The 70,244-nt window shown below is 33.1% G+C and overlaps 10 protein-coding genes, 1 long non-coding RNA gene and 1 pseudogene across 17 annotated transcripts in view; 9 read left to right on the top strand and 3 right to left on the bottom strand.

Annotated features, from left to right (window-relative positions):
* The first annotated feature begins 451 nt into the window (after positions 1-451).
* LOC106445554 lies at positions 452-2,276 on the top strand. Its single transcript, XM_013887132.3, has 2 exons — positions 452-1,144; positions 2,030-2,276. Exons 1-2 carry the CDS (start codon positions 570-572, stop codon positions 2,034-2,036), a joined length of 582 nt encoding a protein of 193 aa, XP_013742586.2. The 5' UTR covers positions 452-569; the 3' UTR covers positions 2,037-2,276.
* Positions 2,277-2,654: 378 nt separating this feature from the next.
* LOC106445555 (histone H2B.8-like) lies at positions 2,655-3,261 on the top strand. Its single transcript, XM_013887133.3, has one exon. It carries the CDS (start codon positions 2,732-2,734, stop codon positions 3,146-3,148), a length of 417 nt encoding a protein of 138 aa, XP_013742587.1. The 5' UTR covers positions 2,655-2,731; the 3' UTR covers positions 3,149-3,261.
* An 8,195-nt stretch (positions 3,262-11,456) lies between these two features.
* On the top strand, positions 11,457-14,158 carry LOC111213305. Its single transcript, XM_022715030.2, has 5 exons — positions 11,457-12,641; positions 12,886-12,945; positions 13,058-13,130; positions 13,301-13,456; positions 13,622-14,158. The coding sequence occupies exons 1-5, from the start codon at positions 12,524-12,526 to the stop codon at positions 13,635-13,637; spliced, it is 423 nt and encodes a 140-aa protein (XP_022570751.2). The 5' UTR covers positions 11,457-12,523; the 3' UTR covers positions 13,638-14,158.
* Positions 14,159-16,591: 2,433 nt separating this feature from the next.
* On the top strand, positions 16,592-19,109 carry LOC106445775 (pentatricopeptide repeat-containing protein At3g53700, chloroplastic). Its single transcript, XM_013887406.3, has one exon. The coding sequence runs from the start codon at positions 16,675-16,677 to the stop codon at positions 18,940-18,942; it is 2,268 nt and encodes a 755-aa protein (XP_013742860.2). The 5' UTR covers positions 16,592-16,674; the 3' UTR covers positions 18,943-19,109.
* LOC106445776 (probable ADP-ribosylation factor GTPase-activating protein AGD6) lies at positions 19,010-21,489 on the bottom strand. The gene is made up of 3 exons (XM_013887407.3): positions 20,628-21,489; positions 20,454-20,543; positions 19,010-19,694 (listed from the first exon to the last, which is right to left on the bottom strand). Exons 1-3 carry the CDS (start codon positions 21,387-21,389, stop codon positions 19,191-19,193), a joined length of 1,356 nt encoding a protein of 451 aa, XP_013742861.2. The 5' UTR covers positions 21,390-21,489; the 3' UTR covers positions 19,010-19,190.
* A 16,083-nt stretch (positions 21,490-37,572) lies between these two features.
* LOC106445774 (cation/H(+) antiporter 20) lies at positions 37,573-41,470 on the bottom strand. Its single transcript, XM_013887405.3, has 5 exons — positions 41,203-41,470; positions 40,069-41,100; positions 39,152-39,388; positions 38,253-38,969; positions 37,573-38,163 (listed from the first exon to the last, which is right to left on the bottom strand). Exons 1-5 carry the CDS (start codon positions 41,380-41,382, stop codon positions 37,801-37,803), a joined length of 2,529 nt encoding a protein of 842 aa, XP_013742859.2. The 5' UTR covers positions 41,383-41,470; the 3' UTR covers positions 37,573-37,800.
* Positions 41,471-46,647: 5,177 nt separating this feature from the next.
* On the top strand, positions 46,648-48,847 carry LOC106445773 (actin-1). 3 transcript variants are annotated; one of them, XM_013887403.3, is made up of 4 exons: positions 46,648-46,795; positions 47,230-47,299; positions 47,463-48,470; positions 48,556-48,847. In XM_013887403.3, the coding sequence occupies exons 2-4, from the start codon at positions 47,240-47,242 to the stop codon at positions 48,619-48,621; spliced, it is 1,134 nt and encodes a 377-aa protein (XP_013742857.1). In that variant the 5' UTR covers positions 46,648-46,795; positions 47,230-47,239; the 3' UTR covers positions 48,622-48,847. The 3 variants fall into 3 exon arrangements, with proteins under 3 accessions (XP_013742857.1, XP_013742858.1, XP_048633950.1); XM_013887404.3 differs by having other exon boundaries at positions 46,689-46,827; XM_048777993.1 differs by lacking the exon at positions 46,648-46,795 and adding an exon at positions 46,869-46,970.
* A 319-nt stretch (positions 48,848-49,166) lies between these two features.
* Positions 49,167-51,489, top strand: LOC106448140 (late embryogenesis abundant protein 37). Its single transcript, XM_013890063.3, has 2 exons — positions 49,167-51,082; positions 51,195-51,489. The coding sequence occupies exons 1-2, from the start codon at positions 50,946-50,948 to the stop codon at positions 51,487-51,489; spliced, it is 432 nt and encodes a 143-aa protein (XP_013745517.2). The 5' UTR covers positions 49,167-50,945.
* A 1,009-nt stretch (positions 51,490-52,498) lies between these two features.
* Positions 52,499-54,009, top strand: LOC125608102 (annotated as a pseudogene).
* Positions 54,010-55,627: 1,618 nt separating this feature from the next.
* LOC106445772 (RHOMBOID-like protein 4) lies at positions 55,628-57,726 on the bottom strand. The gene is made up of 6 exons (XM_013887402.3): positions 57,199-57,726; positions 56,914-57,077; positions 56,646-56,809; positions 56,194-56,438; positions 55,964-56,090; positions 55,628-55,866 (listed from the first exon to the last, which is right to left on the bottom strand). Exons 1-6 carry the CDS (start codon positions 57,549-57,551, stop codon positions 55,744-55,746), a joined length of 1,176 nt encoding a protein of 391 aa, XP_013742856.2. The 5' UTR covers positions 57,552-57,726; the 3' UTR covers positions 55,628-55,743.
* On the top strand, positions 57,724-60,343 carry LOC125608101. Of its 2 annotated transcripts, XR_007339178.1 has the most exons (3): positions 58,544-58,919; positions 59,032-59,270; positions 59,374-60,343. It is a non-coding gene; the product is annotated as an uncharacterized LOC125608101 (long non-coding RNA). The 2 variants fall into 2 exon arrangements; XR_007339177.1 differs by having other exon boundaries at positions 57,724-58,919; positions 59,032-60,343.
* Positions 60,344-70,022: 9,679 nt separating this feature from the next.
* LOC106432626 overlaps positions 70,023-70,244 on the top strand; it is a 2,162-nt gene continuing 1,940 nt past the window's right edge. For 2 of the 4 annotated variants that reach the window (XR_007339175.1, XR_007339174.1), the window contains exon 1: positions 70,029-70,244. This exon is cut by the window's right edge and continues 530 nt beyond it. The gene's annotated coding sequence lies outside the window, so the exon portion shown is untranslated. The other 2 variants (XM_048777992.1, XR_007339176.1) reach the window with 2 other exon arrangements.

Here is a 70,244-nt window from a genome sequence, read left to right as displayed (position 1 = left end):
TTCCTTATTTTTGAATCGATTTTACTTAAGTTTTGGTTACAAAATAGGTACAAATCAGGTATTTTAAAACTGAAGAACCGATTTTACTCATGTTTTGGTTATAAAATAGGTAAAAATCAGGTACTTTTAAACCGAAAAACCGATTGGGACCCGAACCCGAAAGTATATTGGGTTGTACCGGTTCTTTGAAGATTCACTAACCCCGACCCGAACCCGATAGAACCCGAACCGGTCCCGAACCGAACTTTCATATAATCCGAATGGGACTGATTTTGATGAACCCGAAAAACCGAAACCCGATTGGATAAAACCGAAACCCGATTGGGACCCCGAATGCCCAGGCCTAAGGCTATTTAAGCTTATGAAAAATTTAAAATTTGAAATTTTGGCCTACAAGTCAACAACATTTATCATTTTAGCCCACTTACTGTCGTAATTACAGTCTTGGTTGAACAAAAACCCTTCCCTATCTCTAAAACCCGAGTTGGCCTTTCCCTACGATACCGACGACCAAAAAGTAGTCCAAGAAGAAGAAGAAGAAGATCGATTCGCCACCACACGCACCAACCATGAGCTCGTTCAACGGAAACATGGACAACCTCCTACTCCAAACCCTACTCGGCCGCCTCCAAATCCGCCCCCCAAACTCCCCTTTCCTCTCTCAATCCCTAGACGACCTCCTCTTCAAATCCGACGACACCGACAACGACGACGACGACGAAGACCTCGATCCCCACAACAATCTCGAACGAGAAGAAGCCAAGCTTGAAAAAGAGCTGATCCGCGTCATCGTCTCGGGTCGAATCGACTCTCTCAAGCCCAATTCGGGTCAAGCCGTGACGGTCAACGAGCACCACATCTGCGTTGGGTTTCACGAGGACGAGGAGTCGGATTATCGTGTGTGGGAGTGGCATGGGCATATCATGCTTTTCGATGAGGAGAACGGGTACACTCCTGAGTATATCTACGGGAATTACTTCGAGAGGTTGCCTGTGAAGTTGCTGCCGAGTCGCGGTGTGTGGAAGGAGGTGAAAGAGGAGGTGGAGGAGGTGGAGAGTTTGGGTGGTTTGAGAGAGTTGATTGATGGTGGAGATGGTGATCGTGGTAGGGTTCTTCACAGGAACGTCAACATCGGTTCCTCAAGGTTTGTGATTAAAGTTTTGGGTCATGTATAGAGGATGAGTTTAGTCAGAGATAGAACAAGGCTCATATGTTTGGGATGATTGTTTGTTATTAGTTTAGTCATAAAACGGATACATGCTTGGTTAGCTACCTCAAATTTACCCTCAAGGTCAAAGCCTGTAGCTTTCTGAGTGTTTGATCATTTCCTGCAGTGCACATGCTGTTTCTTGAATGTAGTTGTAGGGTAGTCAAGTGTTTTGGTTATGGTTGTTGCCTATGTGACTCGAATATGGTCATGGTCAGGACACACCGGTGTTATATATGATCAATTAATTATTTTCAGATAATGTTAGAATCTTTGCAAGTTTTCTTGACATTGTATGCCTGCCATGTATGATCAAAATCCATGTTATACACTCATTCATAGTTTCGTTTATTGCAATCTGGTTATGTTCTTTCAAAGGCTGCGTTTATTACTTCGCTTGGCTTTACTGCTGCTTACGCAAATTAGTTCACAATGTGAATAATGACACTTGGTCAATTGCTTTCTTACACAGTTCGCTACAGTTCTCTGGTGGTATTATCTTGCCAAGAAAACAATATTTGATGATCTATAATTTCTCTAGTACTATGTCCAAGAACCTTAGATGTCAATGTTTTATAAATCTTCATATGATGGCCATAGATGTCCAGGTATATTACATTCCTTAATGGAAGTTCTAAGAAAGTAACCCATTAGAGTTGCTGTGTGATAATCTAGTCTACAGTGCAGTTCATCACCATTTTTTCAAAGTATCTGTTAATTTATAACTTTGTTTCACTTTAGATTTTTACTGCACCTTTATTGTTTGTGTTTAGATATCGCAAAAGATTGAATCCATTTACATGGTTCTTGTTGAATTGGCAGGGCCTAATTCCTAGGAGCGGTTTGGCAGGGAGAGGTCACATTGCTCGGGAAGATTTCAGTCAGATATGTGTGGACAGACAACTCAGGACAAAAAAAAGAATAACGCGTTGGTGAAGTCACGGATTCTGTTCCGTTCTATTTAAACCAGTAAACCCATGGGTGAAAATCACCTGAAGTTGTTTCTTCTCCAAATTTACAATACATGTTGGTGAACAGAGCAAAGATTAATTACACATGATTATGGTCATTGAACTTTCCCCTTGTTTGGTTTTGTATGCTCTTTGTCTTGATGAATCGCTCATTTTTCAATACTGCTGCAGCTGAACTGTAATTTCGGTTTCCTCTACAAGGGTGATATATGAGAAGATGGTAAGACACTAAAAAAAAATGTAATTAGTGCAAAACGAAGATGTTACCACATTAATAATGGCCCGGCAGTTCGTGGATCGTCATAAAACAGAAGCCCATCAAGATGTTAGAGCCCATGAGCTTGACCAAAAAAAAAAGCTATGAGAGATCTTGTCCGTTCATTCAAAGTCTTCAGATCTAGGCCACGTCACCAATCCGCGTGCCGCACAGATAACCAATAAGAGCGAGCAGAAGCTTATATATAAGAAAATCTGTTCCTCAACTAATTTCAATCACAGACGCATCTTTCCATTAAACAATTCACCCTCTCTTCACCAAACTCATCGATCGATAATGGCACCCAAGGCGGCAGAGAAGAAACCGGCGGAGAAGAAGCCAGCTGAGAAATCCCCGGCCGAGAAGCGTCCAAAGGCGGAGAAGAAGATCTCAAAAGAAGGAGGAAGCGACAAGAAGAAGAAGAAGGTGAAGAAGAGCGTTGAGACGTACAAGATCTACATCTTCAAGGTCCTCAAGCAGGTTCACCCCGACATCGGAATCTCGGGTAAAGCGATGGGGATCATGAACAGTTTCATCAACGACATATTCGAGAAACTGGCGCAGGAATCATCGAAGCTCGCTAGGTACAACAAGAAGCCGACCATTACATCGAGGGAGATCCAGACGGCGGTTAGGCTTGTATTGCCCGGAGAACTCGCGAAACACGCCGTCTCTGAGGGGACCAAGGCGGTTACGAAATTCACAAGCACTTAGGGATTTAAATGTTTAGGTTTAATTGTTGTTTGGTTGATGAATCGATTGTATTCGGTTAGTGAGATCATTTGAATGAACAGGTTTCTTTTTAATGAATAACGATTCTCTATCAATATGATTCACATTTAATTCTACAGTTACGTGATTAATATCCCAAGAAAAAATCTTGTGCTGTTCTTGGGGTTGTTTCATGATCCTCGGTAATTGTTTGAACAGACCACATAATATTTTGGGATATTTTGTTGACCAGTCTTTTCGTCGTTAGATCCATCTTCTAAAATAAGTTTTGTTTGTTCCTGGGTTTTGGCCTTTTTGGATATGGTGAATTTGATTCCTAGTTTTGATTAAAGGACTTAAAGTGTTTCTCTGCCTGTGATTGATTGTCCTTGTGATTCACAAATATCTCCTTCGTTGAATTTTTATCTGCCTGGTTTATGTCTGAATCGGTATTCTTAGTTGGAGCTCCCTGCCTTAGCTAATCGAAGAAGAAGCTCATAATCTCTCTTTGTCCGGACACTTGGCCAGTGATCGGTCTTTTCTTGTTTTTGATGTTTCGGGTGCTTGTTCTGCGAAGTAAAAGGTATTTATAAGAATGCGTGTTGGCAATAGTGTGACTTATTGTTTCTGGTGTATCATTGTGTTTATGTTTGTTTCATCTCGAGCCTCACCTTTGCTTTCGTTTGGTGGTTCTTCTTGCTTCAAGCTTGTTATTTTGGAATGAGGGTTAAGCAAGAGAGTCATATTTTCTCCATACAGTTTGTGCTAGCCCGGAAATCATCTCTCAACTTTATAAAATATTCTAAACGGAAGAATTGAGTGGAGACCATTGGAATTGTCTCAGCGTACTTGTATGGAGATCGCAAGTAGTGCCTCTTTTGGTTACAAACTTTGCTAACTGAGGAAGTTGGAGTTTGAAAAAGAGATGCCATGGAACTGGTCCACAAAAACCAGTATGTTGGTTGGACCTTTTCTTAATATTGATTGTTGTTTGTTTTTTTTGCTCGTTTGAAGTTATTTATATCCCTTTGAGTAATTGCTAATATTCTTTTGAGTTTGTACTTTCAGAACTTTAAAGATTGAATTAAACAGTGTTTAAAAAGGTTAAAGTTCCTAACAAGAGACTGGTTCCTGGTCCAATCTCACTATTTTATCAACTCCAGTCTCTAGCATGTGTGTTCATACCGCCATGAAGTTCCTTTTCTTAAACTCCAGCATGTGTGTTTGAAAGTTATTTTTGTTCTTAGAGCATCTTAAAAAAGGAACTTTGTTTTGAAGTTTCCAAAACTCTCCAAAATCAAAACTTCAAACTCAACTTCAAAACTATTTATATTTTAATCCTTATACTTATCATAACTAATTTGAATTCATAAAACTTTTGTAAATAACTAACACATATTGACTAATATTAAACTTCAAAGTTAATACCATATTATTTCATAAAATGATTTTTGTAATGCATATATGATCTATTAGTGCATTTCGAAGTAAAAATGACTCTTCTTATTTTTACTTTTTAGATTACGAGCTAAAAGTTGTTGAGATTGGATAATATTGATACTTGTAAATACATTAGATCGAAACAAAAAAAAGTAAAATAGAAACATAAAATATTGCTAAAAGACTAATTTTTTTTCGAGATATTAATACTCGTGAATATATTCGATATGAACAAGAAAGAATTGTACGAAAAAGACATCAAAAACAATAACAACAACAACAACCATCTTCAGTTACACAAAAAAATTTGGACAATATTTAAAAATTTGAAGGTTACGGATCAAACTTACCTAACTATTAGTGTTGTTGTAATATTTAAATCTGTGTAATAGTTATGTTTTCATGTAATTTTTAAAAATCTTTTTGTTAATTTTTTTTGTATATTATTTTTTTCTAAATCTAGCTTAAAATATTTTAAATCTTATTTTAAAGTATTGTTTAGTTTTATGTTTAAAATTTAAAATCTGTAAACAAAATTTAAATATTTATGAGATATATTTTTTTAAAAATTAAAATAATAAACGAGAAAATATTTATGAATCATAAAAGTGATGTGTGATTGTAGGGACCAAAATGTAAATAAAAATATGAAACTTCAAATTTAAAGTTTTTAGTAGTGAAACTTGAAATATAAAGTTTCACTTCTCAAAACTTCAAATTTGAAGTTATAGAGTGTCTTTTGGAGATACTCTTACTCAAATTCTTTTGGTGTACAAACACCTCATTGACAATACTTTTTTTATCCATAGAAAAAATTACCAGAAAACTCTTTGAACTCGTTCTTGGATGGTTGTCGGATGATAAGTTAATAACTAAGCTCTAACAAATTATTCTTTTGTTCGATTGAAAAAGAGTTAAATTTCTTAAATAGAGAAAAGAGAGAAATGTGACGTTTAGAGATTACCTAATTAGAATTTTGGTAAAAGAAAGTTTTTAAAATTTTCACTTTTTAAGTTTGAATAAATAATAAAAAATGGACTCATTTATTGTGTTATGGATGTTAAAAAGGTGATAAAAATGATAATTTTAGCACCGGCTTAAACCATTGCTACTCCTCTTCCTAAAGGTTTTTGGCTCTTATTTTAATTGCATTTTAAATTTCAATGGGACCAATCCCATCGATACAAATAAGCCATGTACGTATTTTGTAATGTTCTTAAAAGAAGTAGCTCTTTATTTCGTAAACAATCTTCGTAGGAATCAACAAGAAGCTGCCAAGAACAATACCACACTATCTGATTCTAATGCATTTACCTTTTTCATTCCACAAAACACCCGAAGAGAAAAAAGAAAGATAATGGACATTCATGCTTTCAAGAACACATACTACGACCAGTCAGTCGGAAACAGCTAAACAATGCAGGAACACATACTGTCTCTTAATGTTTATACATAAAGGCGTAAACCCTAGTCAGATGTTTTGTGGTGGCGATTGATCCAGCTTTTTTCTTTTTCGTACCAGTTTCTTCTGCAGCTTTTATTACTTCTTCTGCTTTTGACTTCTTGTTTAAGTTACCGTTGCTGTGGATATGTTGCAGCAGGCTTTTCTTCATCGATGGGCTCCAACTTAGACTTGGGCCTCCATACCAGCTGATCCATCATTCATCTCACTTTGTCTTGTTTGTCACTTTGCCCTCCTCCTCTGTTCAACACAAACACTTTTACAACGTATGGGTTTTGCTTCCTCACAAATGAAACTCCTGACCAAACTTTGACAACTCTGTTTGCAACGAATTTTACCATGATTTTTATCCTAACTTTTATCTGCGAAGGTGGGGTCTGTTTTCTCTTTTATTAAGTCCAAGTTCATAACAAGAGACTGTGGTTCTTGGTCCAAGTTCACAACTTTATCAACTCTAGCATGTGTGTTCAGTCATGCTCGAAATTACGCTAGGCATAACGAGCCAAGCGCATAATCAATTAATAGAGGATTTAGCAAGGATTAATTGAGGAGTTGTTTTTAAGGTTTTAATATATATTTAGGGGATGTTTATTTTATATGTTTTAGCAAGGATTAATTGTGTATGTTGTAATGCATAATATTTTGATTTTGTTCTTCCTAGTTCCACCATATGAGCTCTTAGTGTGGTAGGTTGGATTACAAAGATGTCGAGTCCCATCTTACGAGGCCCAGTAAATGCTCTAGTGGCTCGAGTCATATCTCTTGTATTGGATCTGAAGATGCTCAAGAGTCTGATGGTCACTCTTCACACCAAAATTGTAACTGAAGTATCCAAAGACATCCGCACTCACATCCCAAAGCCTTTTTCCTCTCAAGCCTTTGGATGATGAAAAAGACAAAAACCTTGCCACCGCATAGCAGGACATGTTCTCTGAGAAGTTACTTATGCTACTATCGACACTGGTCACTGTTTAACAGTTCATTGTTCTGTTCTATCGCCGTTATTTTTACCCCGTTTTTCAGACATTGTAACATCATATCCTTGAAAGTTCAAATGTAACCCTATGATTAACTAATCTAAACATAAAGTTTAGAGTTGAAGAGTTGAGTAAAGTTTTTGGAATGTAAAATTTATGATTATAATAAATATATAAATAAATACTTTAAAAATATAAAAAATAGTGTCAAAAATAATTTTCGATTTTCAAAAAGAAATTTTGAAAAATAACAAAATTCAGAATTTTTTTATAAAAAGTTCAAATTTGAAAAAGTATAATTCAAAAACATAAAAAAAAACTTATTTTTTAATTTTATTTTTATTTTTAAAATATTATTTATTACATATATAAAGAACAAAGGTATACGATTCTTTTGCCACTTAATGAAAAAAGTTCTTTTGAAAATGTCTCTTTAGTAGTGGTAAACATGAATAATGATATCATAAAAATGGTAAACATGAAAATTTTCTAAAAACAAATCCTTAGACTAAAGACAACTTTTTAAAACTCTATTGTGTTTTTATGATGAAATGATATATCATTAGGAAAAGATGCATTTTGGATATTTTTCTTTTAAAACTAATAAAATTTCCATATGAAAGACACATCATTTAACATTTATTTAAAAAACACATCAATTAATCTGATAATGAAAAGACACGTCAATTTGAAAACACATCATTTAAGAGGAAAACTTGTGTTTTTTTTTTCATTTTTACTTTGTTCATATCTATTTATTAATACGTCACATAATTATTTACAATTGTCTTATACCAAAGGTCATTTTATTAATATGATAATTTGAATCTCTTAAGTTTTTTACATGAAAAGTTGCACCTCTTAAGTTTTTTTACATAAAAGTTGCATTTATTAGTTTTGGAAATGAAAAATTGTGTCTTTTCGTTTTTATTTTTCTCACATCTATTTATTAATACTTTACATAAATATTTGCAATTGGTTATATATAAAAATAAGTGTATTAATATGAAAAATTTAAACCTCTTAAGTTTTTACATGAAAAGTTGCATTTCTTAAGTTTTATTTTTACATGAAAAATTATATTTATTAGTTTCTGAGATGAAAATTTGTGTGTTTTTGTTTTTATTTTGCTTAAAATCATTTATTAATACTTCAAAAACATTTCCAATTGTTTTATATTTGAAAGTCAGTATATTAATATGACAATTTGAATCTCTTAAGTTTTCGACAAGAAAAGCTGCATCTCTTAAGTTTTTTTTACATGAAAAATTGCATTTATTAATTTTTGAGATGAAAATTTGTGTTTTTTTATGTTTACTTTGTTCCAGTCTATTTATTAATATTTCACAAAAATATTTACAATTTGTTTTTATCCAAAAATCAGTGTATTTTTTTTTTTTTGACAGCAAAAAGATTACAGACTCATATAGACCCTGTCCAAAAAATCAGTGTATTAATATGAAAAATTGAATCTTGTAAGCTTTTTACATGAAAAATTGCATCACTTAAGTTCTTTTACATGAAAAATTGCATTTATTAGTTTAGATGAAAAATTTATTTTTTTCACTTTTAATTTGCACATATCTATTTATTAATATTTCACATAAATATTTAATTATTTTTATATCTAAAATTCAAAGTATTAATGTGTAAAGTTAAATATCTTAAGTTTTTTACATGAAAAGTTGCATTTTTTTAATTCTGAAATGAAACTCTTAATCTAAATAAATTAATCTGGTTTCAAAATAAATATTTAAAAAGTAATTAAAAAGACACAACCCTTAAAATAAATACATTTTAGAGATAATTTTAAAAATACACATATATTATATAATTTGATAATTATTTTCAATTAATGTAATTTGTTTACAACAATAGCTAAAAAATAAAAGAGAATCAATGTAATTTTTAGGATGAAATAACACCACCTTTGTCATTAATTGGGATTACTATTATTATTGATACTAATACATTATAAATACTAATACTCCAAAAAAAATATTTGCAAGTGTTTTGTATCTAAAAGTCAGTGTATTGATATGAAAATTTGAATCTCTTAAGTTTTTTTACATGAAAAATTACATTTATTAGTTTCATATGAAAATTTTGTATTTTCACTTTTGTTTGCACATATATATATTTATTAATATTTCACATAAATATTTACAATTTTTTATATCTAAAAGTCAGAGTATTAATATGAAAAATTGCATTTATTAGTTTTGAGATTAAAACATGTGTTTTTTAATTTTTACTTTTGCTCATATCTATTTCTTTATATTTCAAAAATATTTGCAACTGTTTTATATCTAAAAACCAGTGTATTAGTATGAAAATGAATCTCTTAATTTTTATACATGAAAAGTTGCATCGGTTAATTTTCTTACATGAAAAATTTCATTTATTAACTTTTGAGATGAAAACTTGTGTCTTTTCACCTTTACTTTTCTCGTATCTATTTATTAATATTTTACATAAATATTTACAACTGTTTTATATCTAAAATTCAGTGTATTAATATGAAAAGATTTAATCTCTTAAGCTTTTAACATTTTTTTTACATGATAAGTTGTATTTATTAGTTTTTAGATGAAAAATTGCATCTATTACTTACGAAAAGGTAAAACTCTTAAAACTAATATATTTTAAAAAATGAAAAATATGAAAAAACACAACCTTGAAATTATAATGAAAAGATACAAAATTATAGATACACACATTATTTCATAATTTGACAACCTTTTAACATTAATATCAGTTTTAATGAAAATACACAACAATTCAACATTAAATGAGATTCTTATTATTAATTAAAAAGACACAACTATTAAAATAAATACATTTTAGAGATAATTTTTAAAAGACACATATATAATTTGACAATTGTTTTCAATTAATGTAATTTTGAGGATTAAAAAACACAGTCTTTGTCATTAATTGGGGTTACTATTATTAATAGTTACTAATACATCCTTATATATACTAATACTCCAAAAATATATGCAAGTGTTTTATATCTAAAAGTCAGTGTGTTGATATGAAAATTTGAATCTCTTAATTTTTTTACATGAAAAATTGCATTTATTAGTTTTTGAGATAAAAGGTTTTGTCTTTTCACTTTTACCTTGATCATATATATTTATTAATATTTTACATAAATATTATAGTTGTTTTACATGTAAAATTTTGTGTATTAATATGAAAAAATGAATCTATTAAGATTTTTACATGAAAAGTTGCATTTATTAGTTTTTGAAATGAAAAGTTTCATTTATTGCTTATGAAAAACATATCTACACATTATAACTGGTTAGGATGTTGAGACGAAAATATTTGTTAAAAACTAAACAAAATATAAGCAAAAACAAAGGAAAATTATAAAATATAACATATAGAGCACACATTAAGTATATGCTTTATCAGTTTTGGTTTTATATATCTTATATAATATTATCAAAACATAAGTTCTGAGAGGATATAACGTGTCTTCATTTTTTTTTAAACATGTCCTTATTTTCTGTGGACTAGAAGTAACGACGGGACTAAGGACACACAACCCAAACCGGCTCAAGGACAAGAGAGTCTAGTCAACTGGTTAAAACCATAATTCTTAAGAAGATATAGCGTGAAAACACAGAATGGACGAAGTAGTCAAAGTTCAATACTCATCCAAACTCGCAGCAGAAATGGGTTGCATTACACCCTCTTGCACTGATCCAAACCCAAAAATCAACCGGATATGAAGAAAGTAGCCGACATACTCGAACACATCCAACGCATGAACATTATTCCAGACCAGTCTTCCACTAATTCAGCTATTGCTAACTCCACTAATTCATTTTCTTGGCTCTTTAACTAATACCGTTTGAAGTTTGTGTTTGCTTAATTATAATAGGAATTCCAACAAAAATGAACAAATGTGTTTTTTTTTGTATTTACTTTGCTCATATCCATTTATTAATACTTGACATAAATATTTACAATTGTTTAGTCAGTGTTAATATGAAAAGTTGCATCTTTTAAGTTATTTACATTAAGAGTTGAATTTATTGGTTTTTGAAATGAAGACTTGTGTTTTTTTTTTGTTTTTACTTATCTCATATCTATTTATCAACACTTCACAAATATTTTCAAATGTTTTATATCTAAAAATCAGTGTATTAGTATGAAAATGAATCTCTTAAATTTTTTACATGAAAAGTTTTATCTGTTAAGTTTTTTTACATGAAAAATTGCATTTATTAACTTTTGAGATGAAAAGTTGTGTCTTTTCACCTTTACTTTTCTCATTCTGTTTATTAATATTTTACATATATATTTACAATGTTTTATATCTAAAATTCAGTGTATTAATATGAAAAGATTGAATCTTTTAAGTTTTTTACATGTTTTTTACATGAAAAGTTGTATTTATTAGTTTTTTAGATGAAAAGTTGCATCTATTACTTATGAATAGATACAACTCTTAAAACTAATACATACATTTAAAAAATGAAAAGTATGAAAACACACAACTTTTGACATTATAATAAAAAGACACAAAATTATGGATACACACATTGTTTCATAATTTGACAACCTTTTTACACTAATATCAGTTTTTTTTTCTAATGAAAATACACAACCATTCAACGTTGGGATTCTTATTATTAATAGATCAGCACTAGTTTTGTGAACCTTTCCTCCAAAATATTACTTGTTTTGATTTTGTATATTATTTACAAACACTTTGTTTATATGATATGATGAGTTATTTGAACTAGATGTCTAATTTAATGTAATGCTTTGAACTAGCCATGCAGGTTTTTCTGGTTCATCATAAATTTTACTGAATTAACAAAAAATAAAGTCCGGTTCGGTTAGTTTAGTTAGCTCAGTTAATTCATTTCTAGTTTTTAGTATGGATTGGTTGTAAATATTTTTTTGAGAAAAAAATTGAAAAACTGATTTGCCGAACTGAAAACCAATCTATACAATACTAAAAGGGCTTAACCCTCAACCCTCAAGCCTCCACGTATGACTAAAAAATCAACAAATAACAAATGATTATTCGGCCACGTCAGCTTTAGAAGAGATAAACGATATTGGGTCTATTCATTTGGACTTCAATAATCTTAAGTGGCCATTTAATACATTGGGCCCATCTCTCCTCTAAAAAAAATTGCTCGACGCAAAGCAATGGTTTCCAACTTTTCCACTTCTCCATCACTGTTCCAAATCTCTGCAACTTAGGCCGTTTCTGTGTAATAATCACCATCCACTCTCACTAATTCAATTCTATAAAGATGTTATCTTTCCACCTCCCTTTGTTTACTCTTATATAAACTCTTTCATAGAAGCTTATATCGAACCATAATCTTCATCCTCCATTCGACAACATCAATCGGTGGCCCTAAAATCTGTACAAAATTCCGGCAAGTCTCAAGTTGCCCTATATTTTCAATGACATCTCAGCAGATCCATCAGAGTCGGTATTACGATTCCGTTTGATTCACTTCTATGCACGGTCCTTCTTACCTACGAACAGCAGGCCCGTTAGAGTCTGAATTACAACTTCTACCAAACTTCTCTTCAGCTCAGCAAGTCTCCACCTCACATTCTTTTATGTTTATTGCAGGTTGTTATTACCTATATGTTTTTCTCTTTTTTTTTTTTGTTCTTACCACATTCTTTACTTTTCCTTACGAGAGCAGTTTATGGAGATATTGGATTTTATGATAGGAACGCCTCAGATCATTCTGAATTATGCTTTCCTTCTTGGGGAAAATAAGATGCTTTCAATATGTATTAAAGATGTGTCAAGATATTCAAGTATCCTCATGTTAAAGACATATGGTAACTTATCTTACAAAGTTTGTCAGGAGATATGGGAAGACAAAGCTGGAGCAGGCGAGAGAGTTGTTTGAACATGCTGTTTCCATGTTAATCTTCTAATCTTATCTTTCATACACATTTTTTTTGGTTTAAAGGTTGTTTTTTTTTTGTCTATCGATGTGTGCTTGATCTAACTTCTCATATCTTTCTTTTAGTCAGATGCTGTATGTCAGGACCTTATACCTTCAGTATGTCTCTCAATATGCTCATCCAAGGTCTGTCCCAGAATTCAGTAAGTGATGAATTTTGGGATTTGACAGATTCATAATTTAATTTGAAGAATATAGCATGTTTGTTATTTGTATATCGGAGTCTAGATGAGCATTTAGTTATGCGAAACTGTGAATATTTGACTCTGATTTAATTGAATGTGCCTTCTTTAAAATTTATTATAAAACTTAGATTGGCATATATATGTTCGGGGTTGGTTAATATTATGAGAGGGAGAAGTTTCTGTTACACCAAGTGGCACGAGTCTCAGGTGCAATGTGGGAAGGAAGACACATATAGAGAGAAATGCTTCGAATCAAGAGAAGCGTCTCCGCATGTTACACTCAGGTTTGCTCTCTAATCTCTTACAACAGGTGTTTTTGCGATGGTTTCCATTGTTTTCAGCTCACAAGCAACTAGAAACTTTTCTTTTTGTCAATTCTGAGAATCCATTTGTTTACTTTTGATAGTTGGAAGCCGACTGATGTGACCGTATTTGATATTTTGTTTCAGACTCATTTCATTCTGATAGAGAACACGATGCAAAAAGACGAGATGGTAGATGTGGAGGAGGCAAAAACTAGCTGAATAAAGCAGGTTTGCCAGAAGATGAAATGGCAGCTCATGTCCCAATGTCTACCACAGTTACATCAAAAGATGGTGCAAGAAAACTAAGTCTTGTGAGCCGGTGACAGGGAATGTGGAAGGTACTGAGCTTCCTGAAGAGTGTGATGTTGAGTCTGTTGGAGAACAAAGTAGAGATCTTTTGGCAAAAAAAAAAAGGGTAGAGATCGCTCATAAAGAAATCCATGATGCTGTGTTTGGAGGACCTGCCAGAAAGAGAGGAAGACGGTAAAGAAGCTAAAGAAGGCGTTGAAAATGGTAGCCAAGGCTTTGGGATTGTAATATGCAAAACATGATCTTATTATTATCGTGAGAATCTATGTACTTCTGTTTTTGTCTCAATTCCACCATGTTAGTTTATTACCGAGTTCTTTGTACTCTTTCCATTACTTGGCCTTTCACGGGAGTTACATCTTTTGATCTAAATGTGCACTCTTTGTTTAGGTATTTAAACAATCGCAAAGAAACTAATAAAAGAAAGACTTAAACACTAACAAAGAGAAGTAGAATGAAAGAACCACACAAGATAAAAAAAAAAAAAGAGAAGTACAAGGATTGGTCATTGTTATTTATCCAAATTATATTATTATAAACTTACTTAAAACAAAAAAAGTATTATTTAATGAAATTTAATGTGATTGTTCTATTTTGATTATCTAAATAGTTCTAAAAATCTTTTAGAGTGAGGACTACATAATTTATACGCAATAAAATTGTCAGAAAAAAAGCTATCGATGTACCTAAAGTCTTAAACCAATCCAATCTTTTTCTTCTTTTTAACACAAAATCTTCAGGTGCATATATTATGGGTTCTTTAGTTTAGACTTATGAAAGTATACATACTGTCACGGGCTGGGCCGTCACAATAAGCTGTCATATATGCAAGGACTCTCACTTTTCAACTACAATTATTGTATAATATATTTGTAAATTCTGAATAGCAACAGCAAATATATTCGCCTTTTTCCATGAACCAGAAAAGAACAATGAGATGACCATCAGCTTCTTTTAGTTAAAAACACATAACACCAATGTTAAAAATCCTAAACATACAATTCAATCATCATTAAACACACATCAAATCAACAATAAATCCATCAGTTATAAAATATTTCTACTGTAAATAGTTTTGAAGTGTTGCATCCATTGTCATCACATCTGTAGTGAAGTGTTAAACTTATGGTTTAGGGTTTAAAATCTATTGTTTAAATAGAAAATAAAATATGGCCTCTCCGAAGCGACAAAAGAAAAGAGAAAATAATTTACCACCACTCAATCTTTAAAAATGGATGTTGACAAAAGAAAATAGAAAATAATGTTTCATCCAAACTTCCCGCATAAGTGATAGTAACTATTAAGCAATTTTTCAGTGTTGCACCAACGAACTAATAACTAAAATTTAAAATTTGTAACCATTACATTGTAGATTACAGAATTTCTAAGGTTGACAACACAGTTTGCTTCCAAAAAGTTTTATGATAAACTGATAACATCCACAATAATTTTTTTCTTCTACTAAATCTAACATTCTACATCTTTTGGTCTCTTGACTATACAAGTTTTGTTGGACAATTAAAATACACATTAATAAAATGATTGTGATTTTTTTTTTATAAAAAACAATCCACGCATAGTGAATCAGTCTAAGTATATAATATATATTTATATTCAAATACAAATTATAAAGTAATCTAAATTTTAATTAAAGTATATGGAAAACATCCCGGGCGTAGCCCGGGAATAGCTCTAGTTTTTTTAATAAAAAATTATCGAATCGAATCGAACTTGGAACCAAAAATTTGTTTCTGTTAGGCTGGTTCGGTTCAGACAACTATCCCAACCCTATTTAAAAAAAATGAACGGTTAGATTTCTTTAGGCTTTTGTATGTCGCTATTTTTGTTGCTATTTCAGATTTCAAAATTAAAATATCTTAAGCAAAAACAAAAGGATATTTCATGCTTTATCTTTATTTAATTGAGATCGATTATTATGCTTGATTATGACCTTTCTCATCTTGTTTTATGTTTTAACCTTCGTTATTTATCAAAAACCCTTATACATTTGTCACTTCTTCCAAACACCAAAATCTGGTGCGTTCAATAAAATAGCATATTCAAACTGAATTAAAGAGGCATATAGAACTTTTGAATGTCTGAATGATAAGGAATATTCATGTATATCACTGGGATATGAAATATTATTAGCATCGACTATCTAGATCCAGTGATGGCGAAGAGTTTTAGGGACCTAAGGCAAATTTTAAAAATAAACTTATTTACAACTATAATGAAAATAATTTTACAATATGATATATCGCTTTCACCAAATACACAAATTTAACATTGTAAAAGAATAAGTTTGTGCTATATTAGTCTACTATGTGGAAAGAGTTTTTAGAAAATAAGTCTAAACGATTATATTATAAATTTATTTTAATTTCTTGGACCCTAAAAAATTTATATTAATCGGGGACCTAAAATGAATGTCTTTTCAATATACTGCAAGTATGCTTCTGTCTAAATCGAGGTTGTGAAACACCTAAACATAAGTTTTTTTTTCTTTTAATGAACGTTCAAAATAGTATTTCATTTTCTTGGACAAACACATGAATCCTCACATCATGTACACATTTTGGTATCCAAACAACACAAATATTATAATCAAGTTATTTGCAACAACATCAACACTGGTTTGCATGTGATGTGAGTTTTGACTTCTTTCTAACTTACAAGAGTAAAATGGTAGCATAGGCCCGCTAGCAGATACCTTGGCCCAACTATTATAGATTTAATCAGAATCTATCTGGTTTGTCAAAACTTAGTTCGATAACCGGATTGGTCGGATTTCTAGATTGTTAAGACAAAACATCTTACCCAAATCCTTAAACCTCTTCATCTTCATCTCAGAAGCTCACAATCCATCTCTTTACTTCAAACAAACAATGGCTTTCTCCTCCTGTCTCAAACTCTATCCCTTCTCCATCTCCCACTCCCTAACTCTAACCCACCAACCCTTCTCTCTCAAACTCACTCCTCCTCCTTCCTCCACCGTCTCCTTCGCTTCCCCTCACTCCGCCGCTCTCTCCTCTCCCGCCACCAACCTCCTCGACTCCCTCCGTAGCCAGCCCGACGACTCCTCCGCCCTCCGCCTCTTCTACACCGCCTCCAAGCAACCCAACTTCTCCCCCGACCCTGCTCTCTACGACGAGATCCTACTCCGGCTAGGCCGCTCCGGCTCCTTCGATTCAATCAAGAAGATACTCTCCGACATGAAGACCTCCTCCTGCGAAATGGGTACTTCTCAATTCTTGATTTTGTTAGAGAGCTACGCTCAATTCGACTCGCACGACGAGATTCTTCCCACTGTTCATTGGATGATCAATGAGTTCGGGTTGAAACCCGACACCCATTTCTACAACCGGATCTTGAACCTTCTAGTTGACAGCAACAATCTGAGACTCGTTGAGTCTGCTCATGACCAGATGAGTGTCTGGGGGATTAAACCAGATGTCTCCACGTTTAACATTCTCATCAAAGCCTTGTGTAAAGCTCATCAGCTTAGACCAGCTGTCTTGATGATGGAGGATATGCATAGTTACGGTCTTGTCCCTGATGAGAAGACTTTCACAACGATTATGCAAGGATACATCGAAGAAGGAGACTTAGATGGTGCGTTGAGAATAAGGGAGCAGATGGTTGAGTTTGGGTGTTCTTGGTCTAACGTCAGTGTTAATGTGATTGTTCATGGGTTCTGTAAGGAAGGGAGAGTTGAGGAGGCTCTCAATTTCATTCAGGAGATGTCGAATGAAGGCGGGTTTTTCCCTGATCAGTACACGTTTAATACGTTGGTTAATGGGTTGTGTAAAGCAGGGCATGTGAAGCATGCTATTGAGATTATGGATGTGATGCTTCAAGAAGGGTATGATCCAGATGTGTATACTTACAACTCCGTGATCTCGGGGTTGTGTAAACTGGGAGAGGTGAAAGAAGCGGTGGAGGTTCTTGATCAGATGATTAGTAGAGACTGTTCTCCAAACACTGTGACTTACAACACTTTGATCAGCACGTTATGCAAGGAGAATCAGGTTGAAGAAGCTACGGAGCTTGCACGTGTTCTCACCAGCAAAGGGATTCTCCCTGACGTTTGTACATTCAACTCTTTGATCCAAGGCTTGTGTTTAACTAGGAACCACCGCGTCGCCATGGAGCTGTTTGAAGAGATGAGGAGCAAAGGATGCGAGCCTGACGAGTTCACTTACAACATGTTGATTGATAGCTTATGCTCTAAAGGGAAGCTTGATGAAGCTCTAAACATGCTTAAGCAAATGGAGTCTAGTGGCTGTCCGCGGAGTGTGATAACTTACAACACTTTGATCGATGGGTTCTGCAAAGCCAACAAGATCAGAGACGCTGAGGAGATCTTCGACGAGATGGAAGTACATGGCGTTTCGAGAAACTCGGTGACGTACAACACACTCATCGATGGGCTTTGTAAAAGCAGGAGAGTAGAAGACGCGGCTCAGCTCATGGATCAGATGATAATGGAAGGACATAAAGCTGACAAGTTCACATATAATTCACTTCTAACACATTTCTGCAGAGGCGGTGACATCAAGAAAGCTGCGGATATAGTCCAAGCCATGACCTCAAACGGTTGCGAGCCAGATATAGTGACCTATGGAACCTTGATAAGCGGGTTGTGTAAAGCTGGTAGAGTCGAGGTTGCGAGTAAGCTTCTGAGGTCGATTCAGATGAAAGGGATTGCTTTGACACCGCACGCTTACAACCCTGTGATTCAAGGGCTGTTTAGAAAGAGGAAAACAACCGAAGCTATAAACTTGTTTAGAGAGATGCTTGAGAAGAGTGAAGCAGGACCAGACGCAGTCTCTTACAGGATCGTGTTCCGTGGGCTGTGTAATGGAGGCGGACCAATCCGTGAAGCAGTGGACTTTCTTGTTGAGCTGTTGGAGAAAGGGTTTGTGCCTGAGTTTTCTTCGTTGTACATGTTGGCTGAAGGTCTTCTCGCGTTGTCGATGGAGGAGACGCTGGTTAAGTTAATGAACATGGTGATGCAGAAAGCGAAATTCTCGGAGGAAGAGGTTTCGATGGTGAAGGGTTTGGTTAAGATCAGGAAGTTTCAAGACGCTTTGGCTACTCTTGGTGGTGTCTTGGACAGTCGCCAGCCCAGGAGAAACTTCAGGCCAAGATGATGATGATACCTTCGAGAAGCACTTTCTAAATTTCTAGACATTTATGTTATGAATATAGCAATCATAATACAGTTATTAATCATGTGTATGCTTTTTAAATGAACGTTAATCAAGCTACGAACAAGAGAGACAGTTTTGGGGAATGAAAAAAGAATGTTTGGTTGTGATTACAGTTGAATATAAATTAAAATTGTGAGAATCTTTAGCAAAAACAATCGGCTATGGAGCTTACACAACATTGGTTACCTTTAAAGAAAACCTCCACCAGTCCAAGCGGTGTCTGGTTTCCCGTTGTGACCAACAGATTTCTTGTCGTCGGCACTTTGGTAATGACCATCAAACCCATCATCCCAACCGGTCCAGCCACCGTCATCATTAGAAGCAGATGACCCCTTTGGAGCTACTGCTTCGTTCTTCTTCGGAGTCTCATTCTCTCCCCAATCGTCCCATGAATTTGACTTTTGCGAATTGTTGTAATGACCAGTTGATGGTAACTGTGATCCTCCTCCTCCGGCAGATGGATTTGCTTCCTTATTCCCACTTCCATAGTTCTGGTAGTAACCGTTGCTCTCACTTTCATTATGCTGATTCCAGCTAGTTGTTCCTTCTTTAGTGTACTCTCCCACCTTCTGTGTCGCAATTGCCATTACCCCTTTCATGATCCCCCATGTCCTATGCCCTATCTCTGTTGTCTTAGTCGCTACTACATTTACAGTTTCGGTCACCTTGTGATCATACCCACCTTCCTTCACCTACAACGAAAAATTGTTTCTTTTATCTGATTTTGACTTCACTTGACTAAAACTCTATTGTCAGCAGTAATATGGTAAAAAAAAATGTACAGAGGTTACAGAACATCCAAGAATTGTGTTCTATACAGAGTTATAAATAATCTCACTAGGCAACACTGAATCTACTATAACAATGTCGAAAATGTGATAACCAGTGTATGACAGATTAAGCTAAGCATCAACTATATACTAGATAAGGATACTACAGATATTCACCATGAACTGTGCTCTATACAGAGACGTATAGAGAGCATCCAAGAATTGTGGTTTTTATGATTTGATAAACATATCAATTTCGATAAAGCAGAGATAAACTAAAACAAGCGATTGTGTTACTGATTATAGTACCGCAGCTAATCTCTAGATGCCCTTTCCCTAAGCTCTCCCCAATCCTTATATACTACTCATTACTAAAATAGGTTAAAGACTCTCATGACCAAGCACACACACTATAACCCAGTAGTTTTTTTTTTGTCTCCTAGAAATGGGCCTTCGTATCACTCTATACAGAGTTATAGAGAATCTCACTAGTGAGGACACTAAATCGATTATAAGACAATATCGAAAATGTGATTACCGGCAACCAGATGACAGATTAAGCTAAGCATCAACATAGATATATTCACCACAAACTCCATGTTGACCCAAATCAAATGTAGCCTTTCAAAGGTTTCGAATTGCAACCTCGAGATCAAAGCAGAATCAAAGTGCTAAAAGTACCTTGGAAGTGAACTCCTTGGTTCCTGTCTGAACAACACTTGCAGCTGACTGAGCTGCAGACGCAGCAACCATAGACAATCTTCCAAACCCCTATCATTTTTTCCCCAATAACCAATCATATCAACACCCCATTCAAAAAACGAACCGAATACAAAAAAATGCATCTCAAATCACCTGAGACACCACAGAGAAAACATCATCCTGCTGATTGCTTCTCGGCGCAGGACCCGAGCTCGATCCAAACCCAACATACTTCCCTCCTTGCGAAGGAGGAAGCCCTTCAGGCTTAGACTCATTCTCCGCCATCCTCCTCGCGAAGAAACTCTCCTTCCCCGCAGCAGAAGCCTCAAGCTGCGACCTCGTGTACACATCCTCCGACGACTTCGACTTGGCACGTGCACCACCACCTCCTCCTCCTCCTCCAGATCCTCTAAAATCATTCTCAGATTGATTCCGTCTCATATCAGATCTATACGAATCCTCATTCCCCCAACTATCCCATCCTCCACCGCCACCGCCCTGAGCCGCCAACGGAGGCTTCTTATGCACTCCTTCCTTAACAACAGGCGGATCGCTCCAGGCCTTTCCTTCAGCCAAGGCCTGGATCCGATCGCGATACACGGAGGCGGCGTTCGAATTGTACTTGGAGATGATATCCGTCTCCTTGGCGATTCCGTACTGCGAGAGGAAGCTGTTGAGCCGCGCGTTGCCTCCGGCTTCCATCTTCTTGATCTGGATCTCGGACCACGAGTCCATGGTGACGGATCTGACGAAGGAGATGTGGACGCCTAAGCCCCGGTGCTTGCCGGAGCACTCCAGGCACATGAAGATTCCGTATGAGACGGAGGCCCATTGCGGATTCTTCTGTGCGCAGTCGACGCAGACTTTGTTTTCGGGGTGGGATTGGAGAGCGCGTAGCTGTCTCGCCGCCGCCATGATTCTCCGGAGCCCTGAGGCAGATCTGATTCAGATTGATGCGTCGTTTTCCTCTTCTTCCTAATAAATGGGTAAGAAGAAACTCGGTTTGATTGGGTACGTGTGTTTGGCACGTGCGAGGTTCCTGACAAACTTTCTTTAGCGTTCGGATACCTGTTCGGGTTCGGATCGGGTATTTCAGATTTTTGGATATTTCGGTATAAGGATAGAGAATCCGTTCGGGTATTTTTGTAATTCGGGTCGGATTCAGGTATTTTTAATTCGGGTTCGTTTATTTTGAATCGGGTTCGGATATTTAGATTTTAAAAGAAATTTTTTCTATTTTTTAAGTTTCTTGTATTTAAAAATATAGATTTCACTTAACTGATTTTTTTATATATTTTATTGATTGAATGATTAATAGGTTTGGAGATAATATTTCAAAAACAAATAGATATTAATTTGGGTATTGTTTTTAAACTTTGAATATAACTTTTGTTAATACATGAGATAAAAGGTTTTAACATGCATTTTATATGAATATCAAATCATTTTCTCCATAATTATATATATATTTATGATCTTAAAGTATGTGTAACATCAATATAAATATTTTTTAAAAAATGAGAGATGTAAACTAGAAATATAAAGGTAAATATATATATGTTCGGTTATCTTCGGATATTCATTCGGATTTGGATATTACCCGTTGGGGTTCGGATATCCAATCTCTCCTAACTTAATCCCCGTTCGGTATTTTGCTACTTCGGTTCGGATTTAGGTTCGGGTTTTTTAGGTCGGGTTCGGGTACGGCTTCGAGTATCGGGTAAGTGTCCACCCCTACTTCCAGATATTAACATACCAAAAATAATATTACAGTATAATTCTTTTCAGTAACATGATTCACATAACAAATATCATTTGATGTAATAGAATAGCCTTTTGTTGTGAAAAATATCATTTGGGTTTAGTTTCGATATTAAAGTTGACAAATTGCATTAAAAAGAGATAAAAATAATTAACAAAAAATTGATAAATAGATAGATATTTGAAGAACCACACGATTAGACGATGCAATTTATAGATAATTTTGTGATAGAATTATGTGTTGAAGAAAAATGGATATTATGCGTGTGATTGGTAAATGTAGAAATAAATGAAAAAGTGAAAATGAGAGTAAGATAAAAGAAAAAAGGTGAAAAAGAAAGTGGAAAATCTAGGGTAAAATCACATAATTCTAAGTTCAGAGTAAAATTTAGTGTATGTTTTTTTATTTGCAAACAGTACACACAGTAATGAAAATTTCTATTCTATTTGAATGATAGTTTAATAGCTCAACATAGAGTAAATAATGATCTACAGTCAAAAAAATTACTCTGATTATATCACAGTCTCTATGTTTTAAGACTTTTTACAAAACTATTCTGCGATGTTGTTAAGATATACTGTTAAAAATATTTTAGGAATCGAAATTCCAAAACTACATAACCAGTTATAACCTATATTAAGTTGTAACAATATGTTTGTGAAACCTAATTTCAATTTTAAAGTTACAGTGTGTAGTAGCTTAGTTTTATTTCATGGTATAAATTTTATATGAATAAAGAATGATAAGCGACTCCACGTATATGCTTTGAGAAAAGGTTGAATCTGCTGAGCTGTATCCTAGTAGTTTGTCAACTTCCTTTTCACTTGCATGTAAAGCCGAACCATACATATCTTAGTGATTTTCATGACCTGATGCAAGCCAAATTCAGCAATCTAATTGCAAAATATCATGAAAACACACAAATAAAATGTCAATTTGTACATACTTGGAGATTTCAATATTATATTGTTTCTCGTTGGTCCCAACTGTACATTAATATAAAACTATATATTACTTGAGACCGGCCAAATAAGGGTGTAATAGATGTTCATTTCTCCAGGAAAACATTTGCTCAGATATCATTAATTAGGTGGAAAAAGTTTAGAAATTGTATCTTCAGATTTACTAATACACTACAAGAAAACATCGGGATACTGAGGGAAAAAATCGTCGGTATGTCGTCGGAATAACGTTATTCCGAGGACATACCGACGAAAAAAGTCCTCGGAAATAACTCCTCGGAAATTCATAATTCCTCGGAATTCCGTCGGAATTTTCCGACGGAATTCCGAGGAAACAAAATTCCGAGGAAACTCCGAGGACACAATGTTCGTCGGAAGGTTCCTCGGAAAATACCGAAGGAATTCCGATGGTCCAATCCTCGGAAGTTTCGACGAAATATTTCTCGGAATATTTATCGGAAAATTCCGAGGGAAGAAAGTTCCTCGGAAAATTCCGAGGAACATTTGTTCCTCGGAAAATTCCGAGGAACTTTCTTCCCTCGGAATTTTCCGAGGGAATTGAGTTTCTCGGAAAATTCCGAGGAATCCTTTCCCTCAGACAATTCCGAGGAACTTAATGTTCGTCGGAATTTACCGAGGGATAAAAGTTCCTCGGAATTATCCGAGGACCTCCATTCCCTCGGAATTTTGAAAAAAATTATTTTTTAAAAAATTTATTTTTTTAAAAATTATTTTTTTTTGGAAAAAAATTAAAATTTTTAAAATTTAAAATTAAAATTGAATAAAACATAAAATAAAACATAGTAGATAATATTTAAATTTAAATAAAACATTCAGAGTTTTTGGAAAAAAAAAAACTACGGGTCTTGAATGTTCGGGAACGTCTCGTTCGGGTACATCCTCTTCATCATGTCCATCATCTGCTCGTTCAGCCTCTTCTGGGTCTCATAGCCCGCCTGTTGAGCTGCCATCTGAGCCTCCAACGCAGATATCCGATCATCCTTGTCCTTCAGCTGAGCCGTAAGAACTTCTGGATCAACATACGCATGTGGTGCAGAAGAAGGAGCAGCCGACCGGGAGCGACGACCCAAACCGACCAAACGTCCCTTTTTCTTTGGAACCGACTGAAATATAAATAAAACGAAGTTAAGATAATTTAAATTGATGATAAAATAAAAATCAAGAAATAATTAAATTGAACTTTTAAAAAAAAAAACTTACCGATTCAACGATTTCGTTGATTCGAACCCGAGACAAGTTGGTCGAGGCCGTCGAATCGTCATCATCGGTTTGAAGCTGAGACACTTCGTCATACACCTGAGTCTGGACCAGGTCGACCACGTCCCTCACAAGACCATCATCAATCTGGCCGGTCTTCTTGTTGGTATACGCCCTTTTCATAAGGGCGAGATCATCAACTGGGTGGCCTTCATTTTCTTCCGCCTTGAAAAAAAATAAATTAGACAAACATTAGAGATTTGAAAATGCAAAAAAAATAAAATTCTGAAACTTAAATAATTGAAGAAAAAGCGGTTGAGCTTACCATGCGATCCGCCAGAGTGGCAATAGATTGAGCACCCAAGTTATGCTTGTAGATGCCCTTTCCTTTACGGTCGCTCCTGCGGTTGTTGGAGTTGGTGGAAGAAGTTTCTTTCGTCTCTTCTTTATCCCAATGCGCACACAACTCCTTCCAGACCGTGCCGTTCATCGACTTTGGGACCTTTTAATTTAAAAAAAAAAAGTTTAATAATTTTAAAAATAGTTTAATAAATTAAAAATTGTTAATAAATTAAAAACTACCTTGTTTACTTCCCACTTCTTCTTCCACTCGTACATCTGCTTCCCATAGTTGTCCATAACTTTATGGACAAAATGGTGATAGATAGAGAGCGTATCATCGGCATTCCAGTTGAATTCTTGCTGAAATAGTTTAAAAATAGTTTTTAAGCACAAAAATATAATAGTTTAAAAATTACAAAAATCGTCGTTTTAATAAATAAAAAATAGTTTAATAATTAAAAAAATAATTTAATAATTACAAAAATAAGTTTTAATAATATTTAAAATGTCTAATAAATATATAAATTAGTTTAATAATTACAAAAATAAGTTTTAATAATATTTAAAATGTCTAATAAATATAGAAAATAGTTTAATAATTACAAAAAATAGTTTTAATAATATAAAAAATATAATTTAAAAATTAGAATACTTACCGCAAACTGCTGAAACCACAGATGCTGCTTCTCGACAGGGAAGTGAGTGAAAGTCGGATGTCCGCTGTCGAGGGCCGAGTACATCATACGGTTGATCCATGCGCTGATCCCGTTCCCGGATCGGTTGAACCTAACAAAAAAAATAAATTATTAATAAAAAAATAGTTTAAAAATTAAAAATAGTTTAAAAAATAAAAGTTTAAATTACCATGTTTGACCATGTCCATGTGGATACTCAGTGAGATAGGGAAGATGGTCACGACCGGGCTGTCGAACCAACTCCGCAACCCTCATCACTCCCAGAGGACCAGGTGCAGCAGCGGGACCAGGAGCGGGTGCAGCAGCGGGAGAGGGAGCAGCAGGAGCGAGTAATGGAGAGGGAGATGTTTGGTATGAGCTGTGGGGCGAAACGGAATCCTGAACATGGCTGGAAGAACCCCGAGACTGGCTCCCCATACCACCCCGGCTACGACGCTGGCGAGGCCGGATCTGATCATCATTAGACCTGTAAATTAAAAAAAAACATATTTAAAAATTAGTTCTAATAATTTTAATTAAAAAAAACAGTTTAAATTAAAAATAGTTTAAAAACATAGTTTTTAATCACAAAAATATAAATAGTTTAATAATTAATAAAAAAAGTTTTAATAAATAAAAAATACTTTAAAAATTTTAAAAATGTTTAATAAATATATAAATTTATATTTTACATATAAAATACAAAAAAAATGTTTTTAAATATTATATAAATGATTTTTAATCTTAAAAAAGTTTTATAGATTTTAAAAATGTTTAATAAATTTATAAATCATTTTTAATTACAAAAAAAGTTTTAATAAATAAAAAATAGTTTAAAAATTTTAAAAATGTTTAATAAATATATAAATTTATATTTTACATATAAAATACAAAAAAAATGTTTTTAAATATTATATAAATGATTTTTAATCTTAAAAAAAGTTTTATAGATTTTAAAAATGTTTAATAAATTTATAAATGAATTTAAAATGAACTTCCCTGAACTCGGCCTCTCGGGTTGAGTCTTGTAACAGTAACCCATGGATCATCTCTGTTCCTTACCCGGGGGTACTTGATATAACAAACCTGATCGGCCTGAGAAGCAAGAATGAAAGGATCATAATATTGCAGCTTCCGTCTTGAATTTACTGATGTAACACCAAATGCATCTGTTCTCACACCTCGATCTGGAGTGTTGTCGTGCCAGTCACAATAGAAAACAGTACAGCGCAATCCAACCATGCCCAAATACTTGATTTCCAAAATCTCATTTATGTGTCCGTAGTATACATCATCTCCTGATGCAGAACAAACACCAGCATCGTAAGTCGTACTCGAACGTCTCCTCTTCTGAGTTGTGAATGCATATCCTCGAGTACAAAATCTCGGATATGACTTCACAACAAAGTTTGGTCCAACGACCATCTCGCGTATCCAATCGTCAAATGTTTCACCTCTGGCCAAACCATCACTCACATAGGTAAACATCCATCCACCAAATTCTCTCTGCTTCATTTCTTCTAGTTCGTCCTCTGTGGCGTATCTATATTCTAACCGCTTTTCTGCCATGAAAATCCTTTCATATTGAAGAACATCTTCGCAGTTGGTGAGTAAATATGTTTGCAAATGACTGCGCTCCTGATCAGTAAGTCGACGGTCTTTTGGTTTTCCGCTAAGTCGTCCAACGTCTGTGAAAATGTCTGGAACCTTCCAATGATATGTTGCCCGTTCGCCTCTATCATCATGCCGAGCAGGTCTTCTGTTTTTGGTCTGAACTTCTGCTGGAAAGTAGTACTCGGCAAAGTTTGAAGTTTCTTCATTGATCATCTGTGCGACTATAGACCCTTCCACCCTACTTAAATTTTTCACCATCTTCTTCAAATGGAACATATACCGCTCATACAGATACATCCATCTATACTGCACAGGACCACCAAGCTCCAATTCTCTTACCAGGTGAATAACAAGATGCTCCATAACATCAAAAAATGAGGGAGGAAATATCTTCTCAAGGTTGCACTGAATCACAGCTATGTTAGTCTTCAAATTTTCAATACCTTCAAGAGTCACTGATCTTGTGCATAAATCGCGGAAGAAACCACTTATCCCTGCAATTGCTTCATGAACATTTCGTGGTAATAGTTCCTTGAAGGCAAACGGAAGGAGACGCTGCATCATTACATGGCAATCATGGCTTTTCAAGCCAGTAAACTTTCCTTCCTTTCTGTCGATACAGTTACGCAAATTAGATGCGTAACCGTCTGGAAATTCCACATCGTTTGAAATCCAATCAAAGAACGCATCCTTTCCCGCTGCATCAAGTCGGTATATGGGAAAAGGAGCCCTACCACTCTCATCAACATGAAGTTCTGAACGAGCACATATATCGACTAAATCCAGTCTTGACTTCAAATTATCCTTTGTTTTACCTTGAACATTAAGGATCGTGTTCATCAGGTTGTCAAAAAAGTTCTTCTCGATATGCATGACATCTAAATTATGCCTTAGTAGATGATCCTCCCAGTATGGCAGATCCCAAAAAATACTTTTTTGTGCCAGTTATGTAGGTTTCCAACACCATCTACCGGAAAATGCTCATGTCCACCGACGTCTGGCGTTCTTTCTGCACCAAAATCTCTAAGTTGTGTCTTCAAATCTTTCCCACGAATTTCCGGAGGTGGACTGTCAAACACCCTCTTGTTCTTCGTAAACAAATTCCTACTTCTACGATATGGATGATCTGGTGGTAGAAATCTCCTGTGACAGTCAAACCAACACGTTTTCCTTCCGTGTTTTAGTTGGAAAGCATCAGTGTTATCTTGACAATATGGACATGATAGCCTTCCATGCGTTGTCCATCCAGATAACATACCATATGCTGGAAAATCACTTATTGTCCACATTAGTACTGCCTGCATTTGAAAGTTTTCTTTATACGAAACATCGTATGTTTCAGCACCTTGAGTCCATAGTTGTTGCAACTCATATATTAGTGGCTGAAGAAACACATCAAGTGATCTCTTAGGATGCTCTGGTCCGGGAACGAGAATCGAGAGGAACAAAAACTCTCGTCGCAAGCACAAGTTTGGGGGTAGGTTGTATGGTGTAAGAATGACTGGCCATAGAGAATACTGTCTTCCACTCTTGCCAAACGGGCTGAAACCATCAGTACATAATCCAAGGTAGACATTTCTTCTCTCATACGCAAAGTCGGGATACTTTGATTGGAAATGCTTCCACGCTTTTGCATCTGAAGGATGTCTGATCTCACCATCTGTTGAGTGCTCCGCATGCCATCTCATTGGTTGCGCTGTGCGTTCAGACAGATACAGCCTCTGCAACCTTTCCGTCAAAGGCAAATACCACATCCTTTTATATGGTACTGGAATTCTTCCACTCGTATCTTTATAACGAGGCTTCCCACAAAATTTGCATGAAACCCGCTGTTCATCCGCCCTCCAATAAATCATGCAGTTGTCTCTGCATACATCTATTACCTGATACGATAAACCAAGACCAGCTACGAGTTTCTGAACCTCGTAGTATGAGCCAGGAGCTACATTATCTTCAGGTAGAATACCTTTTACATAATCAGCAATCGCATCCACACAGTCTTCAGCCAAATTATAATCCGTCTTAATGCCCATCAATCTTGTAGCAGATGATAAAGCTGAATGACCATCTCTGCAACCTTCGTACAATGGTTGCTTTCCAGCATCCAACATATCATAAAATCTCCTAGCTTCGGCATTGGGTAAATCTTCCCCTCTAAAATGATCATTTACCATCTGCTCAGTACCTACACCGTAATCTACATCCGTTCTAATTGGATCTTCTAATCTAACCGGTGGCTGAGGTTCGCTAGTACTACCAAGTTCATAATCAGTTTCTCCATGATGATACCAAATTTTGTAACTTCGTGTAAACCCACTCAAATATAAATGAGTCCAAACATCCCATTCTTTAATAACTTTTTTATTTTTACAATTAGAGCAAGGACATCTTAACATACCTGTTTTTGCTTCCGGTTGTCGGTGAACTAACCCCATGAATTCGGTTATACCTTGTTGGTATTCTTCCGTAAGCAATCTCGTGTTCGGATCCAAATGAGGTCGATCGATCCAAGAACGAAAATAATTGGAAGAAGACATGTTTTTTATGAATCAAATTCGTGTGTAAAGAAAGTGAGAGGGAGGATGAAGATATGGTGTGAATGAAGAGGAAGAGGGGTGCTTGTATTTATAGGTGAAATCCTGCCGACGGTCCGAGGAAATTCCGACGGAATTCCGATGCAAACGGCTAGTTCGTCGGAATTTCCTCGGAATTTTTAAAATCCCCCAACGGCTCTCCAACGGCTCTCTAACGTCTATAATATTTCCTCGGAATTCATCGGTTTTTTCCGAGGAATACTAGTTTCCTCGGTATTCCGTCGGAATATTCCGACGAAATGTGTTTTCCTCGGAATTCCGTCGGAATATTCCGACGGAATTCCGAGGAAGCAAAATTTTGTATTTCCTCGGAATTGCCTCGGAAATGCCTCGGTATATTCCGAGGAATTCATTTTCCGTCGGATCGTCCGTCAGAATACCGCTGTTTTCTTGTAGTGATAGACAAAACAATGTTCTAGCTCATACTTTAGTTAAAGCTATAAAGTTTATTCTAATGATTGTCACTGATTCAGACCCCGTGGAACTCAAGGTTAAGTGGAACTCAAGGTTAAGCCCAGATCATTGGCGATAAAACTGGAATGTGTGGGTAGCTACACCAATATGTTTAAGTAGAAAAAGCGTGGAAAGAACATTGTTATCGGCTCTACAACATCAATATATAGAAACTTGAACAATGGGCAAGGTTAAGATTAAGATTCATACTAAATCAGGGAAATCCATATTAGACAACTATATAAGCATGTAACGAAATGAGTATACCAAGTTTTCAAGAGGGATAAAAGAATCACCACTAGAGGCAGAGACATAGTGTAAGGGGTATTGTTGTCCTTGACTGGTAGTTTATTTGGATTTTATTAGGTATTTGGCACCTTTTCGTTATGCTTGGATTCTCGTTATTGTTATTCATCCATGGTCGAAAAAAGAGTTAGTGGATACCAATACCGTCTTATGCAGCGAAGATGAAATAAGTGTTCCTTCGAGTGGAAAAAATGTGTCTCATATTGGCATTTAGTGCAACTGTGGGCTTTGTAGTGTAATGTTTCCACAATAGTCCACTTTGAGGCTTGCCTAAAGATATGGAAAGGAAGACTCGACTATCTTCAATAGGTTGAACTTGCAGATGTTGGTTGAAAATATTGGATAGCTGAAGAGATCATAAAAAAATGTGTAGGCAATACTAGTACGTCTCATCTTCTTTATGGATATGCTATTTAGGCAATACACATATATTTACATATATGTTAGTTTCTGAGTATATTATATATATAGCATAGTCAATTTGTTATTATTCGTATAGATATGTATAATATATATATATTAACATGTTGAATCCATGTAATGAAATTGAAAGCTATGTGAATTACTAAGTTAAATTTTGGATTGTTAATGTCGTAAAATAATTATTTTTAAGTAGACATTTGTTGTTATTTAACAATTTTTTTGGTTTATCTAGTGAATATGCATAAGACAAATCTTTAAGCCACTACATGTAGTGCCACATTTGTGATTATCAAAGATGTGTGGTGCATTATTGCTCTCCACATCATCAACAAATGACAGCATAAAGAAACCAACGACCACTATGTGATCATTGTGGATAGTATACTAGATCCTTCATAGCTGTTTATAGCTCAAAACCTTTTTAGAAGTCATCTATTTTAATTAAGAACTAGATTTCCACCCGCACAACCGTGCGGGTATATATTTTCACATTTATATATATATATATATATATATAGATATTTTTTTTAAATAATTATTATATATTTTTAATGTTACTCACATATTTAAATGTTTGTAGAATTATGCCAAATATAATAATTTTATAGTATTCATGCTGTAAATTAAAATCATCACATATATATTGTTTATTATATATTTGTCCTATTGAATTTGCGTTTGATTACTAAACTAAATTTTTTAATGCATGAAACAACATATATGAAAACAATTTTGTATTTAATTTATTATAATCATGATCTGTAATTCAAATCGCTAGATTTTTTTAGTAATTTTTAATGTTTATTAATTTTATATAATAAATTACTGTATATAAAAAGTTTAAGATAAGATAAATTTTTATATATGTATTATATAGTTTACTAATATTAACCCATTCTACCAACATATTATATTTTTAGCATAAATATTTTATATTTATGAAAATAAAATATGTTAACTTATCAATTTAAAATAATTTTATCATATTTTGTTCAATATAATTTTTCTTTAAAATGATAGATATTATTATAAAATTGATAAAATAGGATATAATTTTATTCTTTTAGTAACATTTCATTACTAATTACAAAATTAGTTGAAAATATTTATATTCAATTTATGACAATTAAGATTTTATTATAATCTTTTTCAAGAGATTTGTTAGAATTTTTTTTTTAAAATTAAAAGATATAAAAGATATTATGATTAAAGTAGTTAAAAATATTATATATATTAGCATTAGTGATATTACATTTAATAGAAAATTTAAATGATTGTCCAGATAAAAATATCACTCATCAAAAAATCATGATTTTTATTTTATTAGAAAACAAATTTCAAAAAAATTAAAATAGAAATAAATATTTATTTCTAACAAAATTATTAGTAAATGTATTTTTGAAATTAATTAATTTCATTTTATTTAAATTTCGTTTATAAACCAAACCTATATTCAATTTTAATTTCTAATTATATTTTATGATAATTTAAATTAAAACTAACTTTTTTTCGAAAGTAAATTTAAAAAGATTCTAAGAAGATTTTACAAAGATTTTGTTAGAACATTTTAAATATATTCATTTATATTTCAAATAAAAAGATAAAGATATTAAAAGATATAATAATGAACTTATATAAAATATGATATTTTCTAGGAATGGTCCAAACTAAAAAATTACACATGAAAAGAAGTCATGGTTTCTATTTTAATAAATTAGATACCTTAGCAAATGAAGATTACATAAATGGTAAAGCCAAAAAATGTGTTCAAGGTGTATAACAAAATATTAGGAAATCAATGTTTGAGAACAAAATATTAGTTTTGAATTGTACTAAATTTGTAATATAGTTAGATTTTAAATTATTTTTTTAGTAATAGATTATTTCCTTTATTTTTTATTAAAAGAGTATATATATAATTAAAAAGTACTATCATATATTATCCATGAGTAAAAAATTCATATTCCATACCAAAATTTTGGGAAAACACTTCTAAGAACTTGATTCAATAAATAAATTATTATCATTGATATTAGAATAAATGTTTATCTATTTCTTAATCATCCATAATCAATAGCTACCATTTATTTTCTTTTAACAATATTATTGTAAAGTTATGTTTGACGATTAAAACATTGTTTGAAAAGTGTGTTGAAACCTCTACATACTATGAAAATGTGGCTAGAAAATTTTGAATTGGGAAAGCTGACCAACCACACACGTATTGAAGACCAATTGAACCAACGGAGTATTGAAATATAGGCCCCTAAAACATACTAAAGTTTTAAGACTATCGGCACTAAAGCACATACATGTTTTATGGGCTTGTATCCAAAGCCAGTACTTACCATTTTGAAACCAAAGAAATGATTCAAAATCTACCCGTTGTTATCTACAAAGATCAAGATGCAAAGGTCTGTGGCTGTTGACTTCATTGATAGATTCACCAAGTTTTTGGAGTTTCTGCTTCCATACATAAAAGAAAGGAAGTTCATATATATTGAAGACATTGTTAAAGGACTAAAGAATGGTTCTGCTGCTCTTGTTGGACTCTTCCGTGGACAAAACGTTGGAAAACAAGTTCTCAGGATTTCTTGCAAGTGATATACAAAGGTTGCATGTATGGTTATATAGAATCATACCAATATATGCTAAGAGATTCATGTAGCTTGCACTAGATTATGATGCAAGTATAATAATAGCTAAGACTGCTTAAATCTGTAGTGTGTTTTGGATTGGGTTTAATTATGATACTCTAAACATTGAATCAAACAGAGTATCGTTCAAAACTTAGGAGTCAATATTGAACATTTCATGAAAGTCACGTGAAGCTATTGGCTGAAGCTCTAAAAAGCAGTTGGCTAAAGCTCTAAAAAGCAGTGCACTAAGAGTTTTTCATGGTTTGATGATGTAAGGATACCAGTAAAGACTGAATGTGTAATAATATAGAACTAGATTTTGACCCGCGCTTAAAAGCGCGGGTTATTTTTCAGTTAATAAAAATATATGATATGAATTAGTATTTTAGTCTTGTTATACATTATTATTTTACAAAATTATATTATATAAAAAAACCATTATTATTTTTATTTAGTTAGTTAATGTAATTATATTTTTAATCATTTGATTATTTTTAAATAACAATTATATGGTTTGATCAGACTCAGTGCGTTTATTATTTTAAAATAAATCATTTTAAATTAGATGAGAACAATACTTTTATATCAAATTTGAACCCGTGGTCGAACCGGTAAACACGATGACTTGTACATAAGCTGGTTTAGATTTAATGAAAACTCGTTAATTTAAAACATGCAAACTTTGAAAAAACCCGCAATCAAGTGTGACCCGACATTTGGTTGACCTGGTATAAAAAAAATAATCTTCAATAATATTTTAACAGATGAATGAAACTTCTAATATAATTTTAAATTTATGATTTTTTTTATTTACTTTAAGTGTTTAAAATTTATATTTGATTAGCTGTTTTATATGGAATATTTGGTTTGATATAAATATAAGATATTTTACAATTCTAGTAAGATTATATATAAATTGTATAGATGTAAGTTAAGATTATATATACATTGTATATACATTATTTAAATTTCATCATCAATTTTCATTATTAATAATTGGGTTTACATGATATGAGTTTGTAGATGGTAAAATAGGTTAGCACTTATCAATAATGCATTTTTCTAGAATATTACTGAATCTATATGTAAAAAAGAATGACTATATATTGATGTAAGTTTGTATAAAAAGAATATTTCAGATGTTATAAATCGTGCTCAAACACTTGTTTAAACCTTTTATGAATATATATGTTATGATAAAGGTTGTCTTAGAAACCTATGTTAACCTATGTTTTATACAACAACATAGAATTCAATAATGACATTTCTATTATTATGTAGTACTATATTAGAATGCAATATTGGTTTGTGAAATTTTCATATTCAAATAATACAATAAAAAAATTCTACAAAAAGTTAATTTGATAAAATAAAAAAAGATCCATTACTGAATTCATAGAGTATATTTTTATATTCATAAAAATCATTTTATATTCAGTTTCCTAAAACTGAGAAGCAATAAATGATTTCATTAAAAATATTTTATAGTTAGAGAAAAATAAGGGCATGACCAAAAATAATAAATAAGCAATGAATAGGTGCAACAACTTTGTTTAATTAGATTTTTTCAAAATGATTCTTTTTTAATAGTATAGATTAATTCGAATATTTGCAATATGTATGGGCCTAGCTCAAATTATAAAGCTCAATCTAAGAAGCTAGGCAAGAGCCACAATTTTATTTTTCGAATCTTCATGTTTTCTTTGACCAAACTGGGTGTCAAGTGCAACGCTTTTGTACAATGGCTATGTAAGCTTTTTCCATGTATACTATTTGAATTTTGCAGAAAAAAAACTCTACAAGTTTGTGTTATTGGTTTATATATTTTGATTGATTTAGAAATCCATGAAAATTTTTTATAAATCCAAGTAAAATATATATATATTTATAAATTCTCTCAGATTAGTGTTTACGAATCCAGATGTTTATCTCGAATTTGAGTATTAGTATTTTTAACAAAGAAATCCATACAAATTTATTCAAATTCATTATGAAATCAAATCTATTAGTAAATCCATATAATTGAATAATACTTGATTTGAATTACAATTTATGAATCATTTAGCCAATAACACATGATTTCAGTATATATTTTAAAATCATACTAGGTGTTTTACCCGTACATGCGGGCATAATCGTTTTACTATTATGTGTTAAACATCATGATAACTTATTCTTTATATTTTTAATCATTTTAGTTCTCTTCGATTTTTATTTTGATTTATGTCTTAATAATACAAAGGAAAAGCTATAAAACTATAAGACTATAAGAGCATAATTATATATCAAAATATTCCACACAATAAAAGTAAAATAAAAATATGGACTTTTGGTCTTTCTTAATCTACTTTATATTTTTGAACCATAAACATGAATTGAGATAATGACAATATTTCATTGGTTTACTTGATCAAAATATACATTGACTTATCTTAATATTTCATAAGTTTACTTTTAATAAAAGAAACCATAGATAATGATAGTTTTATTAAAGTTAATGTATGGTTAATTATATAATGATAAATCTAATTATTCATTAAAAATATATTTACTTTTATCTGTTTTAGAAACTAAACCATTAAAGACATGTTCATAACATGATTACATAAGCAATTCTCTATATTTAATTTCAAAGCATATTTTTTTGTAGATTAAACAGTAATAAAACATACATGTGAAATAACTACTGAAGTAATTCAAAATACTTAATTCATAATTCTAAATTCCATGTAACAAAACCGATTTGCTCATAGTATTTCAAACTCAAAGAAAGAAGAAAAACATAGAACTCCAACTATAAAAAACAAATATCAAAAGAATATAAATATAGATGTCAAAAACTATAATCGAGACAATTTGGAATGAATGAAAAAATTGAAACTATAGAGTTTAAAACATCTTCCATCATATGAAAATAAGAATTGGTCATAACTTTTCTAAAATAATTATAGTTGTAATTCCAATTAGAAAGTTTGAAATAGTTATGTTATTTAAATTAATAAATTAATGATTTAATCTAAAAACTAATAAAAATATTGTGAAAGTTAAAATAATTATAATCATAATTCCAATTAGAAACAGAAATATTTATATTATTTAAATTAATAAATTGATGATTTAATCTAAAAACTAATAAAAATATGACAAATAAGCAAAATCTATGGATTATTTTAAAATAACAACAAAATATGTAAGAATTATCTTATTTTAAAAAAATTAATATTATTAATATAAATTCAGTTTTAATTATATAATAAATTTGCAAATAATATTATAGATATAGATAAATAGTTTTATATCTTATTTTTAACTTTTATAATAGAAATAATTATTTTAAGATAACAACAAAATATATAAAAATTATCTTATTTTAAAAGAAAATTAATATGATTAATATAAATTCGTTTTTAATTATATATACAAATTTTAACCTAAAACTAATAAGAATATGACAAATAAGCAAAAAAACCTAAAATTATGGAGAATGTGACAAATAAGCCAAAACACTTCATAAATAATAATTACTTATCTTATTTAAAAAGAATTAATATTATTAATATAAATTCAGTTTTAATTATATAATAAATTCGCAAATAATATTATAGATATAGATAAATAGTTTTATATCTTATTTTTAATTTTTATAATAGAAATAATTATTTTAAGATAACAACAAAATATATAAGAATTATCTTATTTTAAAAGAAAATTAATATGATTAATATAAATTCGGTTTTAATTATATATACAAATTTTAACCTAAAAACTAATAAGAATATGACAAATAAGCAAAAAACCTAAAATTATGGAGAATGTGACAAATAAGCCAAATCACTTTATTATTAATATAAATTCAGTTTTAATTATATAATAAATTCGCAAATAATATTATAGATATAGATAAATAGTTTTATATCTTATTTTTAACTTTTATAATAGAAATAATTATTTTAAGATAACAACAAAATATATAAGAATTATCTTATTTTAAAAGAAAATTAATATGATTAATATAAATTCGTTTTTAATCATATATACAAATTTTAACCTAAAAACTAATAAGAATATGACAAATAAGCAAAAAACCTAAAATTATGGAAAATGTGATAAATAAGCCAAATCACTTCATAAATAATAGTATAGATAACAAACAACACTATATTTAGTTTGGATTTTTAAATTTATTAAAATACACCAACCAATAATCCCACGTTATCTCACAAGATGCAATTTGATGCATAATCATGGTTATTTATTTATAAGTAGAACGATCTTTCTACAATTCTTACCACTTTAAGCACTAAGGCAAAGTTCAACTAGGTACATCAATACCTTATGTTTATACATTTGTATCTCCGTTAATACTTAGAGAAGACTCATTGACGATTTTGGAAACCGTCATCTCTTCTACATGAGCTTTGTTGTGTTGTTGAACCACAAGTATTGATGGGATGATTTGGTTGATCGAAGAGGCAAGCACGTCCCCGATAGGACCTAACTCAGGATGTTCGGCCTGACGCTCAGCTAACGTCGCCACCTCGGCGGACGGCAACCTCCCTCTTCCAACCACTATGAGGTCAAAGTCTTGACTCTGTCCTATTGACAATGTTTCTTCAATTATGTTGTTTGGTTCCTTTTCTTTGTACTCCACCATTTCTTTCCATTTGTTCTTGAAATCTTCTAATGCTCCTTCATCTAATTCCTAATGACAGATCAAAATCTGAATTTAGTTTACCTAATTTAACTACTAAAATACCAGCAACAAATTAATTAGGGTTCATAGGATTATACCTTTTCCTTTTCTGGATCCACGTTGTTTGTCAAGAAGGCATAATTCTTCTCCTTGCATTTACTCGGTGCCGGCCGTAACGTGACGGCGTTACTCCTCAACGTTTCTCTCACCAAAAACCTAATAACGGTAACTTTAACCGCAGGATGCTCCGCCATTCTCCCGGCGAGCTCTAAAGCCTCACGGTCGTCAGGCCCACCAAAGAAAATCACACAAACCCTTTCCACCACATTAGAGCCATCAATGTTCGAACTTTGGGCCTCAATGGAGCCAAGTCCACGGTCAACAAGAACCGCCACGGAACACGGCGCGTTCTTCAAAACCCTCTGGTTTACTAATCTCCAGCCATGGCCGACGTTTTCCGGCACGTTTCCATCTCCTCCGTCTTGATGGTGGTGGTGGTGGCTATGACCATGATCAACGTTCCATCGTTTGTGGAAAGATAAAATAATCATTGTGACTCTCTTGGTCTCTGCCATGTGGCAAATGTCTTCGTGCATTGTTGGTAAGGGAGAGACTGCGGTAATAGGCCGGACCGCGACTCGGCCCAGTTGACGGTAGGCTTGGAAGCCTCCTATGACGCTACTGTGACACTCCCCGTGACGGTAACGCTGGACGAAAGGGAACCCGTTTTTACGGGCTTTTTGCACCATTATGATTGACGAGGATCGTTCTGTTAGCTCCATGAGGTGCATGACGAATAGTTTTAGCTGCAGCATCTGCCAATAAAATATGATATTAACCAAGATTAGTACCTAATGCAAAAGATCAAATGTGATATACATATATCAACGTATAAAACGAACATGTAGCATATATAACATTCTAATATAGGCATCAGACCATGCATAGATTTAAAAACAGATTTAGACACAAACAAACATATATAAAGAAAGGTAACCTTGGTGGTTCGGATGGACTCGATGACAGAGATAAGAGATGAGACATTGGCTGGACCATGGAGGCAGGCGAGGATACGAAGCTCTTCCTTGGTGGAGTCTTCGCTCGCCGACAAGTCCTTTAGTTTGCGGTGTGTACCACGTGCCGGCTTGTAAATGGCCATTACAGTCGGCGTCGTAATGAACGTTGTGAAGAGTGCCATTAGCACTAGTATCGCAAACGTCTCGTCGTTTAGCACCTAGTTAAACCCAACCCCACGCACGTACGGTTAATTAATAAGTAAAACATATAAAAAGTCAAAAATATTTAAACAATTTTCTATAAATATTTATCTTCTGAAATCGAAGGATATATAAAACTTAAAATTATGTAAATAATAATGAACAAATATTCGTCTTGTTGATTACCAAAACAAAAAAAATATTCGTCTTGTTTTGTTTTATATGCTAGCTGTCCCCATAAAATGATCGAATGACTTCTTTAATGATTAGCGAGGACTGAGGAGTGACGACCCATATGTCCAGATTATGTTACTAGGTTATAGTTTTCTTTAGTTCTTTTATAATTCATAGCTTTTTCTTTGGTCATATTTATATAGCGAAAACAAGAACCTTAGAGCATGTGCATCAGTGAACCCCATGAAAGGGGTTCACAAAGTATTTTTTTATTATTTTTTTTTACTGTTTGATTTTTGTTTTTTTTATAAAAAAAAAAAAAATTAATTAATCGGACCAATCGCGGGCCGCCACGTGTCGTGGGGCCCGCGCTACAGTGATGAACCAGGTTCACCGGGAAGAGCTTGGGAGAGACAGGTTCATTACTATTCATTATTATAATATTTTTTTTTTTTTGGAATCTGTGTGAACCCCCCATAAGTTCACTAATGGGGGTGCTCTTAAAAATGGAAAAAAAACTAACCTTTTTCTCCTTGCCTATATTGAGTACAATGAGCTCCACCAAACCTTTCGTATTCATCAAGAAACCAAGAGTCAACGCTTCTCTCGCCGGAACCTTAACCATCACCGCTACCGCGAAAGTCCCGACGATCTTTCCAACGCAAGCCGTAACCACAACAAGACCCAACATCCCCCACGACACAGCTCCTCTGATCTTCGCCACGTCAGTTTTCAATCCACTCGTGGCGAAATAAAGCGGTAAGAGTAACCCGGAGACAAAATCCTCAATCCGTTCAATCAATCGCTGACCAAACTCTCCATCTTTCGGTATAGTCAAACCGAAAACAAACGCTCCGAAAATAGAATGAATCCCAATCAAATCCGTCGCGAAACCGGAAACCATAACTCCAGCTAACGTCAAACACACGAAAGACTCACGTACGACGCCGTTTTCAAGTGATCCCCGTTTCGCGACCCATTTCATTCCGGGTCGGATCACAACCAGCATAAAAACAACAAATCCGACACCTGATAACATAACCCACACAGACACCAACGGACTCTTCTTCTCCCCACCGCCCTCACCGTTACCCGCTAACGCAACCGCTAAAGCGAGCAAAATCCACGCGGCTACATCGTTGAAAGCGGCTGCAGCCATCGCGGTTTCTCCGATCTGCGTCGTCAGAAGCTTGAGCTCCGCCAAGATACGCGCCAACACAGGGAAGGCTGTGATGGAGAGAGCGACTCCCATGAAAACGAGAAACTCGGCGTATCCCGGTCTCTCGACGGCGGTGTAGAGAGTGTTGCGGATCACAAACGCGACTCCGACGCCGCCGAGAAACGGGAGCGTGATTCCGGCGACCGCGATTCCGAACGCGCGTTTCCCGCTTCGACGGATGGACGATAAGTCGAGCTCGAGACCGACGAGGAAGAGGAAGAAGAGGAGGCCTATGCTCGCGACGGATTCTAGTATAGGCATGCTCCATGTCGGGAAGATACGGTCCATATACGTTGTGTTTCGTCCTAAAGCAGACGGTCCTAACAAGATGCCTCCCTTGAAAGATAAACAAACGAGATGATGGCAAATTCGTAAATAAGAACGATGGCAGGATTGTAATTAATAGTGTGTTAGAGTTAGAGTGTAGTGTTAACGTACGACGATCTCGGCGATGACTTTAGGTTGGCGAAGTGGTTTGAAAAGGACGGCGAGGGAGCGACTGACGGCGATGATTAACGCCGTTTGGATTATGAGTAACGGAAACGCGAAGTTCAAGGGATTGTCGCCTTGCCATGCTCCGTTAGATGAGGTTTTCACGGCGGTTATGTTAAAGGTCATTTTGGAGATTTCGTTGGAGTGTTTTGTCTCTCTTCTCTTCTCTATTCAGAAAGGCTATCTTTGGAACTTGGGATATAGTTCAACTGACAAGAAGGTTACGTGAAGACATTTATAGGCATTTTTTTGTTTGAAGATTCAAAAAGTTAATCATGTTTGCTTCTAACTTGTGTTCACTTTCTGTATATCACGTGTGACTTTGAACTATTCTGGTTTACTGCAAGTCTGTAACGTATAAATTGTAAAAATGTATTTGACCCAAAAAAAGCTTTAAATATGTACTCACACATCCAACCGTGTGGTTGTTATAAACTTTAATCAAATTCTTAAGTTTCTCTTTTAAGTCGGCATGTAACAGTAAAATTCATGAATGTTTATTGTGCATGTCATTTTTTTTAAGTTACATTATTTTTAATTGTTTTCTCAATAACATATTATTTGATCAGATGACATGTTATTTTATTAGGATATACGCAAAACAACGTTTAGGTACTTATGTTGCCACCACTTTACTTTGTTACAAATACTTTTAAAAATATATATTTTTAGCCCCTTGCCTAATTAACTAATTCTAGACCTAATTAACTAATTATAAACATATATATTTATTTTGGTTGATTAAATATATATATTCTTTAACCCTTTAACAAACTTTAGAAAAAACATCTGCAAATACGTTTTGGGGTTGGAAATAGTGTTTCTTTGTTGGAGTTTTATGGGTATGTTGCTGGATGCGGGTGATTTTTTCTTTGTCGTTTTTGGTCAGTCTCTTAATTTATGTTATAACTATGCCATTTGATTGTAGTTTTTGTCTTTTTGTTTCTTTACGGCACTTTTGTATTCTAATAAAAAAATTAATATTTGCTCATGAAATTAATTCTAGACAACTTACGAACGAAACTCATCTTACAACGGGAAATTGCAAAATAATAGACTGGCTTATCAACGAAGTAGGAATCATGTGAATCGCACGTGGGACGCGAGACACCGGCGCTGACATTATGCTACGTCGGTGGGGATGTGTTTAAGCAAATGCAACCAGTTGACCACGTACGTATCTATGACTTCCCATATTAATCCATCCTTTTAGAATATAGTTTTGGCATTATTTTCAGCAAATAGAGCTGTGGATTTTTCCAAGAAGTGGTTTCTCTATAACGATGTTTGTATTTACGACTTTTCTCCTTACTTTTACACGACTAGATAGTTCTATAATTCAATTGATGGCCAAGTTTGAAATAAGAATAGTTGTGGTTGACTTTACGAGCCAAATGACGTTACACGAGTATGGAATGGTGGCATAACCAGATTTGAGCTTCTATGAAAAAAAACCTGATCTAAAGTAGTGGACTGCCTCATAGATGTTGTCGTGAACAAAAGCACTAAGAAAATAAAAATACAGTACTTAACAAGAAAATATGATTGAGACAAATATCTGTTTTAGGGATTGTATATTGATTATGTACATGAATAGTTTACAATATTTTAGAATGTGTTTATACAACTTCAAAACCTGATATCTTTAAATGAAAATTTCATTATCTACTAAAATGGTTTTTTCTTTTTCTAATCCTTAAAGATATTACATACCACGGGTTATGACATTTTATTAGTGTATTGAAATTTAAATCACTTCCAAAATCTACCGATGCTAATGCTATAAATGACTTAATTACACTTTAGTTCAATCAGGCCATTTTCATCTTCAACTTACTTATGTTTGTCGTGAACTAGACCTTTTTCCCCACTCATACATGCATGATTACACACCTTCTTCTTTCCCACTCATATGCCACACGATTACGGATCATATACAGTAAGTCGGTATATCAAGTATTTAACCCCATTCAAATTATTTAGGAAAATAAAATAGCTAAACTGTTGAATGAAGATTAAGTTTTAGAGTTATCATCAGTTCAACTTTGTAAAACCAGTTTTGTAGTATAAATGTATAATAAATATCTCTCTGTTTAATCTATCAATAGAGTATGTATATAACACAAGGTTTTTTTTATGTGTCTCCAAACTCTAAAACTTGTTACAAAAGAGCATAAACTAGAAAAAAAAAATTATATGTGCAAATACTATCTATTTAAAATTACTTGTTAATTACCATAGTGGATCTTTTACAATGTAAACTAAGAAAACACTCTTATTAGTTATCCCCTATATATTATTTGAGAAGCATTGCAACATTTTTTTTTAGCCACGTGTCATCACTAGAATGATTCTTAGAATCCTTTGAGAAATAAGTTGGTCCATTTAAATATATAATAAGCTTTTTATTAAACCACAATAAATACATTATTAATGTGATTCATTATTTCCTTAAATAAAATTACGGAATTGCCTAATGTGGCTAAAATATATATGACAATTAATGATTTTGAATAATAAAGATTTGATAAAAATAAGTGTGTATTAAATTATATTTGTGTAATTTTAAGCTATTAAAATAAATTAAACAATCATAGTAACCATATAATAAAAATTAAAAAAATTATTTATATATTATATTTTGAATTTTTAAAAATGAGTATAAATTACTAAAACTGTCAAAAGTTTCACATTCAAATTTTGTGATCTATGATTTAAAACTTTTGTTATGACATGATAGAAATAATTGAAAAATAATATAAGTTGAAAGTCTCATCTAATAAGTATCAAAATAAAAGATATATAAATATATGTATCATTTTAAATTAAACTATATGCCATATAAAATACATAAATATCGTAATTTTAAAATTTACTTTGAACATTTTTTTGATAAAAAAATTGAAAAAATATTGACAACTTAATTTTTTAAATATTATAAATTACTTAAACCATTATTCCCACAATAAAAATTTTGTTATCACTAATTTAGACTTTTTGCAATAACAAATACAAATGATAAAAAAAATATGAGCAAAAAGCATCATCTAATAAATATTAATATTAATATATACCATATATATATTACTATCATTTAAATTTAATTATATATCATATCAAATAGAAAAAATATTTTTTCGATTTATTAAATTTATTTATATGTTCGCACCAATTTAATTATATAAGTAGTAGATAATGACTTTTTAATTATTCAATATATATTTATTATTTCATAATATGCTATAAACATATAATATATAAAATAATTTATATATATAATGTTCATCCCACGCAAGGCGCTGATCTTAACCTAGTTACCTATTATTTGAGAAACGTTAAACATATTACTTTAAAAAAGTCTCAGATCACAAAAGATAATAGTAGGAGAATTCACGAGAATACTGATTACAAAATAAATAAGCAATATATAAAAATTAAATTGCAAATCACGGAGTGAGCGTTTTTTCAGTTTCTCTTTCTGTGAAATAGATTTGGACTTTTCATGAAGACAAGACAAAAGTGCCAACAAGTGGTCGTCCAAATTTTTTAGGAACAGTTAGTTCAAAAACATAGCAAGTTTGGTTTTACCATCTTTCTTCTACGTCACATCTCAAGGAAATAGATAGCAAAGTTTCGTGAATCTGAACTATTACTGGTCGCTCGTTTCAGTCTTTAGATGCTTTGTCCTTAATATTATAAGTTTGATATATTTCTCACCTGGATTGTTTATAAGCTAGTAGAGTCAATCAGATTCGCAACGTTATTAATTGTTTCAAACGTAAAAAAAAATTCAAAAAGTTTGGATTTATATTAGAAAAGAAATTCAATATTTTTATTTTGCCCTAATTATATAATTCATCAATAAACTGTTGTGGCAGAGTTTTTTTTTAATAATTAATATTTATTTGAAAAACAGTATTGACAAAAGTAGTATCTTAGAAATCGGGTTTGAATTGATTTTGTGCTTGTTATTTGATTGTGTTTGAATCTCGTGTTTCTGTTGACAATCGGATTTGCGTTTGCGTTTAATACAGCTTTGGTTCACGTTTATGTTTCATTCTGTCTACGTTTGTCTTCTTATAATTGACGTTTAGCCTTTGCGCCCAAATCCATTTTCTTATCCACGTTTGTGTTTGCATATAACTTTTGTTCACATTCATGTTTTGTTCTGTATACGTTTGCTTTTAATAATATGTGTGTTTTAGTTATATGTGAAGGTAATTTGCTAATACACTTTAGATTATAAAAAATCATTAAAATATATTTGTCAAAAAGTAATCATAAAATCAAGTTATAGAACTTGTCATGGTGGAAGCCCCCTTGTATAATGGCATGACTCAGTTTTTAAAAACTTCCAACATATATTTGGGAATTTAAAAAACAAATTTTCATTTATGTTTGATAACTTCTTAGCTGTTAATACTCCGATTCCAGCCGCAGTTAACCATTTTGTTCTTCTCTTCTCGCCAAGAAGAGTTAACCGTACACAAATAGCCATAGCAGGGCTGAACCTCATGAGGTTGTAGATGATCATGTTGTCGCATGAAGTATCAGATAAAAGGCATGTATGTGGTTCAGCAGATTGATCATGCCTTCAGGCAGATGGTTCAAGAGACAAATAGGCAAGCTGCTCAGGATGCAGGTGAACAGGTTGCTCGGGTGGCAGCTCACGAGGTTGCTGACGGATAGCTACCATTTAACAAAGTCTTCAGATTCACATTCAGGAGAGTCTTCATATTGCCGTTCAGCAGACTCTTAAAGTTCATGTTCACCAGGTTAGTCATCCTTTTGAATGACAAATATTTGTCGAGCACAATCTCTTAAGTTGCTACCCAAGCAACTTCCTACGCAATCTTCTAAACCATCTGCTGGAGTCATTCTGATCAACCTGCTGAACCATGCACAAAGATTACCTTCGGCAGGAGAAAATGGTGTAATTGTCAATTTTCTCTCGGTTTAGGTGGTTATGATGGTACATATCAGATCTATCCAACACCTTGAATTCTGAAAAACACATGAGAAACATGTCACGAGAATTATATCCACATCAAAATGTACAATAAGAATGCCATGAATCACAATGAACAAACCTGTGACATTTCTTGTAATAAAATCAATGAAAAGAAATCCATTTTCAGAGTGATAAAAACAATGAGAGAAAAGAAAGTTGAATCTCATATCCTACCTTTGTCTTTGGATTCGTAAGGAACAAGATAACCGAAAAATGAAAACTCTTAATAAGAAAACGGAGGGAGACTCAAGAAAAACCATAAACTCATTTCCACATAATATGGGCCCGTATTGGGTCTTAATACTCGGGGTTAGTTTTGGACTTAAACTGTGTAACTGACCCCACCGAGGATAATTAAAAAAGAGGGTAAAAAGGTCTTTCGGATAAGGAATCGAAGCGGAAAAAGAGGTGAGCCGCGAGTTCGAAGCCTATTGACCCGTTTTTTTTTTATTTACTTTTTCCCATTCGTTTCTCTTTCGTGTTCCTCCTCCCTCATCATTTCACCTTGTGGCCTGCCGCGATCAAAAGGTTTTCATCTACCTTTTTTTTTTCCGTTTCCGGTAAATATTTCTCTGCCTCGTTATGATTTGGCAATTGTCACTTTGAATTTGTTTTCTGGATCTGCGGTTTCCTCATTCTGTTTAATCGAGAATATCACATTTTTTCTTGAAATTCGATCTGTGGTCAGAGCGCAAGTGTGATAGTATTGTTTTTATCAACTGGTTTATGTTGGTTTAATATTATAAAAAATCTAATTGATAACGTGATTCTGCTGGATCTAGAATCTTTGTTACATTCCTTTTACATCTTTGATTGACTCGTTGAATATATAATTGTTTTATTGTAATGTCATATATATTCCCCACTAGTTTTAGCATATATGATCAAAAAGAACATTGATTCCTTTTCCTTTTAATTATTATTTTTATGCCAAATTGATCTTTTTATTAATTGTTTTGCAGAAATTAGAAAATGGCTGACGGTGAAGACATTCAACCCCTTGTCTGCGACAATGGAACCGGAATGGTTAAGGTAATCCCTAAAAATCAAATCTTTTTTTTTGTTCAAGCTTGAATCTTTCATCAGTAGTAACATGTCACTGGATTGTAAAAAATGAATCTTTTGTGAATCGTTATTACTCTGTTTCCTATGATCATCTAAGTTGGTTGTATTGTGTTCTGTGTTGACTCTTTAGGCTGGTTTTGCTGGGGATGATGCACCGAGGGCTGTGTTCCCAAGTATCGTAGGCCGTCCTCGTCACACTGGAGTCATGGTTGGGATGGGACAGAAGGATGCATACGTTGGCGACGAAGCTCAATCCAAGCGTGGTATTCTAACTCTCAAGTACCCTATTGAGCACGGTATCGTCAACAACTGGGATGACATGGAGAAGATATGGCATCACACTTTCTACAATGAGCTCCGTGTTGCTCCCGAGGAGCATCCCATTCTCCTCACTGAAGCTCCTCTCAACCCAAAGGCTAACCGTGAGAAGATGACTCAGATCATGTTTGAGACTTTCAACGCTCCCGCCATGTATGTTGCCATCCAAGCTGTCCTGTCTCTTTACGCTAGTGGTCGTACTACTGGTATTGTGCTTGACTCTGGAGATGGTGTGAGCCACACGGTACCTATCTACGAGGGCTACGCTCTTCCACACGCCATCCTGCGTCTCGATCTCGCGGGCCGTGACCTCACTGATGCGCTGATGAAGATCCTCACTGAGCGTGGCTACTCTTTCACCACGACAGCTGAGCGTGAAATCGTCAGAGACATTAAGGAGAAGCTCTGCTACATTGCTCTGGACTATGAGCAGGAGCTTGAGACGGCTAACACCAGCTCGTCCGTTGAGAAGAACTATGAGTTACCAGATGGGCAAGTGATCACCATTGGGTCTGAGAGGTTCCGTTGCCCAGAGGTTCTTTACCAGCCATCTATGATCGGAATGGAGAATGCTGGTATACATGAAACCACTTACAACTCCATAATGAAATGTGATGTGGATATCAGAAAGGATTTGTATGGTAACATTGTGCTCAGTGGTGGAACCACTATGTTCCCTGGGATTGCTGATAGGATGAGCAAAGAGATAACTGCTTTGGCACCAAGCAGCATGAAGATCAAAGTTGTTGCACCGCCTGAGAGGAAATACTCTGTCTGGATTGGAGGGTCCATCTTGGCCTCCCTCAGTACCTTCCAGCAGGTAACTTCATCTCCCTTAAATCAAATGATCCTACTCATGTGTGACTTGACTGATTGGGCCCAACCTCTGTTCTTGATTTTTGTAGATGTGGATTGCAAAGGCAGAATATGATGAGTCAGGCCCGTCGATTGTTCACAGGAAATGCTTTTGAGTTTAAAGTTAAGTCTCTGCCCCGTGGGGTTTCCAGTTTATCCTTGATAAGTTTTACCTTCGTTCTTCCTGCTGCTATTTGTTGTTCTTCAGTATTTTTCAGATTCTGGCCTAAGACATTTCAAAGAACTTAAGTATCTCTATGTAGCATGGTTGTCTTGTTCCTTCTTCTCTTTTGTTGGATAAGACCACTGTGTGAGCGAATAACAACATCTAAGTTTTCCGAATTTTATAGGGTAAAGTATGCTCCATTGTATACCCATATTTGATTTTGTGGAACTCAATTATTACAGTAACACATTAATCTATAGAAGACATTATTTGAAAAGTGTCATATATCACGTATAGACTATACTATTGTTTGATGTCGTCTGTATCTCACAGTATGAATATTTGCATTGCAAATATAACCTTGTTATAATAGAAAAGTATACAACTCACAATTAAAATACCACATCTAATTTCGTCCCTCTACATAATTTTCATAGATAGTATCTCATCTCTAAAACTCAAAGAAACACAAATGGCAGTTTATGTTCTTGAGCTGAAAAGGACAGGCGTGTGAGAACAAAGTAGGTCCACATATGGATACACTTTCCCTTTGATGGCGTCATGTGATCGTGATTTAAGATCAGACCAATCTATCTGTACGTGTCATAGCTGCTGCAAAACTTCAATCCCATGTCTGAAAAAACTCCTTTTATGACAACTAAACTGAAGATCAAATAAACCAATTATTTATAGAAATCGATTCTTATCCAGAAGTAGAATACACATGGATGGATGTAGATCATATAACACATAACAATGGTGAGAAGTGTGAGGAAACTAATGTATGATTCTCTACCAGCTAATTATTTGATTCCATATATAAGAGGATAAGTTCGAATGACACTTGTGATCACTTCTACTTTCCATTTTTTTTTAAAACTCAAACATACCCTTAACTGAAATAGTACCTAATATTAGCGTTTGTTTATCCTGTTTACACAGAGCCGGCTGAGTTAGAAAGCGGTGTATGGGATTGTCATAAGACATATGATATTAGAGATCTAATTTTTAAATAAAAAATATTTTAAATATATTAAAAGTGAAATATGTATATTTTAATTAAGTCAATTTTTCTGTATAACGTAAAAATAATTTCGTTATTTAAAATATCATATATAAAATAATTTTAACCTACTAATCTTATTTTTATTTTGAAAATATACTTTTGTTATTAAAAACCTAAAAACAAATTTGCCCAAATGCCTCAAACAAAATCTTTGAGCCGGGCCTGCCGGGATTACTATAAATCCAAGATGCTCTCTTGGAGATAGCAAGCATCATGCATGAAATATAAGAAAAGAAATGGCTCTCTTCACAATTACACCTGCACGTTGGTTAGCTTGTCTTTATACTCTTAACTCGACAGGCATAAAAGATGCCCGAAACCATGCACCGTCTTGCTATTATCTAACTGTTCAAATCAACATACACATTCCAAAAACAAAAAAATTAATAAAAAAATGTTTTAAATTGTAACCATTGGTCAGGTATTCAGTTGAGCCAAACACGAATGTAATTATTTTATTTGAAGAAAAGCCATTTTTCTTTCTGACCCCTCCAAAGTCCAAACGATCTTACTGTTCTAGAGAAACCCTTGAGCCTATCGAACCTTTTCACGCACAACCTACTTGTTCAAGTTTTATATTCATCGTTATTATTTATTAGTTATTTGCTCAATTTTTTTAAAAAAATTGCACTTACGCTTAAACTCATAATTTTGGAAGCAAAATTAGATCATTGTCAACTACAACATGGTGGTGTAGTGGTAGGCGGCTCCAGGATGCTAAGAGCATGTTTAATGGAGGAGGGTTTTTAGGGTGGAGTTCTTAGCGGAATATATGAATCCATCTCTTAACTTTTAATTAAAAAACTAAAAACCTGTTCTTAAATTAATAATAACCCACCCATTAAACATGCTCTAAATAATCCCAAAGACATTCTACTGCATGTTACATTGTGGCCACACGGATATTAAACCGTGCTTTAGGAATTATTTGAATACATATAATGAGAATCAATCTGTGGGATGCACCACCTTTATGGGAATTAATTTGCACCTCTCTATGGATATGAAGTATGAAATATCCAAAAGTTTTTAAAAAGGAAATAGGTCATTGTCCAGGTGTAAAATTCTAGATCTCATTCTTAATTGCATATAAGATCGAGCGAGAGACTACCACTTCTTTTACTCCCATTGCAAAGTCAAAGCATTATTAGTTTATTAGACGAATTATTATTAGTAGCAACTTCCCTATATATACAACATAAAGCCATATGCTCCGACATATGTTAATCTTTATCGAAATTATCTTACATTTATTGTTATCTATAGAAGTTATGATGGGAGCAATGTCTCAATCGCTTTTCAATCTCAAAAGTTTCTCTTGCTCTCTCAATAACATAATTGTAATGTAAGTCAATCCATTTTGTAAAACCTAGAATTCTATATTTTGTTTCGTTAATTCTTTTGAATATATAGCGTTTTAACTTGAATGACAATTCTTAGTTTTTTTACTATTGCAGGAGAGGATACATTTTGATCAAAAAGGCTACTCAAAGGGCATATGCAATAGGAAACAGCAGAGAAAAGCCATCATGGACAGCAGACTGTGAAACCGGATACTACAGACCTGAAACCATAACAAAACAGTTAGATTCATACGTTGTGACAACCTCTAATGCTGAAGTTAAAATGAGGAGAGGTGAAAAGTTATGGTGGATGCCTGATCCACAAACCGGGTTCTATCGCCCTGATACTTTTGCGAGAGAGCTCGATGCCGTTGAGCTACGGTCAATGCATTCCAACCACCGAGAGTAAAAAGATCTTGTGAGCCAAATGATCTCTACATGTGTGTTTTCTTTCTCATTCTAGTTCATCAATTTGACGTGTGAACTAATAAGTATTGGCAAATAATATTTGCCTCGCATGCTTCTTTTCATTGATATTGATCAACCGTACTGACTTTATCTAGCAAGTAGCAACATGACATGTCAATAAGCAAGTTGGGTTTATATGTGGTGAATCATTCAATAAACAAGTTGTCATGTCTTATATATATATACTTATGAAAGAAATAAGATATTTTGGTTTGGAAAAGTTCCATATTATAAAGCTTAATTCTCTTGATCACATACACTATTTATTTGTTATATCTAAATACTACTAGTTCTTATCATGGCTGGCTATAAATGATCAAATGCTGGAATTCTGAGCAAAAGGTTACCAAGAGGATTTTATGCCATAGGCCAAATGAAACAATATTTTAATTTTCACTAAATTGTTTTACAATAAAACAATTCAAAAAATGTTTTTTTTATGAAATAAATTATGATAGAAAAATTTACTCAAATAACTATTTTTATTTTTAGGTTTAAAATGTAATGTACCACACCATTAAAATAAATACTATTTACTATTGATTTCAAATTACAAAGCTTATGGATATTAATAGTGGTCTAGATTCAAGAAAATATACTTTATTGCAACACTTTATAAAGTATAAACAATAACATATTTCAAAAAAAAAGAAATAATAAAATTCAAAGGTTTGAATGTATATAGTTGTAATTAACTATTTTAAAAAATTAAGTTGTGATTGTACATAAGGAAACTTAAAATATGAACAATAATTTAGGTTTTAAGTTAAAAGTACTTAACAAAATGTGTTTCACCAATTGACTATAATAGTACATGTACATAATAATATTTATGTAAATATGCCCTAAAAACATAAAAGTGTTGCCCTAAGCGAATGCTTCAATATTTTTAGTGCTTCTCTTTTCTTATATTGGTTTGTTCTACACCTACCTAGGGTTTTTTTATCGTTTCGTTTTTCAAATGTTTTTCAGGCGATAGGTTCTGTCCGGAAGCTAGCTCTTAATTATGGACAGGATAAATCAGTTGCCCGATGAGCTTCTACTGAAAATATTGGCAATGCTTCCTACCATGAAAGATGTTGTGGACACTATGCTTTTGTCAAAGCGATGGCAGTTACTTTGGATGATGGTTCCAAGAATCAAATACAAAGATACCTATAAGCACCCCAAGTACGGAAGCTTTTCTCTGTTTGTAGACAGATCTTTCTTTAGGCACGAGGCTCCAGTTATAGAAGCTTTGCATTTCAAACTTGGTAGTATTTGTGGTAGTGAAGATATTCACGCGTGGATGAGATCTGCTGATAAACGTTGTGTGCGTGAGCTGACTATCTTTTTTTTTTCTTTTTTTTTTTGCGTGAGCTGACTATCGAGATTTATACTGATACTGATTCAGTCTTACTTCCTTGGAGCTTGTATAGAGGGGGATGTAGCATGCTTGTGACCTTGAATATACGCAATGCAGTTCTTGTGGATAATCTTGAGCAACCAATTTCTTTCCCATTCCTCAGAACGTTGAGTCTTGAGTCCATGAAGTATCCAAGTGGTGAATTTGTGAAGAATCTTTTATCCAACTGCCATGTCCTTGAAAACTTGGATGTGGAACAATGTGAAGCTGACAACGCTACCATTTTCACTGTTATCGTGCCTTCTTTAAAGAGTTTAGTCTTGAAAACATTAGAAAACAAACTTGGAAACGATGCTCATGGGTTTGTGATAGATGCTCCTTCTTTGGAAAATTTCGACATTTTTCATTTTAGTGGGTTTTTTTACCTTTGAGAGCAATATGAGTAAGATTGTGGAGGCAAAACTTGTCCTTAATACTTGGAAGTTATGGAAGAAGTTGGGTTCTATTGCTTCGTTCAAGCGCCTTTATCTGTGCCTACCATCCTTAAACGATATGTATCCTGCCGGTAGTGTCTTCTCCAGTCTTGTGCATTTGAAGATATGCACATGTGAGACAGAATGGGTGAATGTACTTATGTGTGTGCTCAAAGATTCTCCTAGTCTACGAGCTCTCAAACTTCACCAGTGTCATTTCCTTCGATCTAAGGAGCCGCGCCCATGCTGGAACCCGGCATGGAATGAATCGAGTTCAGTTCCTGAATGTTTGTTATCAAGTATTGAAACTTTCGAATGGGTAAAATACGAAGGAGCAGAAGAAGAGAAAGAAGTAGTAGCATTTGTTTTTAGAAGCGCAAAGTGTTTAAAGAAGGCAACCATTAATTTCCACAGTAAAACCAATGACACTGACAAGAAACTTGAGGTGATCAAGGAGTTGTTCTCGTCGTCGAGGCGTTCGCCAGCCTGTCAGCTTGAGTTCCGCTGAATTTATGAGTATGCGTCAGTGTGTGGGTTAGCTTCCAGATCTGAATCTTAGAAATAAAGTACAACTTGTTATGTTTTTATTTGCTACATTTATAGCTCATTCAATTTGAAACTGTTTGGTTCAGAGTTACCTTCTGCGGCAAATGAATTTCACAAAAAGTTTATTTTTGTTCTTTCTCAGAAATAAGATGAATCTAGTAGTCAGGTCAAGAGGCCAAATGCTGAAGTAAGATAATAAGCATATTTGCCAAAAATTTATACTATGAAGTTGTATCATACCGTATTATATATTTAGATTCTTTGGCGTAAAAAAAAAAGCACGGCACTGGGTTGAACGTTTACTACTATACTTTGTTATAGCTCGTAGGAATCTCACATAAGCAACTTACAACTGATTACTCAACTGACTGGAACCACATCGTCTCATTACACAACTCAAATCTTGCTCGTGTTCGTGAACAAACGCGAATAAAACACGAATATTTAGAGAAAACATGATTGAGGCAAATACCCATTTAGAATTAGTATATTGATTATTTGAATAAATAATTTATAATTTTTTAGACATACATTTATACAACCTCAAAACCTGATATTCATTTTCTTTTCAGAAAAACTTCCTTGTCTACTAGATGCATTTTCCTAATCTTAGAAGGTATACTATACCTTGGACCAACGATGGCCACATTCGATCCGATCGAAAATTGTGGTATTTGAAGATGCAAGTGGAGCTTGTAGATGTCAATGGTCTTCCGTGACTAACTAGACGACGAAGTCACTGATGCTGGATGCATTAGTCGTTACTACATAAGGCATGCGGAGTGGTGGGTTACCATGTGGATGCAAGAGATGCTGAGATGGAAAAGGATAAACTGGAGGTTTATGTCTTGACGTAGTCGTTGAAGTAGTTGCTGAGGCAGTGTGTGTCAGAGAGTGAACCAGGAGGCATGCGGAGTGGTAGAGACCATGTGGACGCAAGAGGCTGAGCTGGCGTGGGATAAACTTGAGGAGCAAGTTTATACCGTGGAGAAAAAAGCAAGAGATAAACTTGGAGAGCAAGTTTATGCCTTGAGGAATAAGTACATTTCAAGAAAAGGAAAGTGTACTTATTGATATGGAAGTTGTCCATATTCATGTTGCCTTGGAGACTAGGGTTTCAGGAACGTGGAGATCACTATAAAAGAGCTATGAAGTCGTCTGTATTCCATAAGACACTGGCTATTATTATAGAGGAAGGGTGAAAATCCCTTAGGGGTGTTCTTGGGTCGTGCTGAAGCAGATGCTGAAGTACTGACGGGAAAGAGACATGTTTGGGTAGATTAGGAATCTGTCAGTAACGTGTGTTAGGGTGTTAACACTGACGTGTAAAAGCTGATAAGCAAGTCTTGTAATAGATTGTTTAGGTGATTTCTAATAAAGCATAGTTGGTTGCTTGTATCCATTTTGTCTCTTGATTTATCTTCTGCATTACCTTATTGTGGTGTCATCTTTGCACTAACAGTATTCTAGTGGTGCAATGAAATTTAAGCCATTTCCAGAATTAACAGCTCGGCTTCATCTAATTCTTTTGTCTTATGTTCTCCAAACAACTTTTATATCAAGGAACGCTTGTCCACATGAAGAACCTCATCCACTATATTCATGTATTGGGGTTGAGTTTTTTTTATAAATAATGAAGTTCTTCTAAAGTTCAAAGGACGACCATGCAAAAATTTACTAAAAACCACGAATGTGATAGTTTACCAATTACCAGAGATCTCAAAACTCCCATGCAATTCAGAATACCATTATTTTATTTATTCAACAGGGTGCTCCTATTAAATATACACAAAAATAAGATACAATGGACTGTGAATGAGTGTATTCTAAATCAACGGCAAAGCTGAACGCATAAGCTATTAATCCGTGAATCGGAGGGATTTGCCAAAATGTATGATCCTGACTTCCCATTCCTCAAACAAGTCATGCTCAACTGGTTGCCTAACTGAGTCGTCTGCACGAAGGAAAAAAAAAAGAAAGAATCTCAGAGATAAGTTGATTAGAGACCCTGAAAGAAACTCGATAATGAAAATGGCCATAAAGATTGTTACCGTGCAAGAGGCTGGTTCTCGGTTACAGCTCCATCTAGAAGTTGGAACACATGATAGATAATGACACCATGAACAATGTTTGTTTCCATCCACATTGTTAAAAAGTGAGATCAAACCAGCAATGAACCTGAAAAGGAAACAAACCGGTTTTGTGTTATTTTTTCTATATGGTCTTTACTATAGGATAAACAAACTGAATGGTTTATGGTTAATATAACTAAAGAACTTACCAACCAAGCAAGAGGAGAAGAGAGACGGTCCATAATATGGCCTGACAGATATTGTACTTGTGAGGTTTAGCTGCAGGATCACTTCTTTGGTTGATCCATCCGTAATGAGGACGGATTAAGAGCACGAATCCAAGTAGAAAACCGGTAGCAAAACCTCCAATATGAGCAAAGTTATCTACTCCAGGAAGCACACCGAGTCCCAAGTTAACCGCCACAATCAATACAAGAGTTATGATCGTCACAACCTATACAAAGCATTAGCAAACAACATGAACTTTAGCATACTAAACTAATAATGTGATATATTTTTCCGACTATCCGAATTATATTGATGGTGTTAGCAAACATAACACATAATACTTCAGGGATGTTATCGTGTAGTTTTTATTATATTACTTTGTCCAGATGTGTGACCATAAAAAGAAGCATGTTTTTGAATGTGTTTCGGTTACCTTGTTAGTATAGATTGTCCAGTTGATAAAGATCTCAGAGAGCATTCCTCCAAGTAAACCAAAGACAGCACCAGAAGCTCCCACAGAGATGTTTGAGCGGAGGAAAAGAGCTGACAATATACTTCCTCCAAACCCAGATATCAAATAAAGCAATCCAATCCTTACTGAGAAACCAAAAAATGGAAACTATAGGTTATACAAATGTTCCATAAAAGATGTGTATGTAACAAATCTCTCTATCAAGAGAGGCACAAGAGAGAGTACTTACTAAAACCGAATTCACGTTCCATACGCATACCGATGAACAAAAGAGTCAACATGTTCACCAACAAATGAACAACTCCTCCATGTAACCAGTTGCAAGAAAGTAGACGCCACCCTTCATCTCCTTCAACCACTTTCTTTACATCTAATCCACCCATTGTTCTTAACCTGTTTCCAAGTAATAAAAAATAAACCAAAATCAATCTCAATTCCCTACTCCTAAATGATTCTACAAGTCACACTCTAACTACTTCTTTCAAGCTATACTAGAGCAGAAGTGTCTGCTTACGTGAGAGAGGAAGGACCCAGAAGAGGATTCTCCCTTGTGCTCTGAAACGAGAACCGACCCAAGAACCCGGCGAAACAATCTCCAGACTTCTTCGGACAGTTGTTGACATACATGGTGATCACGAAAACGACGACGTTAGCGATCACGAAACAGGGGATGAGCCCAGAGAACCAGCTACGAAACTCCTTAACTCCTCTTCCTCGTTCTTCATAAGAACCACCTCGACTTCGATTCTGAGATCGATGTTGCTCAGATAGAGCAGACGATTCTACATCCATTGGGTTGATGTTGTTGCTCTCGCTCTGTCGTGTTCTTCCCCAAATCGGAGCTGTCTCTGACTCCTTCTCACCCATTGAAGCAATTAAAGATTCGAGCTTTTGAGCTAAATTCGAGAGATTTGAGATTGGGTTTTTGCTTTTGGTCTCTGTCTCTATGGGGTTTATATTGGTTTGGACATTGGAGTTAAAGGAAGTTCTATCTTCGTAGATTGTGTCTGAAAACAAAAAAAGGAAAGAGTTGGTCAACTGTCTTGACCAAATTTACATCACACACAAGGACACAATCCTACCCCCTAAACCAACTTTCCATATGACATGTTTCCGGTTTGTTCGTGTATGTTTCCGGTTTAGGAATAATTAGTTTAGATTCTTGTGTTTGGCATAATAGTTTGTGTGTTTTTATAATTTTATCAAATATTATATTTCTCTTATATTCTGTATTTGTTTTTGACCGTTGGTGTGTCATGTGCGAGTGGGATTTGCCAAAATTCCATAACTATTTAATGTATCTTTTGATGGAAGACTCATAATCAAGCGGTCAAACTCAAACAGTGTGTGAAGAGTAAGAAGACCGGTTCGAGCATATTTTAATTACACATTAGTTTTTCTTTCAAATCTAACATATACTAAAAGGGTTATATGAGCATCAGAGAAGCTGTCCACGTCAGCAATTAAATCAGCCAATCAGGAGGTTTCTCTACGACACGTCAGACACGGATTGAACAAAGACGATCCCGACCCCTTTTCTTTTCGTCTTCTCCGTCATCTTAGTTTCGTGCGATCGCCGATCTGGCTTACTAGCAATCAATCCCATCTCCATTCTTAAATGCAATTTGATCTCATTAATGGAGACTCCTGGCTTTCTCGATCTGAGATTCTGTATATATAGATCTCGCACTCCAGCTCTTCTCTTCACCAAAATCTTAATATCTACTCACGATTATATTATACCTCCGGCGATGATGTTATCCGATGTTTCCGAGACAGTGCAAGCGAGCAGTGAAGCTACGGTTCCCCCTGTTTCAGTCGATCCCGTCAATCAAACCAGTGTTTCCTCCGGCGATGCCAAAGCCGGCGATGTCAGTTCCGTGAAATCAGAATTTTAATGTCAGTTCCGGTAGATCTTACAAAATTGTTTTCTGGGAGATGATGAGTAGAGTATGCCCTATATATGCATGCTTATGTTTTCGAAGTGATCTGAATATTACTTGACTTTGTGCTTTCTTCGGTTTTCCATAGTCGTAGAATGCACTGCTTGAGTTTTGCGAGAGTGGTCAAGGCCAAATAGCAAGTTGTAGATGGAATTCTGCATCATCTGAATCTGGAGATCAAGAAGAGGCTATAAAGAAGAAGCCATGGATGAACTTCAACTAATTACATGAGTTTATACCTGCGAGTGATGATGCGCCTACCATACTCCCTCAGATCTTGGTTGCCAAAAAGGTAAATGTACTATCTTTTCTTAAGGCACATTATTAAATTGAATTTTGCATTCACGAACGCAAGCATTTGAGTGGTTCACTCAGAAATCATGTTTCTTTAATTTGTATTGTAGATTGGAATTTTGTTCTTTTTTTTTTGTTGGATTCGCCACACACCTCACCAGCTCCAATGGCTTGAATAGTATTCTATGTTCTTCTCGACTCAGTTGTTTTCTCCATCTCTTTCTTTCTGTTCTCTTATGGTTTTGTTTACAGAGCGTATCAGCATCCAGATGAGCAACTTGGCATATAATTGGGTTTAGCTCCAAGACGGATCAAGATTTGGTTTCAGAACCGAAGAACACAGACAAAGGTTTTCTACTTTTTACTTTCTCTCTTCCTCGCTTTGTCTCTTCTCGAAAAAATAAATTAAAGAGTAGTCCTTAGTTTTGCTTCTCCATCGTTTCTTCTTGCAGGCTCAGCTCAAGAGAGCTGATAATTGTGCACTCAAGGAAGAGAATTATAGGATTCGTTATGAAAACGATGTCAGTAGAGAAGCTCTCAAATACGCCACCAAAACTCTTACTTTGATGAACAGAAGCTTTGAATCGAAAATGCTTAGAGAAGAGTGATGTGAACATGATTTTCAAATATAGTTGGATAATAGCCATCACAGCAGAGATCAAGATGGGACACAAGTTAAGAAAGACAACAACGGATGCGGTGGTGGAAATTCTTGTGGTGCCGTGTTCTCGCGGTGGTTTGTGGCGAGGTGAGGAGACAGGAGGGATGAGAAGGGAGATTGAGCCTGTTGTCTAGAAGTAGATTACTCCTATCCGCACTATCAGAAGTTCTCTGACAATGTAAACCAGTAAGTTCCTTTCCGAGTTGATTTTTGTTAACGCTTCTTAGATGGTTTTAAGGGCTTGCTGAAGTAGACCATTATGCAAATCCATGGACCTCTGATTCATTGTATTTCCATAAACTATTCCTGCAAAACTATTGTCCAATTGTTTAAAGCGTTCATGGACCACAAAGGTCTTATTATTCATACACCTTATTAATTGCTTGCAAACGTTTAATCTTAGGTACTGATTTTGACTTTTCAAGGGTATCTACAGGAGCATCACTTCCTATTTCTACTTGCTCTGCTAGCCATCCTTCAATCCCTTGAAGCACATAAACATCAACTCCAAGAGTGAAGATAGCTTTTACATTCTTTTGAAAATAAGGTAGAAAGATGATGATCAAATTTTTAGTATGCTATTAGAAGTTATATTATTATTGTTTTTCTTTCTGATTTTAGTTTGATACATGGCTTATTAGATTTTGGTTGTTATATAATCTTTATAAGTTCGTCTCTTACATGGTTTAAATTGTGGTAGAAGAAAGGAAGAACAATTATATTTAAACAAGATGAAGTCAGTCACCTTCCTCATTTTAGCATGAATGAATATGCCCACTATAGTAAAAATTTAATGTTATATACATATTTCATGTAAAGTTGGAGGTTGGATGACCGAGATGTGAGCAGACGGTTTATGAAAAAACAAAAAACACAAGAGTGACTAAACTATTAGGAAGTACTTAATTAACATACTTAAGAACACTTGAGTAAGCATAAAAATGAAACATATGTTAATGCTTTGCTCTTCAAGGTTAAGGACAATAAATATAAAAACAAGAAGCATTTGTAAAAATGGATGATCTGATGATCATGCAAGCCTATTTCGTATACGAGAAAAAACTCCAGTTATATATCATGTATTAGCATGTGACATCCAAAGACAACTATCATCCAAAGACAACTATATTATAAACTTTTAACCACAATGCAAAATTTTATACTTTGTTAGTAATTATTTTGCTCACCAACCCATTCTGAGAAAATAGCATTGTTATACAAATAAAATTATGACATTATCCAAACTAATTATATATATAATGCAAATACATCAACTTAAATGGAGAGGAACGAAAGAAATCAAAAGATCAAATGTCCTAATACCCTTAAAAGTTATAAATTTAACGGGTCTCAAGCCAAAAAAAATTAAAAATAAAATAAAATATAAAACGACTGTTAATTTAAAATTTATTTACCTAAACTTAAATAAATGCGGTAATAAATATATCCAAATTAAACTAAGCTTAAATCATTTTAATATTTTTACAATAGTAAAATAACAAATTTTGAGTAGTACAAATTTAAAATTTGCTAGACCAAAAATTAATAAAATAAAAAGTCTAACTTTAAATTCTTTTTAGTAATTTATATTTTAATAATAAATGTAAATATATACATAATATTGAAATAAAGTAAAATGATAGAATTAAAAGTAAATCACAATACTAAAAGTAGAATAACTAGAGCAGGGAGAGTGTCCACCTCAGATTAAAAAATCAACCAATCATAGAAATCCTTTCTGCCATGTCATTAGTGATTGTCTGATTTCGTTGGCTTCTTTGGACTCAGCTTTTGTTTCATCTTTCGGTTGGGCTTTTACAAAACTTTTTATCGAGCCCATTGAAGTATTAAGGTTTTTTTATCTTCTCACTTTCTCCGTTCATATGTTAGCAGTAGATTTTTTCAGAACCTAAAGCTATAACCTCAATGTAACATCTCAACCGTGCATTAAATGAACCTTGCATTAAACGTCCCAACCTCTGCTTTAGATCAAAGCCAATGAATCAACGAATCACTATTCAACTTCCCTAATTCCCCTCTCCCAGGTTAAATATATATACGACATCGCCGTATGAATCCCTAAAGCTGCTCAAATCAAACGCCCCCTCTCACGCGTGTATCCATCGAAGAATTCTTCTGCAAATCTGCAATGACCTAGGGCGCAAGGTAACTTTTTCCTCTCACAATGTTTATGATGAGTTTTGTTTGGTAAGATTAATGCGCTTACTGCTTCTTTTGGTGTGGATTTTGACCGAACCTAATTCATTGTCTAATTCTCAGGCTTTTTTATTAACTCTAGACTATATCTAATTTATTGTCTGGCTATACGAACCAAAGGACTTTGGTGACCAATCAGCCGATCACAATTGGTCATATCAGTTTATTTTTTTTTTGCTTTGTAGACAATTAAGAGAAGGAGCAGAAATGTGCTCACTTTTGTGTCTGCTTACTATGCAACTAAAAATTATTGCAATACTTTCATTACTTTCTTATGGGATGATGATATGAAGCTTTTATTTTATTTTCACACTCTAGCTTCTGCTTTTTGAAACTTCGTGTTGTGGCTTTTGTGAAACGTAGTTAGCTCATGTCTTGGACGCTGTGTCACAAAATCTTGCAACATTATGTTATAATTTCACTATGTATTTATACTGTTGCGGTCAAAGGTCTCAGTGGTACTTTGTACCATAATAGTTTAACTTTTGATTGTATTGGAGTATGCTTGCTTGAAGAAATCAAGAAGAAAAAGAGTTTACAAGGATTAAGGATTTTAAAGGTGGCGGAGAGGATAAGTGTCGCTCCAAGAGATGACCATGCCAACAGCCATATAAGTACAAAACCGGTCAGAGCTAGAGTTCTTGAACAGCATGATGATCTTTTCAAACTTGGCCGTGCATTGGCGTTTCTACTACCGCATTTGTAAGTAAAATGAGTCTACATATTTGAACACTAAGTATACAAAACAATTATTCTGATACCTATTTTCATACTCTCTTTGTTTGGGATATAAACTGTCAGTATGTTGAGAGCGCGAATAATTCCTGAGGCTGACAAGAAAGAATGTCTGTAAAAAGCGTGTGAGGATAAGTGGTTTGTTTGATTAGCGTAGTGTGTCCTAGATTGGAATAAATTATTCTTTTGTTTCTTCAGATGGAGTTTCATAACACAACTACCAAAAGAAAATGTTGAAGATGTTGAGGTGATAAAAGAGGCGAAGGCATACAAAGCATCTTGAGAAAATAGTGACCAAGGGGAAGGAGTTTCTGAAGCATCAGAGGTTTCCTCTGTATTAATGGAGAAGGTCAAATGAATTAAGAATGGTTTACCATCAATCTAAAGTCTCAAGAGATTATTTTGCCAAAGCTAACTCTTTAGGTGTACTTTTTAAGGTTGCTGGTCTGATACCAATATCTCGAGGAGGATGACGATGTGTCTATCAATATTGGTAAAGGCTGGCTTCTTTTCACAGGTATATAGACATTATATATCCTCCACTTTCTTTCGCGTCTGATACTAAATTTCTAAAGTTGCAACGCTTTGAATGCAGATAACACAAGGATTGACATGGAAAGAAACACGTGATGAAGTTACAGCTGCCGCGATGTACATGAAAGACACACTTGCTGCTGAAGGATTTCAACAAACAATCAGCTGTCTCTCCAAAGAAAAAGGCAAATAATCATCCCCTTCATGGGATTTTAATCTTTAAAGTTCATTTGTTAATTGATTTTTGTATTGTATCTGGTTTCTCAACAGAGGGAAGAATTGTAGTGTATGATACTTGCGGGTTGGGAAGAAAATGCAACAAAATAAAAATCAACAAGGAAAAAAAAAGAGTGCTCTGGTGTCTGCGCAGGAAGGCTTCAGCAACAAAGGGTCTAGGTACATATGTTCTGGAGGGACTGGTCAAACCGTAAGGATATGGGATCTGCAAAGAAAGGAACTGTACCTAAGAACAGCAACGATATCAATGAGGTTACTACTTTTCTCATGATTTTTTAGCATTTCTCTAAGGTTGTTGCATTTCATTGTAAACAATGCTAATCGATGTGTATTTGCTTGTGTGATGGTATTGTTCAGGAGTGTTTATCAGCCTAGAGTAAAAAATAGAGGAATGTTATTTCTTGAAAAAATAGAGATCTCTATTATAGAGGAAGAAATAGAGACAACCCCATCGCTGATATGCTGGGAGCTGCATCTGTAACAACAAATACCTCTCATGATGTGTAGATTGGTGTTCCTATGACCAGCATAAGGCTTGATTGATAGGCATGGGATGGTTGAAAAAAACAGAGGCGAGGTAGCTCTGCCAAGTGCTCGACCTGTTGTTCCCGAAATGACTGCGGAGTGCGGAGAAGCTAACAGTTCTGGAACATGGGCTCTCTGACATGCATTGAGTAAAATCTCAAGTAATGGAGTCTATGACCCTCATGTCAACTCCCACAAACTACACCAGAGCTTTTTTAAATTTCGCATATTAATGAATTATGACTCAAAACTCATTACTACCGTCCGTCATGTTAGTGTATGTGTTTTGTTTTCAAAATTTTGTATCTAATCAACTAAGCTCTGTTTTTCAAAAAAAAAATTTAGAACATGTTTAAAATTAGTCTTCGGATTAATAGAATAACTTACATCCCATTAGATCAATACGAATGCTCATCCCAGTAATAATCTCATTTTCCTCCTCAGTACCTATCACAATCACCAAAATCTTCTCCACCAACAAAGTTTACAGCTAATACGTAATAGGCAAATAACCTCCTAAATTGTATATGACTTATTATCTTCAAACCAAATTTCATTTTAATACAACTACACATTATTAAACAATATAGCTCAACTTCAAAGATGTAACCACATTTACCATCATATAATTTCCCTTCTCCAGAACTAAGCCAGTTTCCGGTGAGTTCCAATTACTAAATAAATAAACTAAACTTTAACACAATTAGTGAGTTAATTTACAGTATAAACAATAATATTTAACACTCAAATATGTAATAAATTAGATTAGTAGTAAAATATATTCAAAAGATATACAGCCTCTGTTTTTTGAAAAAATATAAGTTTTAATATTTTTCATACATATTAAAATATATTAAATATTAATTATCTATGCATAAAATTTATAATTAAATATATCTCAAAAATTTAACCAATAAAATTACATTTTATATTATGTTTTAAATTAATGTTTAGTTAATTTCTAACTCATACACATTACATCTATAATTTGAAATAAAGAACGCACAAAAAACTATGAGTTCTAACATTTCAAATTTACTAGACAAAGAATATAATATAAATAGTTTTAAATTTTTATAATAAATTCTAATGTATATATGTACATTTATATACAAATAAAAACTGTAATAGAAAAATAATTAAATTATAGAACAAAAAATCCCGGGCGTAGCCCGGACAAACAACTAGTATAACAAAAAGGAGGATATAAGCCTTAGATAGAGTGTCCACGTAGGCGAAAATAATCGGCCAATGAAAAACTATATTTTTGCCATGTCACCTCCTCTATTTGTTTTTTAAAAATGATCCTTTAACTTTTTACTTAAACAATTATAACCGAAAATATTTTTTTAGTGAAATATATTATTTATATAAATATAATTATATTTTTGATTTACATAATATTTTGTAAAGAAATATTTAGTGTAAATAATATCATAATTTTATAAAATATTAAAATAAATTGGGTTGGTTTTCAACTTTCACAAATAAAAAGTATTATTTGTAAACTTAGAAAAGAATATATCAAGAATATTCTTTTTCAGGAGAGAAAAGAGAAAAATACATCGGAAACAAATTCATCTCTATTATGAAATTCTTCTATTTTAGAGAAAAAAATAGAGGAATACATTAGAGATGGTCTAAAGCATGGCTGATGTAAATGATAGACGTTGAGATTTCAACTTTTTTTATTCTTACTGTTCTAATGTTTCAATATAATTTAAATATTCTCTTTGTTTTATAATATAATGGTTTAAAAGTATTTTTTGTTTCATTATATAAATTGTTTTTATATTTCAATGTAACTTTATACTTATTGTATATTGTGTGGCCAACTAAATTATGTAAATTACTGTGTAATTACTTTTCTATCTGATGATATTAGTAGTTTGATCCAAAAAAAATGGTTGAACTGTACATTGTAATTGGAGAAAAAAAACAAACAAAAATCAACCGAAGACTTTTAAGGTATATGAAACAAAAATTGGAAATAGCAATTCTCTGCAATTAAAGAATAAGGCAATAAAATTTTAAAAATACAAAATAAAACAAAACATAAATACAAAAAGAAAGATTTAGTAAAATAAAATCATAATATAATTTTCATAATTGATAGTGCTCAGTTACACTAAAAAGTCTAAATTTACAACATACACAGTTTTATTTACATCTTCAAACCTATTATCTAATCAAAATGATTCTAAAAAAAGGTACCAGCATGAAGAGATAGAAAATATCCGATAAAATATAAAACATAACGTTAAAAATACATTATCACTGATCACTAAAAAATCATGTTAGTAGTAATAAAAATGAAATAACAACACATTTATTAAACCATAGAACAACACGCAACAAGGTGTTATTAAATATATAAACTACAAATTAAATATGCTCAACGCAAACACACATAAAAATGAGACATCATATTTGGATATATTTAAATAAATAATTTTAAATATATTATATTATAGATAATTTTAAAATTACTTAAAAGAAACTAAATTATTAAAATATTAATATACAAATAGAACTAAAACAATATTTTTTAACGTCAAAATAATAAATGAATAAAAAATATATTATGTTAATAAAATAGATTTTAGATTTTAAAGACTTCTAATTCATGTAATATTACAAAATTCAAAATTTGTTTATTACAATTAATATTTTACCATTAGATATATTGAAATAATATTCTAGATCGATATTCAATTGTTAGTTTTCAACTATTACACGTAAAAAATATTATTAAGTATGCTTTTTTTTTTGAAAAGGGGGTTTTATATTTTAAGCAGGTTATTGGAGTACTTTTTCTTTTCATGAATTTATTCGAGATGAGATTCCGATCTTTTAAACTAAGATAATTTATGTTCTATACATAATTATATATATTTTTTACATAACTCTAAAATCTCGGACTTGATTCTTCATATTTTATTAGTTAATTGTGTTACATATAATAGAAATACTAACTTCATACTAAAAAATCAAATTTAAAAATTAGTTATATATAATTTAATATATAAAAATTCACATACAAATAAAAATGATCAATGTAACAAATTTAAATATATTATCCGCGCGTAGCGCGGAAAAAGGATCTAGTTTAAAATAATTACATTTGATCCGCGTTTTTGAAGCGGTTATTTTTTTGGATTATAACAGATTATAAAGAGGTTATTTCATAATGGTAAAGTTTATATAAAGGAAATATTCCTAATCTTATTTAATAACTAAGTGAAAATTAAAAGAACATATTTTATAAGTATGAAATGGTAAAAGAAATATACTTGTGCTAGTCGTAGTTAATATTAAGTAACACCAAAAAAATAAAAAATAAACATAATTTATATGTATCAAATAGTAAAAGAAAAAAAATCTCATTTCACTAAATAAAATAAAAAGTTTTTAACAATATTTATATAGATTATAAAGTTTTGTAATGACTAACTTCAAATAAATACATTTATATTAGTGGTAATTTTCAAATTTTATCTGAATTATTTTGTATTTTACATCAGTTTATTGTTAGATGTGTGTACCAAAATAAAGTAGCATAGAAAATGCCTTAATTATATGGGTCCAGGGTTGGATTATACGGTAGTTTTGTTGGATTAGTGATTTTTATTTGTAATAATAAATAATGTAAAACACGTTTTAAGCAAAAAACTAGAAAAAATTGGATTTTGGTTTTTACTTAGAAATATGCAGTTATTTAAAAAACTAGTTTCCCTAAATTTTAGGAAAGCCATTTCTCGAAAAGCTTGATCGGGTAAAAAATAGTTTTTTGAAAAAACAGAAACCAAAAACTAATCCAAAAACTGAAAACAATCAACCTCTTAAAAGAAAAATTAAAACTCGAAAACGTTTTTAATGTACTGAAATTTAGGCTTTGATTGATAACACATGTAATACCCTTGATTTAGTTTGAGTTAGACACATAACTCAAAAATATTATCAAACATGAATTAATTTTGAATTTTTGAAGTTGTATTTGAGTTGTGATTGATTATTGTTGAGTTATAGCTTTTGTAAAAGTGACAACTCAAATGTTAAATCAACATCAACAAAATCTCATCTATTAAGAATTGAGTTTAAAATTTTTTGGGTTTTCTAATAACTACCCTCGTCCATTTTTATTTTTATTTTTAGCCAATTCAATATTACAAAACAAGATCTAATAGTTTAGTACGTTTAGTTCTATTAATTAATACGATATATTTGATCTTTTAATATAGCTATCTAATTGTTAGCCAAAGATCTCCTAGAAAAGTTATTTTCAGTATAATTAGTTAATGAAAATTGTTTTTATATTTTTAATTTTGTTTGATAACTAAAAATTTATGTACATAAATTATTTATATATACTAGGTAAGGAATCCGTGCAATATCGCATGGACACTCATTTTATAACAATATTATATCATGTATAATTAAAATGGTTAGGTAAAAAATGTAATGATTAAGAGAATCTCTAATGTAAAACTCCATTTTTTCTTTTAAAATAGAGTAAAAGTGAATATGAAGTAAAAAATACTCCAACCCTACTTCATTTCATATTCCATAATAGAGTGATGAACAAAAAAAAATATATTACTCCATTTATGGACTAAATTCCATTATAGAGTGAGATATGTAGTTGGGTTGGAGCATTCATTACTCCATATTTATTTTTACTCTATTTTAAAAGAAAAATGGAGTTGAGATGGAGATGCCCTAATACCAAATGTTACAATAATTCATTACCAACGTAACAATCACCCACGACTGTAAAGATTTATCACTTAAAGCATCCCCAACTCACTTTTGTATCTATTTCTATAATAGCATTTAGAGGTAAAATCACTCCAACCCAACTCTATTTATGCTTCTAAAATAGAGATTGTTATTTTTTCCTCTATAAATAGAGGAAAAATTTATAGAGGAAAAAATAACATTCTTCTATATTTTACTCTAAATGTAAAAATCTTTATTTTAGAAAAATACGTTGGAGTAAAATATATTTCTATTATAGAGTTTCTCTATTTTAGAGGTAAAAATAAAGGAATACATTGAAGTTGGTCTAAAGATTCTAATTGTTCATCACCAAGAATTACAATATTTTTTTAATTAGTTGCAACTGTTCATTGAAACAGTTACGTAGCAGTAACTCAATAAATAAATAGCACATGTGATATATCAAATAAGTGGCAGAGACCACTTATTAGGGAGAGGATCAATTGACTCACATAAAAATTTTGGTTAACATTTTGTTAATACTTATCTATTAATAATAAATATTTTCTAAATAATAAATAACTTTAAATATTTTATCTGTAATACGAATAAACAAAACCGTATTAGACGGAAAAACCTGCACCAAAACATGATGCTATAAACCATATACAGTTTAAAAACAATATATTTAGTTTTGTAAATAGATAATATCATAAAATAATTAAATTACACAACAATAGAATAATTTAAAACCAATGTAATACAGATATAATTACTATAATTTATAGTTTTAAGATTCTTTTTAAGAGTATATATATGAAAATGAATGAAAAGTTCTGAAAATATGATAATGAATGAAAATACAACTTCATAAAAACATATACAACTTTATGATGAAAAGACAATTTTATATACATTTTGACAACCTCTTTAAAAAAAATACAATTCCATGCGGTGATCTTTGATGCTCTAAACAACAAATCTATCTAAACAATGAATCTCAGGAAATTGCCACAAATACTACATTCATAGTACCACTTTTCATGTTTACACTAACCACTTTTACCCTCACTTTTAATGAACGGTAAAATACAATTATACTCTTAGGGTTAACTAATCTAAACTTATGGTTTAGAGTTGAGGGGTGGGTAGAGTTTTTAAAATGTGAAATTTATGATTCTAATAAATATATAATTACTTAAAAATATATAATTTTTTTTTAAAAATAGTTTCAAACATAATTTTCGTTTTTCAAACAGAAATTTAAAAACAAAAAATAAAAAAAAAAATTCGAATTTGAAAAATTATAATTCGAAAACATAAAAAAAAAAACTTTACATTTTTTTTATTTTTTTACTTTTTTTTTATTTTTTTAATTTTTAGTTTTTAATTTTTTTAATTTTTATTTTTTTAATTTTTTTTATTTTTTATTTAAATAATGATTTATTATATATCTATACTATACTAAAAGGGAGATAATCTCCACTTCTAGCCTGTCCACGTCAGCAAAAATAATCCTCCAATCAAAACATTTCATTTTACATGTCACCCTCGAAATTGGTTTTATTTTGGGTTTTTTCTTAACAATTTAAACAGCCCATTAAGCCCAAAATGCCTCCCTTACGCTCCCCTCAAATGCCGAACCTGCGTCTCTGTCCTCAACGCCTTTGCTCGCGTCGATTTCGCCGCCAAGAT

Source organism: Brassica napus, chromosome A4 (assembly GCF_020379485.1).
Source record: "Brassica napus cultivar Da-Ae chromosome A4, Da-Ae, whole genome shotgun sequence".
Classification (NCBI taxonomy): domain Eukaryota; kingdom Viridiplantae; phylum Streptophyta; class Magnoliopsida; order Brassicales; family Brassicaceae; genus Brassica; species Brassica napus.
Note: the sequence above shows the minus strand (reverse complement) of the source record. Positions and strands in the feature narration are given on the sequence as shown.

What these genes read in the sequence shown, in the direction of transcription:
- LOC106445554 (XM_013887132.3), top strand. Translation starts at nt 570, where the DNA reads ATGAGCTCGTTCAACGGAAACATGGACAACCTCCTACTCCAAACCCTA.
- LOC106445555 (XM_013887133.3), top strand. Translation starts at nt 2,732, where the DNA reads ATGGCACCCAAGGCGGCAGAGAAGAAACCGGCGGAGAAGAAGCCAGCT.
- LOC111213305 (XM_022715030.2), top strand. Translation starts at nt 12,524, where the DNA reads ATGCACGGTCCTTCTTACCTACGAACAGCAGGCCCGTTAGAGTCTGAA. An exon ending in TTCTTTTATGTTTATTGCAG is followed by an intron (nt 12,642 to 12,885) that starts GTTGTTATTACC and finishes AAAGTTTGTCAG; the next exon opens with GAGATATGGGAAGACAAAGC. An exon ending in AAGGTCTGTCCCAGAATTCA is followed by an intron (nt 13,131 to 13,300) that starts GTAAGTGATGAA and finishes TATAAAACTTAG; the next exon opens with ATTGGCATATATATGTTCGG.
- LOC106445775 (XM_013887406.3), top strand. Translation starts at nt 16,675, where the DNA reads ATGGCTTTCTCCTCCTGTCTCAAACTCTATCCCTTCTCCATCTCCCAC.
- LOC106445776 (XM_013887407.3), bottom strand. Translation starts at nt 21,389, where the DNA reads ATGGCGGCGGCGAGACAGCTACGCGCTCTCCAATCCCACCCCGAAAAC. An exon ending in TTTTCTCTGTGGTGTCTCAG is followed by an intron (nt 20,544 to 20,627) that starts GTGATTTGAGAT and finishes AAAAAATGATAG; the next exon opens with GGGTTTGGAAGATTGTCTAT. An exon ending in CCAAGGAGTTCACTTCCAAG is followed by an intron (nt 19,695 to 20,453) that starts GTACTTTTAGCA and finishes TTTTCGTTGTAG; the next exon opens with GTGAAGGAAGGTGGGTATGA.
- LOC106445774 (XM_013887405.3), bottom strand. Translation starts at nt 41,382, where the DNA reads ATGACCTTTAACATAACCGCCGTGAAAACCTCATCTAACGGAGCATGG. An exon ending in AAGTCATCGCCGAGATCGTC is followed by an intron (nt 41,101 to 41,202) that starts GTACGTTAACAC and finishes TTATCTTTCAAG; the next exon opens with GGAGGCATCTTGTTAGGACC. An exon ending in ATATAGGCAAGGAGAAAAAG is followed by an intron (nt 39,389 to 40,068) that starts GTTAGTTTTTTT and finishes GGGTTTAACTAG; the next exon opens with GTGCTAAACGACGAGACGTT.
- LOC106445773 (XM_013887403.3), top strand. Translation starts at nt 47,240, where the DNA reads ATGGCTGACGGTGAAGACATTCAACCCCTTGTCTGCGACAATGGAACC. An exon ending in ATGGAACCGGAATGGTTAAG is followed by an intron (nt 47,300 to 47,462) that starts GTAATCCCTAAA and finishes TTGACTCTTTAG; the next exon opens with GCTGGTTTTGCTGGGGATGA. An exon ending in CCCTCAGTACCTTCCAGCAG is followed by an intron (nt 48,471 to 48,555) that starts GTAACTTCATCT and finishes TGATTTTTGTAG; the next exon opens with ATGTGGATTGCAAAGGCAGA.
- LOC106448140 (XM_013890063.3), top strand. Translation starts at nt 50,946, where the DNA reads ATGCTCCGACATATGTTAATCTTTATCGAAATTATCTTACATTTATTG. An exon ending in CTCAATAACATAATTGTAAT is followed by an intron (nt 51,083 to 51,194) that starts GTAAGTCAATCC and finishes TTACTATTGCAG; the next exon opens with GAGAGGATACATTTTGATCA.
- LOC106445772 (XM_013887402.3), bottom strand. Translation starts at nt 57,551, where the DNA reads ATGGGTGAGAAGGAGTCAGAGACAGCTCCGATTTGGGGAAGAACACGA. An exon ending in GGAACGTGAATTCGGTTTTA is followed by an intron (nt 56,810 to 56,913) that starts GTAAGTACTCTC and finishes TTGGTTTCTCAG; the next exon opens with TAAGGATTGGATTGCTTTAT. An exon ending in GAGAACCAGCCTCTTGCACG is followed by an intron (nt 55,867 to 55,963) that starts GTAACAATCTTT and finishes TCCTTCGTGCAG; the next exon opens with ACGACTCAGTTAGGCAACCA.